General features: G+C 36.7%; 2 protein-coding genes and 2 long non-coding RNA genes across 13 annotated transcripts; 2 read left to right on the top strand and 2 right to left on the bottom strand.

Annotated features, from left to right (window-relative positions):
- The first annotated feature begins 3,991 nt into the window (after window positions 1–3,991).
- Window positions 3,992–6,098, top strand: LOC113321552. Of its 3 annotated transcripts, XR_003346747.1 has the most exons (7): window positions 3,992–4,127; window positions 4,338–4,438; window positions 4,559–4,640; window positions 4,719–4,818; window positions 5,092–5,225; window positions 5,342–5,799; window positions 5,934–6,098. It is a non-coding gene; the product is annotated as an uncharacterized LOC113321552 (long non-coding RNA). The 3 variants fall into 3 exon arrangements; XR_003346746.1 differs by having other exon boundaries at window positions 5,342–6,098; XR_003346748.1 differs by having other exon boundaries at window positions 4,051–4,201; window positions 5,342–6,098.
- A 16,275-nt stretch (window positions 6,099–22,373) lies between these two features.
- On the top strand, window positions 22,374–41,387 carry LOC113324414. The gene is made up of 3 exons (XM_026572733.1): window positions 22,374–23,696; window positions 23,779–24,102; window positions 41,325–41,387. The coding sequence occupies exons 1-3, from the start codon at window positions 22,374–22,376 to the stop codon at window positions 41,385–41,387; spliced, it is 1,710 nt and encodes a 569-aa protein (XP_026428518.1).
- Window positions 41,388–45,246: 3,859 nt separating this feature from the next.
- Window positions 45,247–46,692, bottom strand: LOC113322452 (trishanku-like). Its single transcript, XM_026570535.1, has 3 exons — window positions 46,595–46,692; window positions 45,749–45,986; window positions 45,247–45,657 (listed from the first exon to the last, which is right to left on the bottom strand). Exons 1-3 carry the CDS (start codon window positions 46,669–46,671, stop codon window positions 45,463–45,465), a joined length of 510 nt encoding a protein of 169 aa, XP_026426320.1. The 5' UTR covers window positions 46,672–46,692; the 3' UTR covers window positions 45,247–45,462.
- An 11,962-nt stretch (window positions 46,693–58,654) lies between these two features.
- Window positions 58,655–68,702, bottom strand: LOC113321150. 8 transcript variants are annotated; one of them, XR_003346504.1, is made up of 11 exons: window positions 68,512–68,702; window positions 67,836–68,075; window positions 67,587–67,658; window positions 65,778–66,134; window positions 65,589–65,679; window positions 64,671–64,797; window positions 64,203–64,347; window positions 62,525–62,610; window positions 60,879–61,073; window positions 60,235–60,387; window positions 58,655–60,120 (listed from the first exon to the last, which is right to left on the bottom strand). It is a non-coding gene; the product is annotated as an uncharacterized LOC113321150 (long non-coding RNA). The 8 variants fall into 8 exon arrangements; XR_003346503.1 differs by lacking the exon at window positions 67,587–67,658 and having other exon boundaries at window positions 62,525–62,623; XR_003346502.1 differs by lacking the exon at window positions 67,587–67,658 and having other exon boundaries at window positions 60,833–61,073.
- Between the last annotated feature and the right edge of the window lie 3,387 nt (window positions 68,703–72,089).

The raw sequence follows: 72,089 nt of genomic DNA, 5'->3' as shown, positions 1-72,089 counted from the left end.
TTGTTCAGTGAGTGATTTTGAAAAAATATCAGTCATGGAAGTTATTTTCGCTGACTTAGAACCATATTCAGGGAGTAGAATAACTTTTCAATTCTTTAGACAATCTTTAGTAATCATTTGCGAACCTGATTTACTTCATATTCAAGGTTCGAATTATGCTTTAAATAAGATTGAATTCAGTTTTATCTCTCTGGGTACTAATATTTCTTATTGTAGGTTCATGTTTTCAACTAATCAGATTAGTTGGGTTGATCCTCAACTCTTCAGGCTTTATATATATAATTCGTAGCTTACCTTGGGGTACCAACTCCACATTGTTTGAGAACATGCTATTGGCAAGTCGGGAAACAAACACATTTCGCTTCATGGGAGTCAACCCATCAGATTTGTTCCCTGCACTCTATCTTTTATTTTTAGTTCTTTAGTTTTTGCATATGTATTTTAGAATTTCCCACCTTAATTTCCATGTTGGATGACTCAATTATATTGAGGACAATGTAATGTTTAAGTGCGGGGGAGTGGCGCTTTTGTTAGGATTTTTCTGAAAAAAAAAATATATATATATATTAAAAAAAGAAAAAAAAATCTATTGCATAATATCTTTGTTTTGCTCGAGGACTAGCAAAATATAAGTGTGGGGGTGTTGATAAGCATTTAAATGCCACATTTTATACCCATATTTATATTATCTAGGATACAATATTTTAGTTGCTAATACTATTTTAGTGCTTTTGTAGAAAGTACAGGTGAATTCGATCATCCAGCGAATAAACAACAAAATGTGAGACTTAATGGTGTTTGCGACGAAAATTGCAAAATGTGGTTGGCCTGGTATTTCCAGGTATCAGCAACCACAATGATGAAATGGGGTTGGCCTGGTATTTCCATGTATCAGCAACCACAATAATCAAATATGCTGGCCTGGTATTTCTATATATCAGCAGCACTTATTATGCTGGCCTGGTATTTCTATATATCAGCAACACTTATTATGCTGGCCTGATATTTCTATATATTAGCAACACTTATTATGTTGGCCTGGTATCTCCATATATATCAGCAGCATAAAATTATTTCACATCCGAGGTCACAATGGACAGACAAGTTTTAATTTGCTCTTCAATTAATGCATCGTGAAGCGAGTCGACATCAGCACACTAATGCCACCTAAGATTGGTCAAGGGTGACTTTATTATTGTTAGCATATGAATGGAAGAATATCACCTCCATGACCACGTGCAAATGAAGTGCAAATGAAGAAAAAGTAAATATTAACATATCTCGTCCTTACATAAGTTCTCTTGCTATGTATATATAAAGAATCTGAAGGAATGTTTGAGACCAAATGACGTCATTTGTGCAAATACAGTTAAGGTGGGACCAGCACATGCAAGAAAATATAATGCTTTTTAAATGAAATTAATTCATTTCCTTGGTGGTGTCATATACTATGGAAAGTGGAGATTCGCTAATGCTTTACAATGTTTCGTCATATTATGACACGCGACACAATATTATTGGGCGGATTGTATTTCATGACATGTGGCAGACTTCTATTGGGAGGTGATGTGGCGACGACGTGAATTCATCTGTGGGCCATATTTATGTGTCGACTATTTGAGAGGAGAGCCCGGCCACAGGGCCGTAAGTAGAGAAGAGTTTTGAAGTTTTATTTTCGATTCTTCATTTTTCATTAACTAGAGTTTGATTTTAATATGTTTATGGCTTTTGAGAAAGCCATGTCTAGATAGAGTCATGTTAGGGTTTAGGTAGAAACCAATTTAATTGTGTAAACTCTACATTTATATGCTCAATAATGATTTGAATGACTAGTAGTTTTTCTTCATATGGCTTGGTATTTTATTGTTCATGTGATTTTCTTGATTATTTATGTTTTTCAATTGATATGGCGTGCTTTAGTTAAGTTCTTTGACGTGATATGCTTTAGGATTGATATGTAATGCTTTAGAATCACTACCCATGAAGCAAGGAAAATTACAACGGAGAAACAATATTTGAAAATGCATGGAATATATTTTTAATGACTAGTAGAATTTGCATAACTAATTGGTGGAAACCGGAAATCCTAATAACCCGCTCTCATTTTGTTTACTGTTAGAATTATTATTATTTCATTTTGTTCGAAATTTCTGAAAATCGTTCAAACATCATCTTGTCGATTAGTTAGTTTCGATATTAATTAGTAGTAGTATTTCACACTCCTCGTGGGAACGATCTATACTTGCCATTGTTCTGCTAGTTAGACATTGTGCACTTGCAGTATTTTATTGTAGGTTTCCCAACCTACCAAGTTTCTGGCGCCGCTGCCGGAGAGTGGTTGCAAAATACTCTCTATTTGATATCATTGTATATAGTTTATTTTTATTTTAGTTTTAGTTTTTGTACATAATTTCCTTTTCTTTTTCTTTTAGATTTTCTTTAGTTTCTTTTTACGCAGTTTGTTTGATTTTATTTTTTAGGTACCTTAGTGATTGAAGTGCTGCAATTGAAACCAGTAGTGGGCGAAAAGAAAGTATGCACTCGCAAAGCTTTTGTAAGAGCGACTTAGAAGATCCATTAGAGGTTTGCTTAGCTCATTTTGGGTATGATTTTGATGATGATAGTGTTATTTGTGAAGTCAATGCTTTGTTAGACTCCACACCGCTGCTAGACACTAATAAATGGAAGCCCAAACTAGAACCTCTAGTTTTTTCTGATTCTCGACTAGTTCCAGCCGTCGAGAATGCTCCTACCTTGACCCATAAGCCATTAAGTTCTGAATTTTTTCGTCTTGATGATATTCATAATGAAACCATTTTAGATGATAATGGGTCTAAGAGTCGTGATATTATTACTCCATTGAGGCCTTGTTCAGCGAGTGAATTTGAAAAAATATCAGTCATGGAAGTTATTTTCGCTGACTTAGAACCATATTTAGGGAGTAGAATAACTGTTCAATTCTTTAGACAATCTTTAGTAATCATTTGCGAACCTGATTTACTTCATATTCAAGGTTCGAATTATGCTTTAAATAAGATTGAATTCAGTTTTATCTCTCTGGGTACTAATATTTCTTATTGTAGGTTCATGTTTCCAACTAATCAGATTAGTTGGGTTGATCCTCAACTCTTTAGGCTTTATATATATAATTCGTAGCTTACCTTGGGGTACCAACTCCACATTGTTTGAGAACATGCTACTGGCAAGTCGGGAAACAAACACATTTCGCTTCATGGGAGTCAACCCATCAGATTTGTTCCCTGCACTCTATCTTTTATGGCTTTTGAGAAAGCCATGTCTAGATAGAGTCATGTTAGGGTTTAGGTATAAACAAATTTAATTGTGTAAACCCTACTTTGATATGCTCAATAATGATTTGAATGACTAGTAGATTTTCTTCATATGGCTTGGTACTTTATTGTTCATGTGGTTTTCTTGATTACTTATGCTTTTCAATTGATATGGCGTGCTTTGGTTAAGTTCTTTGACGTGATATGCTTTAGGATTGATATGTAATGCTTTAGAATCACTACCCATGAAGCAAAGAAAATTACAGCGGAGAAACAATATTTGAAAATGCATGGAATACATTTTTAATGACTAGTAGAATTTTCATAATTAATTGGTGGAAACCGAAAATCCTAATAACCGGCTCTCATTTTGTTTACTGTTAGAATTATTATTATTTCATTTTGTTCCAAATTTCTGGAAATCGTTCAAACATCATTTTGTCGATTAGTTAGTTTAGATATTAATTAGTAGTAGTATTTCACACTCCTCGTGGGAACGACCTGTACTTGTTCTGCTAGTTAGACACTGTGCACTTGCAGTATTTTATTGTGGGTTTTACCAACTACCAATAACCGTCCTAATTTCATAAAAGAAAACAAAATAAAAAGTCTAAAATAAAAAATAAGCTAAATAAAGCCGATTTTTAATTATGTTATGCTTGATATGTGATATATTTTTTATACACAAATATTTCCAACCACTAATTTCGTGATATGAAAATAATGTAATTATTCAAAATTATAAAAGTTTTGTAAATATCTATTTCTCAGTTTTTGATCTGCAAATGCTGAGGTACCTCTCCTCACAATAATATTGATCCATAGATTTCATAGAAGGTATGAAATTCTAAAATCCTTTTTTCCTAACGATATCTTGAAATCATAAACAACGTTTTTTTATATGCACTCGGGTAAACGCAAATCTCATTGCTGCATGATGCTTTTTTTTTTCTAGGTTCTTTGTTCGTCTCTCAGTTATATGGAGTTTAGGGCTTCTTGCAGTTTATGGTTTGGTTGTCTAACCTATGTCTGTTGCTTTTATTGTAGTTATCATCAGAAAATGTAACCAATCGCCACTAGAAATGTTCTTTCAATGGGATTCCTAAAAGATCTTTGCATGGAAAGAAATCTCGTGTCACGAAAAATTTGTAAATTTCTTTCTCTCGCCAAATCCTGTCCACGATGCTTCTCTTCCTGATTTTTTTTTGTTCATGCGGTTTATGATTTTTTTTTGTCTAATCTATTTTGGCTTGCTATTCGTTTTGTAGGTACCCTCAATCATAAACCTATTGTGAACTTCTTTTGCTCGATCATGAACCTGTAACCGGGTATACATCAAGCAATATCAAGGTATAAACTCATCAATTCTTGATTTTTTTTTGGAAGAAATTCCTGCAAATATTGCCATGATTGTTTCTCGCTCTGCAGGTCTTATCGATGCATCAAAACGAGTTATGGAAATCTTATTATTGTTTATTAATTTATGCGATCACTACTTCGTCTATTGCTAAATCAGGAAGAAAAAAAGGTTTGTTCAATTTTCATTCGTCGGGTTCTGATTGTTATCTGTATGTTTATTCCCCTCCCCCCCTTTTTATTTTTTTTTATTTTACTGTCTGCATTTTTGTTTTGGATCTGTGGAAACCTGTTATATAAGACACAGATCTTGATTCGTGGTTGTACTTTTCAGAATCAACCAGTAGGATTTTTTGTTTTTGTTTTGACTTTATTATAATTTAAATAGCGGTAATGATATCGTTCTTTTTTGGTATTCCTAAGATTTTCTTTTTGTTTGCAATAGCTGATGGTTTGTCTAGCGTCCAATACAAGCATGATCTGAAGGATCAAGTTTGTAATTTAATCTAGAGTCATTCTGCTGATAGGTTCATGTGTCCTACTGATTTAGCAACAGGTTAATCCAGAACGGTGCCTAAGGTGATTACTCTGACATTGCTTTTTAATTTCTTTATGTGGTATATGCTTATTGAGTGGCTTTGGCATGCATGGAATTAACTAGGTTTTGTATTATCTATTTTTCCAATTAATGACAGAGGTGGATTGGTTAAGTTTGTAAAGAGGGGTATGTGAATTCGTGATTTAAGGAATACATGGGCAAATATCTGGATTAACTTGTGGAGGGAGGCAGCGTGTGAAGTTTCTGTTAGAAGAAGAAGGAAAAGCCTTTGCCTGAAACCAAGTCCTTCTGTGAATTTTATTGATTTTCCAAGATGGTACTTAGGCCTTTACAGTTTAGACACCCATAACCGAATTTAAAAAACACCGAACAGTTTTACTCCAGGGCAGCAGGGGTATGTATTTCACTTCACTATACCCAGGTATGCAAAACGATTTGGAAATTTGAGCCACAATTTTGCGAGGATGCGCTTTATTCATTAAGAAACTTCTGCCCGGGTCTGAAAAACGAAACCTCAGGCCTGTAAACAATGACAGCGGATTCTTTTTCAATTGGAATAGGGAGTTAAATGTTCTGCAGCTCATCTGTCTTAAGGTAGTTATTGCGTTTTTTTAGTGGTCTTATGATTCTATCAACTATTATCTCTGAAGCTTGTTGGTCAATCGAAAGAAGATGACCTTATATGTCTAAAAGTATTCACCTCAAATCTCTTATATTGCATCAATCAGGTATGGTTTACTGAACCCAAACACAAAAATAGTTCATCTACATGCGGTTAATGCAAGTGATAATGAGGTGTACTTAATAATGGTCTTCATCGTAATAAGGAATTTGAGCCCGGATAATAAATATTGATCTATCGGGATGAAATCCAGGATTACCTATTGATTTTCTATTTTTGTATTACTGTCATATCTACTACGTACGTGCTCTTACATTCAGATTTTAATAGGCGTCACCTGAAAGTATTGCGAGTCCAAAACTAGACACTTTCACTCATTTAGAGTGTTATATTGCACTTTGTAGTTGAGGTTTACATAATTCGGAGTGCAAGGAACCTAATAATTACAGTCTATACAGAGTATACAATAAATGGTTACTTTCCAGTTTCATACATAATGAACAGACCCGTTCTAAGTTTACGACATACAAGGAATCTGCATCACCTTTCATGATGAATATTTTTAAATTTGATGATACTTTTTTTCCACGGAACTAATCATATGTTAACAGCTAAATGTTCAAAAATCTTTGCTTTACTGCACCATAAAGGCTACAATCTGCAACCCTTGCAAATATACACAAGCGTTGCATTCCCATCATCTGAAAGCAAAGAAAGATAGGTTTGTATCACGTTGGAGTATGAACTTAAAGTTAAATACATCGATTATACTCTCCACCATAGACAAGAACTTATACGCCTGATTCCATTAGTGGCGAGTAACTTCACTAACTTTCGGTTGGGCCAATATATGTATAAGCGTCGGATCAATATTTTTGGTTGTAGTAATAATGTTGTTCCAGCATAAATATAATATTTCCTCGCGTGCTTATGTGTACGTCGTAAAAACTAGGATCATACAGTGAAAAATCGAGAAAAGATTGAGCGACTGACGGGAAAATAAGTGGGGAAAATATTAGCCCTTCCAACGGGCAATAGTCGTCTGAGTTGATTAATTGGGACAAGTGCCTATATTTGTCTCTGTTAGAGCATAGCTCGGTTGAACCCACCAAGCGTTGGTATGTCAAGTTTGGTTGTCATATTTTAGTGAATCGAAACTCATGTTAAGAGTCGCTTGATTATGTACAAGAGTCAACTTCGTATAGGTTATCTTGAAAGTATTAGGATTTGAGATTTTTAAGTATTGTGAAGACTTGAAGATGTGAAGAAGCAAGGAGCTACAGCGATAACATCATTCTTCCACTTGAGGTTAATGATATTTGACTTGAACTGTTTCATTCCCTAACGTATCTTTCAAGTCGTGCATATTGAAAACAAAACTGCGAAGCATGAATGATTACACTCTAGTTAGACATAGTATTAAGGAATACAATACGAGGTTTATTGCTTAACCATTAAACTTTGTAGTTAAACATTGACATAATCGTTTAAATTCTATTATGATTATGTATGGGTATGAGGTGAGGATTTCACCCTAGGGAACAATGTTTTACATGTGTTCTAACGAAGTAAGTTCATAAACTTGTTTGTGAATCGAAAAGAAAATCGCCAGGCGTTATTGGTATTGTTATTCACTGCATATCCTGTGGACAACCAATATGTGTGATTTAGTATAACCGTTCATGACTTGTTTGTGTTCTTGGTAAAACTATCCACAAAGGCCTGACTTATGTATTGGTATGACTTTCATTAGTGAAACTGATCTTAAGTAATCACCTGAGATGGTATGATCGAGTTTGTGTTTTGTGTCTGACCAAATCTGGGTAAAGGGGAACCAATCCTAGTAAGAGGTGCAGTACATCAATAAGGGGAATCGATCCTTGTATGAGGTGCATCAAATTTATAGCAGAAAGGGGTACCGTTCCTATGGACATGTGCAACACGTTTTTAGGCAAAGGGGAACCGATCTTATGGACATGTGCAATACATATAAGTTAGATACCATATATATGTGGGGAACCGATCCTAGTACCCAGTCAACCGAATTTTGGAAAGATAGTGTGACTATGCACAGTACTCACATGGAGGTAGAACCGAAACTTGTTTTGGTAGAACCGTTACACCCATGTTTTGTGATTGAGTGTTCTTGATCAATCTCATAGTTCTTGAAAGTCAGATGAACCAATTCTAACCTTGTTTGGAAGTGTGGAAAATCGGTTTCAAGGTTGTAAGTATGAAAGAGGACTTACAAAGTAAGGATGTCGACATACTTTGAACACGTACAATAATGTTTATCTTTTATTGTTCAAAGTTATTTCCTTAATAGCTAAAGGAAGAGAATCCCATGATCGAAACATAAATAAGTTAAAAATCTTTTAATTAAGGTTGTTAATTTTATTTTTAGGAAAAATAAGAATTAGTAATGTGCATTTACCAATTAAAGATTTTCCAAGAGATTTCAGTCAATATTTTTGGACAGAGCATTTCCAGGAATTATGGAAACCGAATTTGTGCTTTAATTAATATCTTGAGAATATTTTCGGTTTTGGAAATTTCTTAGTGTCCAAACTTCCTTGTCTATAAATACTTGAAGTTTGCATTTCGAGCAAACTAATCCTTTGTGACAACAAACTACCTCTTGTTGTGTTGTTACTGGTGTAGCTGCCCTATTCGGAGAGGAGAGTAACCTAATTAGGCGAAATCTCTTACGGCCGCTCAGTTTAAAGTCTTCTTTGAGATTGAGAAGCTCTATTAGTACCGTTGGTGGGAAACTAGATAATTGCGGTTTATCTTTTGTTTTCGATTGATTTGATTGACTAACAGTGGTTGAAATTTTGATTGCACCTAGTTTGTTTATGCTTGAGAATCTTCTCTTCTGATATAAGATTCACTCAAACTAGTTCAGAGTTTCGACAGGGATCTTCAGACTTTTGTTAGATCTAAAGACGATCTTGTGATAATCCATTATTAACAGACTCCGTTCTGTGCGTGATTGATCACAAGAGATTCAAGTGATTATGTGCAGGTGTTTATTGAAGATCTAAGAAGATTTGAAGACAAAGAAGATATTGAAGATTTCTGATTTTGGGTTCCTAATCTTTGGTGTGCACAAAACTTGCTTCGGTAAAAGAGGATCCAACTATAATCGGTTTTATCCTTGTGATAGAATTGTATTGATTAGTTGAGTAGATCGGCATCAACACAATTCTTTGGATTAAGAGTGTTGATCGCAAAATCTTAACAGTTACTTCGGTAATTGAATATAAGATAGATCTAAGGACCTGACGAAGGAGTTTGTGTTAAGATAAACAGAAGAGCCTTTGTCCAAATCATATCACTTGGTTGAAGAGAGTTGATACCAAACAGATTTGTTGTTCCTTTACTGTTTGCAATACTAACCAAAAGAATTGTTCCAAGTACGTGACTTATTCATAAGTTGGAGGCGTGGGAATACAGACGGAACTAGGTGGACTATAGGTTTAGTTGCTTGGTCTCAACTATACGAAGTTAGGTGTAATTTTTTTGTAGTGGCTTAATCCTGAGAGTATTCAATTCTGGACAAGGTCCCGGGGTTTTTCTGCATTTGCGGTTTCCTCGTTAACAAAATCTTGTTGTGTCGTTTACTTTTATTTTCCGCATTATAATTGTTTTATTATAATTAAAGTAAATTACACAAACGTTAATTCATATTTAATTGATAAGCAATCCTATTGTGTTTGGTTAATTCTGAACCTTTTATCAAGTAAACATATTTCGTTATTGTATTGTCTCGATCTTGTATCCATAGACGATCACACGAAGTGTGAACCGATTAGTTGCATTGTCTCGACTCAGTCCATAGACGATCACTTTCGGAGAAAGGACTTATAGGTAGGAAAAGTTTTAGCTTGAGGTATATTTGGGTACCCTCTCCTTTTCAATTGGTATCAGAGCAGGCAAACACGAAAAGATCTAACAATCTGTGTTTGGTGCGATCCAACCTATAAGAAATTGAACCTATGTCTGATTCAGTTAACGTTATGCAAGAGTATGATTACTCAAAGGTTAAAGATGTTACGACTTCATTGACTCTTGATCCAGGAGTTGCGAAAACATTTATGTCCATCTCTGATGGAAAAGAAGATGCTGATAAAGAATTGGTAAAACTCCTAAAGCCTATAAAATCTCTGTCTTCTAAAGTGATGTTATTAAAGACAGAGACAAATCTTCTTAAACAGGAGATCAGAGATAAAGACATTCAACTGAATTGTCTAGCCAGAGAGAATATGGATCTCACTGTCAAACTAGAAGCCCTTGGTAAATCTCTTACTTAGACACGTCCTATGAGTCTAACTAATGATGATGTTGTGATTTCTTTTGATAATGAGGAAACTAAAATTCCTTGCTCGACTTTTACAGACTGTGATAAAAACGGTTCAATCAAATCTGAAACAGATCTAGATGATGGTAGTTTGCCTAACTATATAAAGTTAGAAGAGGATGAGAAACCAGGTTCTATATCTGCTGATGATCAAACGAAATCTTGTCCAAAGGAAACTTTGAACCGATTCCGTGATGGTGATCTTAAGCAATACAATTTTCAGTTACTTGACAGAAAATTTATACTTCTTCAACATACGGTGGTAAAATTTTTGAAGGAAGTTTCTTGTCTTAAAAAACTGAAAGACCATTCCTCAGAAGAAAGACATATTATACCACATCCCGATAAGATCAACTAAAAGGAATCAAACGTAAGAGTTGATAATCACTTCTGAAAAAAGGTTATTCCACACCCATATCGAAACCAATTGTGGTTTTGATGAGGAACATCTCCAGAAGGAAAGAGAGAATCTCTGCCAAAAGAAACAATCAGGAATTTTCGATAGTTGTTTCAAACAATCACACTAATGTGAATCATAAGGAAGTCCTTAGAATGAGAAAATCTTATGAAAATCTCATTGAAAGAATTAAGAGAGATTTATTTGTCTCTGAGAATTCTTACATTAGTATTGTTTCTCCATATGATCATATATCTAGAGTTAGAAAAGATCGTCATCCTGGAAGAAAATATTTCGGGCAGAAATTCCCAAGAAGAAACATGAATTATGTTTCTGATACTTGTTGTAAGCTAGATAAAGCTTACTCCGATGCAACTTAGTTGTATCGAAATTTTGTACTCTCATCCCATTTCGTTCTCTTAATATTGGATGAGAAAAGCACATAAAAATCAAGGGCACATGTTAATGGTAGCTCACATTGTCGGTAATAAGAGATATCTAAGGAATGTCTTCTGGTTCTCTCCTTCAATAAAATTAGAAGTTCGAAAACATATTTGTGTATATTTTCGAAAAACCCTGTTTCAAAAAATCTTCTCTTAGGTTTATTGTCTTCCTTGATAAGGATGTCTCCTATAACTCGCAGTGTGACAAGGAGTGATAGAAGAGAAGCACTAAAAGTAAGAAACTGTCAAGGTTTTTTCCCATATCGAAGAGTCGAGAAGATTATCTCAAGAATCGAACTTGATTCTAACTCTGTTAGATCTCAAGAAGAATCATGTCTTTTTGCTATCAATGATTAAGACCATACCGAGTTGTTCCCACAGATGGTATGAGTAATGTTATGCATGAGTTTGAAGAACTTATATGAAATCTTTTTAATTTGGTTCAAGATCGGGGTGAGCTAAATGATAATTTAAAAGAGATGAAAGGTGAACTTGGAGATTTGAAGCTTCAACTTGAAGAAACAAGAGGAGTTCTTGCTGAACTCAAAGTTCTAGTTGAAGAACTTGAAAAACAGGAAGTGGTTGCTGACAAGTCTCTTCAGACATGCTTTAAGAGTTTGAACACTGAACAAACCTCAGTGAATAACAAGAGCACCACTAGAGATTAAGTTATATGCTGTAATACTTAATCCGGGAAAATAGACATCAATTTTTTTATTTCTTTCAATGATTGTATTAGGTCTATTATGAATAAAGCTATTATGAACATAATTATTTGATTTATAATTTTTCTTGTGATGGTTTTCGGTTTACATAGCCGGTGCTTGAATGCTTTATTATTTCTATGGATGTTTATGGGATGTTTGATTTCCGTATTATTACCTTGATATTCGATCTCATAATGTTGTGTACCCTTATGGTTATGGTTTGGGTGACTTTTTGATTTAGCAGGATTAAGTTCTATCCCATGTTGGTAGGCTTTATCAAAGGATTATAAGGGATTATGGTAGAAACAATATGTGAAAAAGTCACAATATGTTGAATCGATTTTGGTTTAGCATAAAAGCATATGTGTTTCGACGATGTTCAACTTTTGCTTGCAATTGTTAAAACCGATTTTCAACCTTTCTCTTGTAAAGGTTGGTTGTTGTTATTCTTTTGTTTTGCATAAGGATGACAACATGATGATATTTCGGTATCAATTCTCCCTGGACGAAGATGCAAACATGTTGGAAAAGTGGATGCGAAATTTGAGGTAACAATCTTGTTAGTTAATTATTTTCCTGTTTAAGAAAAGCTTTATTTTTATTTCATATATTTATTGCTTTTTCTTAACAAAATTTCGGTACAGTTGATGTTTTATTTCATGATGTGTGTATGGATGTGTGTATGATTCAATTGTTTCCGGTTAAGAAAAACTGTTGTTATCTTTCTTTATTGTATGGTACCAATTGTCTAGACTTACAAAATTTCGGTGCAATTGCGGTGCTATAATGTCTATGTTGTTTCAATTGCTTCCGGTTGAGGTGAATAATTATGCAAGTTGATTTGTTTTGGTTTGTATGAATTATTTATGGCTTCACAAAATAAAAATGTTTACGGGATGAGTTGTTTAGTCCAATTCGATTCCGGATAAGAGAAACTAAGTTTATCTTAGTTAGACTTATCGAAGTGAGGTTTCGGTTATTCAAGTCTAATCGAATGCCTTAACAAGAAATACTAGTTAACTAACCTATTATTTGGCTAGTTTAAAACTTAAAGGTCTAAGTTTATGGATAATTAGAGCCTGATGAGAAAAATAAAGTTATATTTATTTTGGTCTTATCGAATGAAGCGGTTGTACTTGTACAATCGGTTTAACAAAGGAACTAAGTTGCTTAGTTAATTTTTGGTCTGCCAAACTATTAGGGAAAATTGCTTCGGGAAATTGTTTCCTTGGTAACATATCAAAATAAAACTACTTGTAGTTTCGGTTTTGATATTGGTTATCATAAATGGTGTGTGGAACCCTCGTGCTTAACTCTATAGGTTGCAAGTCTATTGAGATTTGTGAGATTCTTTTCAGTTTGTCCATTATTTTTCATTTCTTTTTCATTTTGTGATAAAAAGGGGGAGAAATATATGGAGTGAACAAGTGATACCGGCATTGATTTTATATTGATTGGTATCACTAAGGAAAAGGACAATTGGTGCTTAAACGTTTATCTAACGAAAGAGTGAAAGCATAGACTAAGGGGGAGTAACATATCATTAATTGGTATAACAAAGACGTGCGGATTGAAAATCTACCCATCTCACCTTTAGGTGGAGTATTATATTTGTTATTATAATGTCAACAACGATATTTAAGGATTGAATGTATACAGGTTATTGTGCTGTTGAATTCGAGAATCAAGCGTACGTGTAATGAATTCTTGTAATTTGTTTATCCATATGACTGTAAGAGTTTTGTCACTAAAATTGACAAAGAGGGAGATTGTTAGAGCTATGTGGTTGAACCCACCAAGCGTTGGTATGTCAAGTTTGGTTGTCATATTTTAGTGAATGAAAACTCATGTTAAGAGTCGCTTGATTATGTACTAGAGTCAACTTCGTATAGGTTAGCTTGAAAGTAATAGGATTTGAGACTTTACAAGTATTGCGAAGACTTGAAAATGTGAAGAAGCAAGGAGCTATAACAACAACATCATCCTTCTACTTGATGTTAGTGATATTTAACTTAAATTGTTTCATTCCCTAACGTAGCTTTCGAGTCGTGCATATTGAAAACATAATTGCGAAGCATGTTTAAACTCTAGATAGACATAGTATTAAGGAATACAATACGAGGTTTATTGCTTAACCATTAAACTTTGTAAATAAGACATCGATATAATCGTTTAAATGCTATTTGGTTGTCATATTTTAGTGAATGAAAACTCATGTTAAGAGTCGCTTGATTATGTACTAGAGTCAACTTCGTATAGGTTAGCTTGAAAGTATTAGGATTTGAGACTCTACAAGTATTCCGAAGACTTGAAAATGTGAAGAAGCAACGAGCTACAACGACAACATCATCCTTCCACTTGAGGTTAGTGATATTTAACTTGAACAGTTTCATTACCTAACGTATCTTTCGAGTCGTGCATATTGAAAACATAATTGCGAAGCATGTTTGAACTCTAGATATACATAGTATTAAGGAATACAATACGAGGTTTATTGCTTAACCATTAAACTTTATAAATAAGACATCGGTATAATCTTTTAATTCTATTATGATTATGTATGGGTATGAGGTGAGGATTTCATCCTAGGGAACAATGTTTTTCATGTGTTCTAAGGAAGTAAGTTCATAAACTTGTTTGTGAATCGAAAAGGAAATCACCAGGTGTTATTGGTGTTGTTATTCATTGCATATCTTGTGGGAAACCAATATGTGTGATTTACTATAACCATTCATGACTTGTTTGTGTTCTTGGTAAAACTATTCACAAAGGCCCAACTTATATATTGGTATGACTTTTATTAGTGAAACCGATATTAAGTAATCACCTGAGATGGTATGATCGAGTTTGTGTTTTGTGTCTGACCAAATCTGTGTAAAGGGGAACCGATCCTAGTAAGAGGTGCAATACATCACAAAGCGGAATCGATCCTTGTATGAGGCGCAACAAGTTTATAGCAGAAAGGGGAACCGATCCTATGGACATGTGCAACACATATAAGTTAGATACCATATATATGTGGGGAACCGATCCTAGCACCTAGTCAACCGAATTTTGGAAATCTAGTGTGACTATGCATAATACTCACATGGAGGTAGAACCGAAACTTGTTTTGGTAGAACCGTTACACCCATGTTTTGTGATTGATTTTTCTTGATCAATCGCATAGTTCTTGAAAGTCAGATGAACCAATTCTAAACTTGTTTGGAAGTGTGGAAAATCGGTTTCAAGGTTGTAAGTATGAAAGAGGACTTACAAAGTAAGGATGTCGACATACTTTGAACACGTACAATAATGTTTATCTTTTATTGTTCAAAGTTATTTCCTTAATAGCTAAAGGAAGAGATTCCCAGGATCGAAACATAAATTAGTTAAGAATATTTTAATTAAGGTTGTTAATTTCATTTTTAGGAAAAATAAGAATTAGTAATGTGCATTTACTAATTAAAGATTTTCTAAGAGATTTCGATCAATTTTTTTGGACAAAGCATTTCCAGGAATTATGGAAACTGAATTTGTTCTTTAATGAATATCTTGAGAATATTTTCGGTTTTGGAAATTCCTTGGTGTACAAACTTCCTTGTCTATAAATACTTGAAGTTTGCATTTCGAGCAAACTAATCTTTGTGACAACAAACTACCTCTTATTGTGTTGTTACTGGTGTAGCCGCCTATTCAGAGAGGAGAGTAACCTAATTAGGCAAAATCTCTTACGGCCGCTCATTTTAAAGTATTCTTTGGGATTGAGAAGCTCTATTAATACCGTTGGTGGGAAACTAGATAATTGCGGTTTATCTTTTGTTTTCGATTGATTTGATTAACTATCGGTGGTTGAACTTTGATTGCACCTAGTTTGTTTATGCTTGAGAATCTTCTCTTCTGATATAAGATTCACTCAAACTAGTTCAGAGTTTCGACAGGGATCTTTAGACTGTTGTTAGATCTAAAGACGATCTTGTGATAATCCATTGTTAACAGACTTCGTTCTGTGCGTGATTGATCACAAGAGGTTCAAGTGATTGTGTGCAGGTGTTTATTGAAGATCTAAGAAGATTTGAAGACAAAGAAGATATTGAAGATTTCTGATTTGGGGTTCATAATCTTTGATGTGCACAATACTTGTTTCGGTAAAAGAGGATCCAACTATATTTCATAATAGAGAAACTAGTCGATTTAAAAAGGAAGTTGAAAGTTCACCCCCCAGGGTGAAAGTTTGTATCGATAATGTAGTTTCCCATCGTGAAAGTTTGTAACGTAGTTATTTTCCGAAATTATTGAGGTCGCAAACGGCTGGGTTTTTGGGGCTGCATTGGGTCACGAAATAGTAGTCTATATAACCCTTTATCTTGATATTTTTGTAACATTTAATCTACCCTTAATTTGATTAGTGCTAATTAAAACAACTAAGTTAACTATTCAATATTAGTGACTGGATTAGACTAATTAAATGATTAATCTTTTGAAAAACAAAACTTGATTTTCTTGGATTTTGAAGTAGGAGTAGGGTGATTTTGGTGATTTTTTTTTTTGAAAAACTTTGAAGAAAAATGATGAAAACCTTCGTCACAATACTCGTGAAAACCTTATAGTAAACTCCCAATAGCAATTATATTGATTCAAGTCCGTTAAAATTTCGGGCAGAATCTGAATCTTTTACGTGTTACGGCTGGAATAATATGTCGAACCAGACGTAAAAAGGTAAATACAGTTGGCAACTTGGGAACTCCCAGCCGTAAATAAGCATAACGGATGGGAAGTGGAAAATTACTGGTCGTTATTTGGTCCGGAATCAACTGAGTTTGTATTACGACCGTGTTAACATGTTTAGAAGGCAATTTTCTCGTCCGTAAATGAACATGTAAGTTGAGAATTTTAGAGTTTCAACATGAATACATACTGCGATTGAGAGGTTGTAATAATTTCATTAATTAGACCACAATAAAATCCTACATACTTACTAGATCCGTATTACAAAGTTGGTTTTAATAACCTCCCTTTCGATGTATCAAGAAGACTTTGATGATGGTGAACTGAGCTTCGAAGTAGAAATTATAACCTTTCCATTTTCTTTATTCCTTCTGATCTTTATACATCTTCATCATCAGTCTCACCTCTAAGTCGAAGTTGCTTGCATATACGAAGTAAAGCCATATATTCTTCCATTTTTTTGCGTATGTCTGGAAATCGAAGATGCAATTCAACCCCATCGCGGTTATTAGTGTTACCTGTTTCACTACGAAAATTTTCAAAAATATTACTCCAATAAGATTGACTGGCTAAACCACCTTTTCTTCGTTCTTCTCCCCTCTTTGGATAACATAGTACAAATTTTTTGCAAAGAGATAGGTCTTCATCCAAAGTAAAGTTTGGATTATCCTTTGAGTACATTGCATTGAGTTTGTAGGGGTTTTGGTGGAGTTTATTGGTAGAATGTGTGATTTTTATTAGGAATGGGTGGTTATATGCAGGTGGAGTTATTTCAAGTATATATAAGTGGTTGAACAGCTAGACCTTCTACAAATAAGTCTTCTAACATATCAATTTTTTGAAATTCAAAAAGTAGCTGATAGGATATGGTACAAAAAGGAAATTCTGGTATTTACGGCTAGGAAATATGTATGTCGACTAAGATGTAAGCAAGTATAAACCTGTAGGTTTCGGGGTATGTCAGATTTGCGGCCAGGAATCCAGGCTGTAGAACTAGGTTTTTATTTTATGTCGGATTTATGGCTTGAAGTCCTAACTGTGATATAGACACTCGATCTGGATACCTAACCATAATATGGATGCAAAATATTTTTGGGTTTTCAGTGAAAGAAACGGCTAGGTACTTCCCAACCGTTAAAAAAAACACCGTTGGTTTACCTATATGCTCCGGCTATTATGTCCAGGAGTTTCTAACCGAAACTCTGTACCATTTTTTTGGGCAAACTTGTTAAAGAAATGTCTAGGTATTTCCCAACCATAAATAGAAAACGGTTTATTTACCTAACTGTTTCTTCGTCTACGGCTAGGATTCCTAACCGTGTAACAACTGTTATGGTTGGGAAACCCAGCCGAGGGCAGGAGGTCTGTTTTTATATAACAACTATAGGCACCTACGACTAGGTATTGTGAAGAAACGACCTAACGTAAGTGTGCTCAACAATTGCCATTTTGTTGATTTTTTCATCATTGTACTTATATTTAAACAAAAGGAGATATTGACATTCATTCATACATTCAAAGATATAAAAAATCATCCGTCCAAATCCATAACCAAACAACGAAAATACCAAATATACAAAGTTTTAGATGATAAAAAAATCCATGAAGGAAAATACCAAAAAGCCACTACATCTCCATTAGTCATTCACTGGATTCCTCGCCCGATCTAGACTCCGAACCCGATCGCGATGCCTCATCTGAATCCTCTTTATCTTTCTCCTCTTTTACAACCTCTTCTATAACTTTAGATTTTTTTACCTATTCCACGGCCACCTTGAACTAGAGATTTTTTTTTTACCTCCATCATGTCCACCTCGACTACTTGGACCGTTTCCACTTTTATCAATTGTACCTCCAACACGTCCGCCTCGACCACCTTCATGCTTTGATTGCACGTGCTCATTGGAGGGGTCATTCGAGTCCTCACTAGAAGAAGGATACCTATCCCTCTTACTTCTCCTTGGTCGGTCCTCTTCATAAGCATATAGACCCCCTTTGTCAGGGTTTATTATGCATTTAACTCGATTCTGGAGTAATCTTTGTTCAAGGACCGTTATATTCTCACCCGAATTAATGCTATGGGTCAGGTCCTCGACCACCCAATTAACTTGTTCAACCTATTTTTTCATATCAAATACAAAAACTATAATTATTCGTAGATAATTAAAAATAAAAATAAACATATACAAACATAATTAATAGTATACGTACCTGTTTTGGGGTAAAAACTGATTCTGTGTTTTTTTGGTAATTTGGGGTGTGTTGATAAGAAACGAGTTCAAACCCTAAAACAAATGCACTGCACGGGAATGATTTTAGGTTCGAGAAATCAATCTGTAAGGCTCTAGCCTAAACCAAGAAATGGCAGTTCCAGATTCAATTCGATCACAAGGTGAAGGAGAAAGGTTGATCTCAGGGAGGGAAGCGGAGAAGGTGTTTGAGATCGGAGTGTTAAATTATGAAGGTGTGGATGTTTATGACTTGTGTATCAGAAAGTGATTTTTGGCTACTTGTGTTGATAACACTTTTGTCCTCCTTTTCAAAATAGATTGAAAATCTATTTATACAAGTCATTTGAGCGCAACCCTGATCTCTTAGGAAGTGGAGGGAGTGAAGTAGTGGAGAAGTGGGTTTTGTACGTAAGGTAGTGATTATCACATCTCGTTATGAGGAATGACTGATCACACATTTTCCTACTACTCTCATTACTGATAACCGTCCGCCTTTCCTGAAACGTTCTCGTAATGGACGCGTTGCACGCCGCACGCTGTTAACCGCCAGACCAATACCCTAGTAAGCATCCCCCAGTTTGTGACATGTTTGATGTCTCGAAGGGTCAAGTCGTGGGACCCGCCGGAGAGAATAACATGGTGCTATTAGGTGAAACAACTGAGTTGTTTATGAGGCCAATATAAAATATTGTATGTATTCGACGCATGTGAAGCATCGCATTTAAGCAGCTCAAACTAATCGATGTGTATGAAGCATCGTTGTTTTAGAACCTGATTGAATAAGTCGCGGATAGGCGCCTTAAAGAAGATAGCATGATCGACCACCTTTGGGTGATCATTTGAGGACCCTACGGTCAAGTCATTTCTTGGCAGACCGCCTCATGTGGAAGAGGCATGTCCAGTCTTCATAATGTTGTTTGCTTGTTTTCGAAAAAAAAATCCACACCATCCAACCAGGTTAGCAAAGTTGGATGAACGAGATGATTTGCGGCAGTTGCATACTGCCATTGACGCAACTTTAGGGTTTAGGGAGCCATGTGGCCCTCCCCTTTTTGGGCGTGCGTTTCGGGGCATTGAGCCCTAGTTTGTGTAAGTCGGTCAATCACGTGTAAAGGTGGGTCCGCAATGATCACGTTAACACCTTCAAGACCACTTGAATCTAGATCTATGCCGCTCGTTTAGACTGGCAAATATGGATGGTTGTGATCAATCTGCGACAGTTATGTACTGTCGTGACCTAAATTAGGGTTTTCAAAGTAGTGCGTTCAAGCTACTTTGGGAAAACGGTTTAGTATGTTCTGGTCTTGCCATGGAGAGGTCGATCGTTCAAAGAAGAAGTTTGGCCAACGGTAAACATGTTGGCACTTCTTTGGTTGCTCAAGATGCGATCCAAGCCGTCTAACTAGGCCGATAAAGATGTACGGTCATGATCGATCTGTGACAGCTATGTATCGCCGCGACCCAAACTAGGGCTTTGTTCACTAGGCGTTTACTCGAGTTTGGGCGATCAATTCAGCGCACTATAGGCTTGTTACCGACAAGTCATTTTTTAAAGGGGAAAGCGGGGCTGCCAATGATCATGCCGACATTTCTTTAATCATCTGCATGAATATCTAAGTCTTCCAACTAGGCCGGCGAAGTTGAAAGGATATGATAGATTTTGAGACCGTTTTTCACGGTCTTAGATCGTTTGAGCTTGGTTTTTACGCAGCGCAATCGCTCATGTTTGGATCAGCATTTGAAGCGCTCGTGAATGAGAAACATGGGGGTCGATCAACTAGAGGACTGGTGGGCCCGCCGGTAGTTGTTACGGTGATTGCCTGGTCCTGCTAGGAGTAAGCTATGCTTGTTAAATCGTGCGGCCAAGTTATGTGTCCGTGATCGTTTCTGAGACCAACATTAACAGTCTAGATTTCTTTTAAGAAATAAATGTGTGTTTGATCACGCTAACTTTAATTAAAAGTGTGTTAACGTGTGGATCTCTTTGTCAGAGAGATGTAGCCTGTATGAGTATTTTTTGTGCAGATCCCAATACTAGCACTTCGGGAGATTCATGCTATTCTGCTGAGAGTGAGCATTGATCGTCATGTCATGCAAGTACTGAGAGTTCGGCTGGGAACACACGGAAAAAATAAAAGGAAAATCATGCATCAGTTAATAATGCTGGCATAAGATAGAATTCACAGAATACTTGCGATTGCTAGCACCATTCTGAATGGACTTCATCTATATGCTGAGTCGTTCAATACATGTATGAGTAATGAGGTTTGAGCACTCATTACTTTCGAATGGCCTTTACTCCTTTGCAGGATCACAATGTTAAATATAGGGTTTTACGATTTTGACCCTGAATTAAAAACCACCATCAACATTAAGTCCCCTGCTTAGCACGTAATGGTGACTCTATTGCGGGGTAAGCACCATATGGTGATAAAAAAAACGAGATAGAGACGAGGATAATAGGCTTACCAGGAGGAATCGACCGTCGATGCCATGCATGGCGGTGTCGCCGCAGCCGTGAGGCGGTGGGTCCAGCTTCCCTTCCCATGTTCGAAACCAAGAAGGTTTCCTTCTTTCGTTGGAATTCTGCCAAGTCTTCGTGTATAAAAGGATGCCGACCCCCTTTTTTTTATTTTCGTTTGCTCCAACTCCCTTCCATCGTTGCCACTGCCATCAACCATCTTCGCCGTTGAGTGCCTGTCAGCAGCAAGGTGAGTGCTCCACCTCTTCTTCTTTTTCGTTTCTCATTTTTTTTCGCAGATGTAAACCCTAGTTTTGGGTGTAACTTCCTTGAACTTGAGAAAACCATCTCGTTACGAACGAAACTTCTTTGTTGACCATATTGTAACGAACTCCACCAGTAGAATCAACAACAAAGTAGTTAATGTTGCTAGAATCATTAGTAAAGCGAGCAAAGAATCCCATGTAGATGTGTTGTTTGCTCCATACCGTCTCTGCATGCAAAACCTAGATTTAGGTTTCCATTGCGAATGCAACGTCCGCGACAAGTATTTCGTGGATGAAAACCCTATTAGACACGGCTGTGTGTGTTCGTTCCATAGCCAACACGATAGAGCAGGACAAGAGAGTGATCGAGCATGCCACGGTTAATAGAATGAACGAAGAGGCTAGGGGGTGATCGAGCTTGCGGAGGTCCTATCCTGATGTGGACATTCATCCCGCGGCAACGTTTTTTTTTTTTTTTGCGTACACTTCTTCGTCCATCAGGCCTGGCCATCATCACCAATATTGCATTGCGTGCATGCGTGATTTCTCCCTTCGTACGAAGTAATGACTCTTTTTTATTGTGCTTCATTGTAGTTATTTGAAAATGAACAAATAAGCTCTCGTTAATATGTCACCTGGGGATAATGTTGCTTCCAAATCGGGAGGTGTTAACAACTCCAAAGACATGCCAAACATAGATGATGATATTTTTACCGTGCCTTTTCCAAACATTAGAACTCATCTTGGCCATAAGTGGGTCCTTCTCACAGGCTCAGAAAATGAAGAGACTGCTATGTCCGCTCCCCCAACACATGTGATGAGGTTCTGTATTCGTAAAAATTAATATCCGGCTTCTCCTATTGATTTCAAGATTGTCATACCCCATCGAACTCTTATGAAGGATGGATGAGGCATATGTTGAGTAATGAGCGCATCAGGATAACTTGGCCAAGGCGCAAATTGTTGAAGCTATCATGGCGTATGCAACGCTTCACATCAAGAAAGACGTTGTAGGTTTGATTACTTTCATTTATCGATGGAGTCCTTCCACACACACGGCTATATGTAGATGGGGAGAAATGACTATTACTCTGGAAAGCGTAGCCGTGTTGCTGAATCTCCCCATTGCGGGAAGTTTCCACTATAAACTATCCACCGAAGAAAATTCCACCCTCGATGCTATACTTCATAAGGCAGAAGAGTATGATCAACCGAAAAAGGACGAGAAATGCTTTTACACTTGGTGGGTGTCTCAATGGTTTCCTACAAAACCAAGGCCGGGCCAGACACTGGATGGTAAACTCAGCGTGGTCGCATCTCTGTCTTTGTGGCTGTCTAGGGACATCTTTGATGACGCCTATGTGAAGAAGACCATAAGACACAATCTTTTCATGTTTGACATAAATTTAGCGAAAGGAGTGGTTCTCCCCTTAGGCAGTTTATTCCTTGGATCGTTGTACTCTTATCTAGATGCTTTGGCAGCAGACATCCACACCTCCAACGGGTACAAGAAAGTGGAGTCGCATATTCACATAGCTTTACTTAAAGCATGCTTATGGGAGCATTTCAAAGGTTATGCTCCCATCCCTGCAACTTCGTTTTCTAGCTTGTATGGTGGTTCGAGAATACTCCGTTGGCAAAACAGACGACAAAAACCTGGGGTAAGGCTCGTCGATTTCCTCGATAACGTGTACGCCATAGATTTCCGTCCATGGGGACCGGTTCATTTTTTTGTGGTTCAACCAAAGACCTTCACCACTACTTCCGACACTGTGTTGCACACTGATGGAAAGGATATGAGCTCTGAAGAGATTATATTTCTGCGAAGCTGCATTCCAGGATATGTTCCGTCTTATTTTGATGAATTCCTCAATGTAGTTCCTTATAATATTGACAGAGCCGCCAGTCAGATGGGATTTGACCAAGGCATCCCGTTTGATCGCCCGCCAATGCCTTCAAAGGAGCTTGTGTCGTCTGTTCTTGATGCTAGCCTACTTGCAACGAAGCAGAGCCTTCCATTCCCGCCTCTTGGAAGAAAACCATCCACGACTGATATGTATAGAAGTTTTTGGCGAGAAAAGCTTCTAGCTTTTCAAAAATTCTCGGAAGAGATCGTGACAGTTCCTCGTGGTGAGCCCACCCTCGCAATTTTGGAGAAGCATAAACGATTGAAACCACTTCCGGGCAAGCGAACCAGGGATGGAGATTCTGGTGACTACAGTACCCAAGATGAAGGAGCAAGGAGGTCTAAGAGGCAGGAAAATCGACCGGTGGTTTTCAATTCTTCCCACATGCAGGTACTTTAAACTTCTCTTTTGATCTGCCGACTTTATCTATCTTGCGTCATTTCCATTAAACGTGTTCTTTATTCAAAATCAGGGCACCATGAAGGAAAATGCTTTGACGAGGTTTGCACGTAGTCGTAATGCGGCTTTAGAGAAATCCGGTGAGACCGAATCTCTCGAAGGCGATGACAAGGATGATGTAAACTCGGTCGGCGACGAAGGAAGCGTCTCCCAGAGTGGCAAGGAGTCTGATCGTTTCAGTGAGCTTGTGGATGAGACCGTGGAAGAAATCAACCTTCAGGGTGAGGCAAACAACGCGGGGAATGCTGGAGAGGCTACATCTATGATCGTAGTGGCGCTTCCTTCTAAAGATCCCCCTGTGACCGACAAAGCGTTGGCTGCGCACTCTGCTGCTGGGGTCACTTTTGACCTGATAGACGCATTTTTGTGTCTACGTTGTCCTTAATTTCATGTATTGTTGGTACTCGATTTTTTGTACTTATTATGGTATTTTGTGTTTTTAGGTATTTTTGGAAATAAACATTCTTGGAAAAATCGGCTCGAAAAGTCGTCTAAAGCACCGGAAGGAATGTGTTATTCAGACTCTCACTTGTGGATAAGGGGCGCCCAAATGATAAGGGGTACCCAAAGGATATTTGCACCCAAGCAGCTGATCAGAGACACCCCTCATGGCATATGCTATTCGCACCCCAGGACCGGATAAGGGGCACCCATCTTCTTCTTCACGGGAAAGATATTTGGCGGGAAAAGGAATCTCAACTGTGTGAGATTCTGGTCATGATATTATGGGGATATTTGTGTCTTTAAGACATGATTATTTTCTTACCATGATAGTAAGATTTTGTACGTGTCTTGAATGGAAGGAAATCGTATACTTTTGGATATTTTCGAAAACAGGGAAGGAATCATTCACGGAATTAATTGAAGATATTCTCTTCATTATTTGGCTCAATTAAATGAGAAGATTTGGATATACCATACAACTCAAAAGACGTGTGAAAATGGAGAGGAAATATTCCAGTGAAATACTTTCATTAACTGCAAAGATCTTTTGGAGTAATCGAGATGATTGTCGACCTAAGATTGGCTTCACAGTTTAAATAAGAGTGTCTTGGGTATCAGTGAGGGGATGGAGAGTTTGGGGATCGTTTAGAGCAAACCCGGTTTAATCATTATTTTCTCCCATTTCATCACTTGTAAACACTTTTGAGCAATGAAAAATTATTCTGAGTGTGTTTCCAATATGCGGAGCTAAACCAATCCTTGGGGCTATGGAGGAAGCCGTTGTTTCGGTAAAAGTGATATTTTTTTATTAATTAATTACAACAACTCTATTATGATTTTTGCATTGAACTAAAAATTGTTTATATGATTTTGATTAGTTAGGTGTATTTTCTCTTGATAGAATATGCTTGCTTTAGGGTTTTGATATTCTATGCTTGGATTAACATCTATTCTTTTGGAAATCTACATGTCTAGGCAATACTATTAGAATCAATTTGAATGTTGAGTTGCATAATTATTGTTTTATTAAATAACTAATATCAACCAATGGTGGAATCCTAGTCCCATTCTCTCCATAATTTTCACAACATCTTTTTAATTTAGTTCGCTATTTTTATTTATTAAAAAATCTAAAAATCCGCTTTCACAAGTCTTGAACGAATCATATTACTACAACAACTTTGAAATTACATCAAATTTTTGGCGCCGCCGACGCGGACTTGTCTTTAGGCTAGAGTTTTTAGATTTTTTTTTTAAAAGTTTTTATTTTTATTTGTTCTTCTTTACGTTTTTGGGTTTTTGACTTTTTCTTTCAGATTTTGGAGCGAAAGAAAATTTTGCCAAAGCTTTTGGTGAATACTTAAAGACTGGAGTAAAAGGCAAAGCGAAAGGAGCGAAGAAGAAGATTTTTTTTTTTATAAAAAAAGAGAGGAAAAAAAAAAGAGACATTTTTATTTTTGTAGATTTTTATTTTTTTTAGACTTTCTTTTTCTTTTGCACTTTATATTTTTGGACTTTGGACTTTAAATTTTGGGACATTATTTTAAAACCCTACGGAAGGGTAGTTTAAATATAAACTTTTGCAGAGAAGGACGGTGATTACGATATCACCTCGGCCCCTCGGGTTCGTACATGACATAGGAGTCGTGGCCCGAGTCGACTACAAAGGTTCATCCCCCGTATGGTACGGGAGGTAAGTTTGTCGAAACACTCGTGAATCCCCTGTCAGCGAGTTACTGTCTTCCTTCGTATGCATATATGTTAAGGACTTGAAAACGGCTGCTTTAATTTCCTAGTAAAGGGCAAGGACTGGCCATACAAGATAAGGGTTCAGATTTCATCACCGTTCTCTTCTTGCCCGTCTTAGGAAAACGACACCAAACGCGAACCTAAGCCTAAAATTTTGAATAGAACGAGACCGATAGGGTAACGAGCTTAACAGGAAAGTCATTCGAAAAATATTGGTTACTCTTTTAAGCATGCTTCGAAGTTCTTGACGGTTTCCGTAAGTTGAATGCGTGACTGCGCCGCCTTGTAATACCGGTGAGGCCTTGGGTATCAAAGTTCCACCGAGCTTCCCTCGCCTCTATTCAACTTACTTTAACTCGGATTGATTCCAGAGGGATTTGCTTAAATTGTAACGAATTCCCGTTTGAAGGATTAGAAGCTGGTCTAGAAACAATCTAAGTGAAGCCATCATGCTTTTTGTTTGCTAGAAATCAGTAGGTTTGCTGTGGTGGAGTCAGCCTTGTTTGTGTTTGCATAGAACATCCCTTCTTTTTCAGGGCTTTTCTTTTTGATTTTGTTTTTCTAGTGTATGCCCGAAGTTTTTAAACATGCTTAGAATAGAAACACTCTAGGTCGTTTGATTAGTGAAAAACCTAGTAGTTCTTATTGTGAAGACGGGGAGCTCGAAACTCTTCTTTTGAGAGCCCCGTTTTTGGAAACTTCAGTTTTAAGAATCCGTCTCTTTGTGAGGAAAGTACCCCTAGTCCTTTGGTAGTGCCAGAAATGACAACTTTGAAAGCTTTGCTAAACCCAACTAGGACCTCTCGTCCGTCTTGTATCAAGTTAGCTGACACCGAAGCAAATTATGAACTGAAACCTGGGACTTTACAGATGCTCCCAATGTTTTTAGGGAAGGAGAATGAGAACCCCTATTTTCATGTTAGGGAATTTGAGGAAGTTTGTAGTACTCTGAAAATTAAAAACCTAAGTGATGATGCGTTGAAACTTAGGTTATTCCCCTTTTCCTTAAAAGATAAAGCCAAATCTTGGTTGTATAGTTTGGACTCTGAGTCAATTGAAACCTATGACCAACTTACTTCTTCCTTTATACATAAGTTTTTCCCAAGGCATAAAAAATCGTCTATTAGGACGCAAATATGTACTTTTGCCCAACAAAAGGGAGAATCTTTATATAGGTACTTAGAAAGGTTCAATGACTTGATATTTCAATGTCCTCATCATGGTTTGGAGAAGGTTAGGTTAGTTCAGATCCTCTACGAGGGTTTAGATTATTCAACAACAACCATGGTTGAGTCCTTATGCATAGGTGGGTTTGAGAATAAAACTATTGATGAAGCGATGACATTTTTGAATGAAATCGCCGATAAGACCCAACAATGGGAAAATAGTAGGGAACCCCAGAAAACAATTCTTCTAAGTAGAGGAAATGTTAATAGGGTAGAAGGATCTTATGACTCAGATGCCAAAATAGCAGCTATATCCAAAAGGTTAGAAGCCTTAGAATTAGGTCATTCTAGTGGTAGTAGTGGAAGAAATGAGCCTTTTTGGGAAGGCCATGCTTTTGAAGAGCAAGCCAATGCTCTTTATAACAACACTAGGTTTGATAACCAACAGATGTTTGACCCATATTCAGAAACCTATAACCCTGGCTGGAGAAACCATCCAAACCTTTCTTGGTCCAAGGGCCAGAATCAAGGTCAGTCTAGTAATGCTCAGGTTCCCCCAGGTTTTGGCTATACTAAGAATCCTTCAGCTCCGGCACAGTTTCAGAACCCTTCGGATAAGAAGATTATGAGTTTAGAAGAGTCTCTTGTTTTGCTAACTCGTAACACTGTGCAGTTTCAACAATCTGTTGCTCAAGGTTTAGAAGAAAATAAGAGAATAGGTCAGGCTAACTCTCAGGCTATTTCCGAGTTGAAAACCCAGGTTATTCAGATAAATGAGACATTGAGAGAAAAAGGAAAGTTTCTTAGTCAACCATAACCCAACCCTAGGGGAGTCCATCAAATATCTTTAGCTGGTGAGAAATCATCAAACCATGTGAACTCGATAACAACCCTTAGGAGTGGTAAAACGGTAGACAATAAGGTAGCCATGCCTAGTGGATATACTGTAGTTCCACCTTCTACTTCCCAAGAGGATCCCGTAGACGAGGAAACTGAAACAGTCTCTAAGGATTCCCAAGAAATTCCTGATAGGTCTACCTTTGTGCCTAGAGCCCCATATCCACATTTGTTAGCCCCAACAAAGAAGGAGTCGACTTTCAACGAGATAATGGAAACATTTAAGCAGGTGAACATCAACATTCCGCTATTAGAAGCAATTAGGCAGATGCCTGCTTATGCCAAGTTCCTTAAAGATCTTTGTACACGAAAGCGTAAGCTTAATGTCCATAAGAAAACTTTTTTAGATGGTCAGGTAAGTTCCATTCTTCTGAACCAAACACCCCCTAAGTATAAGGATCCTGGATGCCCCACCATATCTTGTGCGATTGGTGATCACATGGTCGATAAAGCTTTACTTGACTTAGGAGCTAGTGTTAACTTACTCCCGTATCATGTATACACCCAGCTAGGTCTTGGTAAGTTGAAATCGACTAAAATGGCACTACAATTAGATGATAGGTCTGTCAAAGTCCCTCGAGGTGTCATAGAAGATGTTCTGATTGAGGTTGATAAGTTTATTTATCCTATGTATTTCGTTGTTCTAGACACCCAGCCTGTTCAGGACCCAAGTCGTCAAATCCCAGTGATTTTAGGTCGCCCATTTTTAGCCACAACTAATGTTGTCATCAACTGTAGGACTGGGCTTATGAACATATCCTTTGGTAATATGACCACTGAACTAGATGTCTTTAATGTTACTAGACAACCTTCTGAGAATGATGATTTAGAAGAAGTGAATATGATTAGCATTTTAGTTCAGGATAATTGGCTTGACACTTTACTGGTAGATTCTTTAGATGATTTTGAGGAAACTGATGAGTGCCAAATAATGTATATATTTATCCCTTTTTGTTGGCATTTAACTCATCTTTTGTGCAGTAATTCTACATTTTATCCCATATTCTGTATTTTCATTGTTTTCAAGAATAAATATTTTTCTTACTTAATTTTGCATTTTTAGGTAATAAATAAAGTCTGGATGACTTGCGGAGCGGAAAAGAGCTGAAGAGTAGTGAAAAGCCAGAAGAAATTACGCAAGGAAGCCGCAAAGAATGGTGCGCACAAGTCCAAAAAGCTAGGAATGGGCTCAAGAAGGAAGAATTGTTCTTGAAGAAGATATGGGCTTGGCATACCCAAGGCCCAAAACCCTTACCCAAACCCATTTTCTATATCCATACCCGCCTCCATTCTCAACCGTTAGATCGGGTCCATCTCATCATCCAATGGTCGATCCTTCGTAGAGCATCAAAATCTGAAGTCTCTGCAAAACACCATAGTGCCTAAATTCCAAGCCTTCAGATTAGATTGTAGTTGAATCCAACGATCGCTTCTTTGCCTGCGCATCAAACCTCGATACTTCCGCTTAACACTACAACACCTAACCCCATCTAGAGTCGTTAACTTCGTTGTATTTTACATCCTACGGTCGCTACAAGCTGCTTCTTCCTTAGCCGTCCGATCCACCTACCATCTCCACATCCCATGGCCTAGCTTCGAAGATCATCCAACTTGATATCCCCGATCAACACTCTAACACCAAACCCTATACTACCCAACCAAACAGACCTTCTCCCAAAACCATCGACTTCACCTCCCCCATCCCTCTCTGCAACTTCACCACCTTCTTCACCTGCCGCACCACCACCACCACCAGCTCAATACGAGCTCTCAAATCACTCAACAACCCTATCCCACATCATTACTTCCCCTTTCACCAACTCTATGTCCTCCAAATCACTCAATTTCACGCCTCTCCCATGTCAGGAACCCTAGAGGTGAAATTGACAAATTAGGTGAAATAGAGTTGCAATTGGAGGCGTGGATAACATCAGGAGAGCAATTAGAGGCGTGGGTCGAAGTCAGAAGCAATCATCAGTGATTAGGTAAAACTAATTCCAATTTTTCACCAAACCCTAATTTACTGTTTTGGGGGTTTTTCTTTTAAAGTGTAATTGGGTATAAATATGGGTTGTGGGTGTTGTTGTAAAACTTATGCTGGGTTAGCCAGCTTCACTCTTGTAGAGAACTGGACTAGCCAGTTTCTCATTTGTTTCATGTTTACACTGTTGGTTCATATGTTTATCATGTTTTTGTATTTGCTCACCATATGTGTGTTGTTTGAATTACCTTGTATGATATTTATTATTGTTTACAAGATTAGCATGAGCTAAGTTGCATTGCTGAGGCTCAGATGATGCTTTAGTGCACTGTTAGGTAGTGGAATGCTAGGTTAGAGCCTTAGTGCACTGAATTGATTGAGCAATGGGAGAAATTAGTGCTCATAGCAAGCTGATTCTCTTTCCATTCCATTTGTATGCTTAGGATGCATTGTTTTGATTGAGCAATGGGAGAAATTAGTGCTCATAGCAAGCTAATTCTCTTTCCATTCCTTTTGTATGCTTAAGATCCTAATGTCAACCTAGAATTGCATTGTTTGGCTAGGTCACAAGGGTGGATTCAATTGCCTTAGTAACTTCTCACATTGCTTCCTGATCAGTTATTTCCTTCACTGTTTTTGCACTTCACATCTTGCTGTGCACTGAAATCAGTGCACTGCCTTCCCTGCCCTTGGCTCATAGCCTTGGTTCCTTGTTGTTTTACCATCTCTGTTTCACTGTCACTGCAACCTTGTGACCTTGCATTTAGTTTTGCATCAATTATCAGCATAGTGAAACTTCAACTATACACCCCAAGTCCCTGTGGAGATGACCTGTTCTTGCACATACACACTACAATGACAACTGTGCACTTGCAGTTTAACATGTAGGCCTTCTTATCCTTTGTCTTATTTCCTTACACCTTTAAATGCCTACCAAGTTTTTGGCGCCGCTGCCGGGGAGTGGTGTTGCCACTGCTGAGTTCCATTAGCATCTCTGCCTTGCAATCATTGCAGGCCTGCTTCACTATCATTGCAACCCTCTGCTTGCAAACATTGCAGCAGATCATTGCATACTTGCCTGACTATCATTGCAGGGTTGGCCTGACTATCTTTGCACTCTGTGATCATTGCAGGTACCACCTTGGCTGTGCTGCTGCTGCTGGTGCCTTCTATGCCAAGCTGTGCTGTGCTGTTGCTGCCAAGCCAAAGCCTGCTGCTGCCAACTGGGCTGCCAACTGAAGCTGTCAACTGGGCTCGCCTATTTCTGTTTCTGCCGGGCTTGTGCACGCTCTGCTGCTGGGCTCTGTTCCAACCTTTGTTGCTGGGCTTGAACCAACTGAGCTGGGCTTAGTAACCTCAATTTCGCTGGGCTTGCAACTTCTGCTCCTGGGCTTGCCCTTTTCTGCTGGGCTTCGCTGCAGATTCTGCTGGGCCTGTGTTGCTGAGTCACTTCAATTGCTGCTGGGCTTGAACGTGAGCTGCTTAGGACGATCATAAAGCCCAACTGGGCTGTGCAACTAAAAGGGGACTAAAAGCCTATTTTTGGGCTTCCCTCCAAAAACCAAGTAAGCCTAACCCATGAGTTAACCCACTTGGGCCTCATTTAAATTCAAATTCGGGCTTGTAATAATTATTTTTATTTTCTTTTTCTTTTATTTTCTTTTATTTTTCTTTTATGGGCTTGTAATTATTTATTGTTGTTTTTATTTTCTTTTGTGGGGTGTGATAATTTATGCTCGGCTAAGTTTAAAAAAAAAAAAAAAAAAAAAAAAAAACAAAACAAAAACAAAAATTTTGCTCCTAATTCCAAAAAAAAACCAAAACTTTTCTCCCATTCAAAAAACCAAATTTTACTTGCTCCCATTTTAACAACCAAATTTTTTCTTCTTTAACCCATTAAAACCAAACTTGCTCCCAAAATTGTAAAAAACCAAAAAAAGTCTCCCACCAAAACCAAATTCTAAAACCAAAGAGCTTTGTACACCCCTTTAAAACCAAATTCTGAGCTTTGTACATAGTTACTTAGCTTTTGAGCCAATCATGTCTAGATTTTGGCCTGCTTCGGGGAGTGGAAACAAAACACTTAGAGAACTTGCTTACGGGCAAATTCACATTGTGATCCTCCCCCTTCCATGATGTCAATAGTTATAGGAATTATTATGGACATTTTCAAAGTCCCGAGCCTCAATACATGAACCCTAATAACTATTCACACATGCATCATTCATCGCAACGTGAAAATGAACATTTTGCTAGTGCCTCACTCACACAATCATCACTTATGGATCAAATAGAAGCTCGAATCACAGCTTTAGAAATGCAATCACATGAGGAATCTGTCACATCTAATTTTCTTAGGCAACCTGAAATCTATGCATGTCCCGCATGTGGTAGTTTAGACCACCCTGTTGAGAATTGTCATATTTTGCATAATTTTAGGCAATGTAGAGAAAATCCAAGGTATGAAATGCCCATAAATTGTGAGAATGGTAGTCATTGGGACCATAATCAATCCTTTGAGGGTTGCGATCAATATTTTGTAAACCCTAATGACCATGCACACATGTACCATTCACCACAATTTGAACATGAAGAATTTTGTACTCCCATGAATTTAGACTCCACCACAGAAGCTTTAAGACTCTGCAAGCAAGACTATGATAGATCTACATCACGAATTCATGCACATTTAGATCAGATTTGCTTCACCTACAAAAGGAGGAAATTCATGAAGAAATGTGTTGTCCCTAATGAAGTGTCTAGTCCCATTCATGTAAGGAATTTGATATGAACCTAATTTAGAGGAACTGAATCGACTAATGACACCATCACTGTTAATGAGGACCAATATGCATGCTACCATGATGATGATTATGATGATTATGATGATATGTTAGAAGAACATGAAAATATTGTGGAACCTGTTGGTTCAATAACATATGGCTTCTCGCCCTCGACCTTCATGAATGTTGTTTTTTCTAATACTCATTGTAATTCATATGATTTTGATATTGACATGGGATTCGTACAATTATTCTGTGAAGATGAGCATGACATAGGAATAGTTGAATCTTCTGTAGACACTAATATGCATGAAAATATATTTGATGTGTCTGATTCTCTACCTAGGTCACATTGTGATATTTCTCCTGATTTGCCGATGCATGAGAATAAATTTGTTGATGATGTTGATGACTCTGATTGTGATCTTGCCAATTTGTTTGATGATTGTGAGCATGTTGTGACACGTGTAGAAGACTTAGGAGATTTTGATTTGATTAATAATGATGTGCCTATCGTCCTACATAAGTCACAATCTGTTGGCCTTCCACCCAACCTAGATTTGGTTTGTACCCATATTGTCAAACCGATTTTTCTGAAAATGCCTAATCTAGGTTTGGAACTGTGTGCTTCCCAAGTCCTCTTGGACTATTTTTCATCCAAATATAATACATTTGAGGAACCACAGTTGGAATTAGCATGTTTGCCCGTCCCTAGCACAGTCCACTTTGAGCTAGACCTTGTGCATGATGAACCCCCAAAACTGCGAGATTTTGTTTCCAAAATTTTATCCGTTGAAAAATCCAGGTTTTGGGGTAGCTCATTTTGTTTCACAGCTTCACTTGCATGCCTACCATATTATTATTGTGTGAAGCTGTTGAAACCTCTACACTTTGTCTTTTGGGTTGATCCTCAACTCTTTAGATTGTTAGTGTATGGTGAATTTTTGTATATAATCCAGTAGATACAATTTCTTAAAAACCCTTTTGTTCCTTTTGTATATATTTTGCTAATCCAATATGATCTCGGCTGAAATATGTTGGATTTTTTTGCCTTGAATAACGGAGTTTTAATTCTGCTTTCGCCGAAATCGGGTATTCTCTCTCCTTTTACTCTACTCAGCATCTCCCTTTCCATATGTTGCATTCTAATTCTTTCCATATTTTTAAACATTGAGGACAATGTTTAGTTTAGGTTTGGGGGTATAGAGTAGATACCACGATAATATGCTATAATTGAAATCGAACTCCTTCTTCTTTTGAAAAAATCGAAAAAAATTCAAAAAAAAAAATTAAAAAAATGAAAAATCATAAAAATGGAGCTCATTTACCTTGAAATGTTGACTCTTTTGCAAATATGTAATTATTAGGAGTCTTAGTCTAGATATTTAGGCACCCTGATTCTAGCACAATTCACATAGTGATAAGAAATTTGCACGCGCACGATCTACCAATACATGTATGGCCTCGATCTTCAAGGTGTTTGATAGGAAGTTACGATTGCCAATCACTTTAGAATACTGAACGAAACTTGACTAGCTTGTTCTTTGGTTGGTTGGGATAGAAGGTGGAGGTTACATTAAGAAAGACAACCATCGAATTTAACTGGGTGCATCAAAAAGGGCTACCTCTTGCAAAGTGTCATGTAATCTTTTGTTTCCTTTTGTTTATGTATCAAAAGTGTTTCCTTGTTCTAAAAAAAAAAAAAAAAAAAAAAAAAAAAAAAAAAAAAAAAACGATGTATATATTCAGAAAAAAAAAAAGAGAAAAAAATATCAGAAAAATACAAAAAAATCAAGTATTTATCAATTCCATCATCTCTTGTTCCAAAATAAAAAGAGAATAGTCAATGTAAATAAGAGTCATGTAAAGAGTCATCTTTTGTGTTTTATTGTAATAAGCAAGGAAGGGTGTATGCCATTGATGTACAACGCGAGTAATTGTGAAATACCTCCAACTCATTCACAATTCTCGTAAAGTCCGGACAGCTAGCTAGATTTCGACCTCGGTTCTTAGCCTGAGAAACTATCTCTTGGTGATTAGTAGTCATAACTTCAGATCTTTCTTACACATGTGTAGATACACTTTACACTCTTATCACATGTCTTTTTTTTGTTATCAGTGCTAGGATTGTGCCTTCGATAGCTAGATTGACATCTCCATTTTGCTGTGAGCTTAACTGTTTTGCACATGTCACATTTGATGGAATATGAGCTTATATTTTGACCTAGAACTTTGTAGGTACGTTCTAAGCAAACCTTCACGAGACTTCAACTCGTCCACTAGGGACACTTAGTGGTTTAAAAGGCTTAGTGCATACGCTAAATGCATTCGAGAGACCAGCGACAGTGGTATAGTTAGGATTTCCTTAGTTTTGTTTTACTTGAGGACAAGTAAAATTCAGGTTTGGGGGTATTTGATGAGTGCCAAATAATGTATATATTTATCCCTTTTTGTTGGCATTTAACTCATCTTTTGTGCAGTAATTCTACATTTTATCCCATATTCTGTATTTTCATTGTTTTCAAGAATAAATATTTTTCTTACTTAATTTTGCATTTTTAGGTAATAAATAAAATCTGGATGACTTGCGGAGCGGAAAAGAGCTGAAGAGTAGTGAAAAGCCGGAAGAAATTACGCAAGGAAGCCGCAAAGAATGGTGCGCACAAGTCCAAAAAGCTAGGAATGGGCTCAAGAAGGAAGAATTGTTCTTGAAGAAGATATGGGCTTGGCATACCCAAGGCCCAAAACCCTTACCCAAACCCATTTTCTATATCCATACCCGCCTCCATTCTCAACCGTTAGATCGGGTCCATCTCATCATCCAATGGTCGATCCTTCGTAGAGCATCAAAATCTGAAGTCTCTGCAAAACACCATAGTGCCTAAATTCCAAGCCTTCAGATTAGATTGTAGTTGAATCCAACGATCGCTTCTTTGCCTGCGCATCAAACCTCGATACTTCCGCTTAACACTACAACACCTAACCCCATCTAGAGTCGTTAACTTCGTTGTATTTTACATCCTACGGTCGCTACAAGCTGCTTCTTCCTTAGCCGTCCGATCCACCTACCATCTCCACATCCCATGGCCTAGCTTCGAAGATCATCCAACTTGATATCCCCGATCAACACTCTAACACCAAACCCTATACTACCCAACCAAACAGACCTTCTCCCAAAACCATCGACTTCACCTCCCCCATCCCTCTTTGCAACTTCACCACCTTCTTCACCTGCCGCACCACCACCACCACCAGCTCAATACGAGCTCTCAAATCACTCAACAACCCTATCCCACATCATTACTTCCCCTTTCACCAACTCTATGTCCTCCAAATCACTCAATTTCACGCCTCTCCCATGTCAGGAACCCTAGAGGTGAAATTGACAAATTAGGTGAAATAGAGTTGCAATTGGAGGCGTGGATAACATCAGGAGAGCAATTAGAGGCGTGGGTCGAAGTCAGAAGCAATCATAAGTGATTAGGTAAAACTAATTCTAATTTTTCACCAAACCCTAATTTACTGTTTTGGGGGTTTTTCTTTTAAAGTGTAATTGGGTATAAATATGGGTTGTGGGTGTTGTTGTAAAACTTATGCTGGGTTAGCCATCTTCACTCTTGTAGAGAACTGGACTAGCCAGTTTCTCATTTGTTTCATGTTTACACTGTTGGTTCATATGTTTATCATGTTTTTGTATTTGCTCACCATATGTGTGTTGTTTGAATTACCTTGTATGATATTTATTATTGTTTACAAGATTAGCATGAGCTAAGTTGCATTGCTGAGGCTCAGATGATGCTTTAGTGCACTGTTAGGTAGTGGAATGCTAGGTTAGAGCCTTAGTGCACTGAATTGATTGAGCAATGGGAGAAATTAGTGCTCATAGCAAGCTGATTCTCTTTCCATTCCATTTGTATGCTTAGGATGCATTGTTTTGATTGAGCAATGGGAGAAATTAGTGCTCATAGCAAGCTAATTCTCTTTCCATTCCTTTTGTATGCTTAAGATCCTAATGTCAACCTAGAATTGCATTGTTTGGCTAGGTCACAAGGGTGGATTCAATTTCCTTAGTAACTTCTCACATTGCTTCCTGATCAGTTATTTCCTTCACTGTTTTTGCACTTCACATCTTGCTGTGCACTGAAATCAGTGCACTGCCTTCCCTGCCCTTGGCTCATAGCCTTGGTTCCTTGTTGTTTTACCATCTCTGTTTCACTGTCACTGCAACCTTGTGACCTTGCATTTAGTTTTGCATCAATTATCAGCATAGTGAAACTTCAACTATACACCCCAAGTCCCTGTGGAGATGACCTGTTCTTGCACATACACACTACAATGACAACTGTGCACTTGCAGTTTAACATGTAGGCCTTCTTATCCTTTGTCTTATTTCCTTACACCTTTAAATGCCTACCAGAAACCATTCTCTTAGATCAGATATGTGATCAATCTTTAGAAGAATCTCTTGAGTATTTTAAAGATTCTATGGACCCAAAAATTCAGGCAATAGTTTTAGGTTTTTCTGAGAATAATGATGACCCTAAGTTTGGGGGTAGAGAACTAGAAGAATCTCTTGAGTATTTTAAGGACTCTGAAGATCCGGAAATTCAAGAAATAGCTAGAGGTTTGTCTGAGAACCCTAAGTTCGGGGGTAGTGATGGTTCTTGTGATTGTATCGTATCCCTAATTAGAGTCCCTAACCTGGGACTCGAGCCTTGTACATCTGAGATATTACTTGAGTCTTTTCAGACTCCGCAACCCGATCCTCCTGATACTGTCCAGGAGGTAACCCAGGTATTAGAGACCCTTTTTTCGGATGAATATATTTATCGAGACACACATATGAAGTTCAATTACGCGCCGCAGATAAACCCAGTTGTCTTGACAGAAACCTTAGATGAGGACGTGCTCCTTCTTTTCATTTTTCTAAATCAGTGCAGTTGTCTCATACTGGTGTCAGCTCTATTTGGTCTTATGGACCCACAATTGTTTCGACTATTGATATATGACTTTGGAAGGTGACAATCCTTTTTGAGGTATTTGATGTCTAGCTAAAGACTTTAAATTTAGAATTTCCTGGGAGGTACTCATGCTTACGGTAATATCCTTCCTTATTTCTTTTTCCATCCATCAAGTGGTAACAGTTTCTTACTGTTCATGCTTTTAATTTCATCTTTAGAACATTGAGGAAAATTTAGATTTAAGTTTGGGGGTGGGGAAGAAACTTTTTGTTAGCTCTTAGCTGCAACAAATAAACTCCAGAGCCAAGAAATTTATGCTTATTAAGGTTGGCACTAACCAATCTAAGTGGATGGGAACATCTTGGTTGTAGGAGTTGAGGAACCAATATGATTAGATGGAAACATCTAAAGAGTCTATTCATAAAAGCACAGAGCTCAGGTGTTAGAATTAAAAAAAACATGGTAGTTTCGCCATATCTCGTTGAATCCTAATCCTTCTGTTTTTATTTTTTAAGTGATTTGGTGGGGCACACGATTCAAGTTGTTAATTTTGCTAGGGTGGAATAGAGTGATTGAGATACCAAAAAAAAAAAAAAAAAAAAAAAAAAAGAAAAAAGAGACCAGACCATTAGACCAACCGGAATAAATTCAATAAAGTCGACCACTGGTGCCCTTGTATATGCCAGTTGTGTTGACCTAGAGTTAGGTTTATCGACCACTGGTCCCCTTGTATATGCAAGTTGTGTTGATATTAGTCAGACCGGTATCTCAGTCCATTAGGATAGGTTCACCTTGGCAGAGGCCTTGAGACAGATATGGGAAACACCGTTCACTTTTAACCATCTCTTTATCCATCTTCTTAATCTTTCCATGTGATTGGTTGACTCCGGTTATGATGTACAGAAACTATCTGAGTAGAGCTCTGTCACTTATATATGAATTTTATTATGCTGAGTGCAAACTCGTGTACAACAATTGGAATTTCACATCAGGGTACTTCCTCCTATAGTCAATGATTGTATGCCAACCAAGGAGATTCTTTAGTGCCTTCCAAGGTTCTGCGTAGATATATAGGGTCTGGAGTAAAGGTTTTGTGGGTACACCTCTGGTAAACCCTCCGGAGACAACACTCCGCCACTAGGGCCACCTAGCGGTTTAACGGCTTGCTTCACGTGTTAAGTGTAGTCATTTTTATTTTCTAGATTTGCTCGAGGACTAGCAAATAATAAGTTTGGGGGTATTTGATAGACACATTTTTGTGTCTACGTTATCCTTAATTTCATGTATTGTTGGTACTCGATTTTTTGTACTTATTATGGTATTTTATGTGTTTTTAGGTATTTTTGGAAATAAACATTCTTGGAAAAATCGGCTCGAAAAGTCGTCTAAAGCACCAGAAGGAACGTGTTATTCAGACCCTCATTTGTGGATAAGGGGCGCCCAAATGATAAGGGGTACCCAAAGGATATTTGCACCCAAGCAGCTGATCAGATACACCCCTCATGGCATCTGCTATTCGCACCCCAGGACCGGATAAGGGGCACCCATCTTCTTCTTCACGGGAAAGATATTTGGCGGGAAAAGAAATCTCAATTGTGTGAGATTCTGGTCATGATATTATGGGGATATTTGTGTCTTTAAGACATGATTATCTTCTTACCATGATAGTAAGATTTTGTACGTGTCTTGAATGGAAGGAAATCGTATACTTTTGGATATTTTCGAAAACAGGGAAGGAATTATTCACGGAATTAATTGAAGATATTCTCTTCATTATTTGGCTCAATTAAATGAGAAGATTTGGATATACCATACAACTCAAAAGACGTGTGAAAATGGAGAGGAAATATTCCCGTGAAATACTTTCATTAACTGCAAAGATATTTTGGAGTAATTGAGATGATTGTCGACCTAAGATTGGCTTCACAGTATAAATAAGAGTGTCTTGGGTATCAGTGAGGGGATGGAGAGTTTGGGGATCGTTTAGAGCAAACCCGGTTTAATCATTATTTTCTCCCATTTCATCACTTGTAAACACTTTTGAGCAATGAAAAATTATTCTGAGTGTGTTTCCAATATGCGGAGCTAAACCCAATCCTTGGGGCTATGGAGGAAGTCGTTGTTTCGGTAAAGTGATATATTTTTATTAATTAATTACAACAACTCTATTATGATTTTTGCATTGAAATAAAAATTGTTTATATGATTTTGATTAGTTAGGTGTATTTTCTCTTGATAGAATATGCTTGCTTTAGGGTTTTGATATTCTATGCTTGGATTAACATCTATTCTTTTGGAAATCTACATGTCTAGGCAATACTATTAGAATCAATTTGAATGTTGAGTTGCATAATTATTGTTTTATTAAATCACTAATATCAACCAATGGTGGAATCCTAGTCCCATTCTCTCCATAATTTTCACAACATCTTTTTAATTTAGTTCGCTATTTTTATTTATTAAAAAAATCTAAAAATCCGCTTTCACAAGTCTTGAACGAATCATATTACTACGACAACTTTGAAATTACATCAAAGACCCCCCTCCCCATTTTGATGTCCCTTTTGATGATCATGTTCTGGTTGGAGGGTTTAGTGTGCCAGCTAAGTATGAAGAGTTATACACCAAGATATGGAAGAAGTACGGCCACATAGCTACTTCCAAGAAGCTTAAAAGTCGCTTTGCATTAGTCAATGATGTCCAAGAATCTTTATCCTCTATTTATGGTATGAGCATCGTGACTGGGCGCACCGTTTCCAAGGAAGTAATTGAAAGCTGGAAGTTTCATCGAGACGTGTTCGTGTAGTATGAGTTTAATGCCTCTTGGTTCTGTAAAGGACTTTATGAAATCCAGAAGTTGCAAGGTGAAATGAATGAAGTTCCTTCCATGAATTGCATTGCTCGTTAGGAGGAAGAGATCGAGAGGTTGTCTAAGGAGTTGGAGTTGAAGTAGGTCGCCCTTCAAAACGCGAAAGCTGCCCTTTACAAAAAGAGCGAGTTGTTGCTGAAAGATTTCCCTTGATACTCTGCATCTTCTTTTCTTGTACTTCTCTTTTAGGCGTTTTGAGTGATGTGAGGAATTCCTTTCATGGTTTGATTTGATGATTTTTTTTTTTTTTTTTTGAACTAGCAAGTGATGGAAGATATTTGAATTTGATTTTGGGATAATTCATGAGTAGTTTTCTCCGAGAAGAATTATGAGCGAGTCAATAGAAATTCTAGACATTCTCATTTTTGAACGCATGTAATGTACCTTAGAAAATTGTATATGTTGCATGAAAATTGCAAACATCACATGAACGGAAACATGTATAGCGAAACATAAGATGAAGATTGGGAATAATAATGACTTCATTCTCAAAATGGGACGCCTGTGAGTCCTCAGTAAATTTCCAAAGATTTCTCATACAAATAATTGTTTTTAACGAGACTTAAGACTTACTTGTTGGCGAGATTCCAACGGAATGAAATTGGGCTTTCCCAGATAATTGCTTAAAACGGGTTGTTATAACACGCTTCTGCTAATGACTCCTGCTAATGAAAAGTCCCCATCTAATTCGATCTCTCCTGTGAAACAGCACACATCGGCTTGTGGAGAGAGGAAATATTCTCGGTTCATAGGTGCAGCTCCCTTGAATTGATTTTCTCCCAGACAATGCGTTTTAGGCCGTTGCACTCACTGGTGGGGTGATGGATGAATCTGTGGTAATGACAATATCACGGATCAATCATCTCCTGATCAGTCGGTGAACGCCATACAAGAGGTAATTGAACTACTTCATCTTGCACCCAAGCCTCCAATAGCTCCAAAACCTTTCTCATTGAAAACGGGAAATGCGGGTATTCTGAATCCAGCTTTTCTTGTGTTTGTAGCTGCTGTCGTGAGAATTCTTGCGGGTTTTGATACGAGTCTCGTTTCGAGAGCGTGGCTGAGGTGTGCATTGACATAGATACAGATCGTTTAGTTTGGCGGTTTTGTCGAAGTGTAACTCCTCCCGAAGGTCCCACATCAATGGCGTTACGACGCAGTTGAACTGAGTATCGTTCATCAGCGAAGTTTTTGTCTTCGTGGTGGTCTTGGAAAATTTCTCCTTCTTCTGGCGCCTCTCTGTTTGGTAAAGTCGTTGTGGTTGGGGGCGTGGACTGTTGAAAAGCTCTCTGAACTTCTGCAAGGGTTTTGAGATATATACTCTCCAACAGAGTCTCGTAAGCCGGGCCTTGGTTCTTATTTTGTAGGTGTTGTGTCACTCCTGGCAAGTCATGTTCCCTGTGAAACGTCTTTGTCCCTTCATTGCTGGGTGGATTTTGATCGTTTCCTTTTGGCTCATATCCACGACTACGTATCCTGTCTGCATCACTGCTGGTAAAAGCGCGAACTTCAGATAAAGATCCAATGTCCTCTTTATCGTTAATGGTGTTAGTAGATTCTTTCCACAATCGGTTTACTATACTTCGTAAAATACGAAGCATCTCGTTTTTCCGTTTGGAGATATCGGCCTGACTTGCGAGAATATCTCTTAATACCCCAGCTATGTCTTCCGCGCTTCCATCACTCATGACTTTCGGAGGGCTTGGCAGGCGAGGATGCATCACAGAATGGAAGTTTTGAGATTTGTGAATAAAACGAAATTGGGTTAAAGAATGTGTTTAAATCCTAAAAACACCCTCCCGAATTCAAGAAAATTGAAAAATCGAAATTGATCTTGCAACCAAGATATTAACCTCCCACTGTAGTCGCCAGTTGTTTTGGGGTAAAAACTGATTCTATGTTTTTTTGGTAATTTGGGGTGTGTTATTAAGAAACGAGTTCAAACCCTAAAATAAATGCACTACACGGGAATGCTTTTAGGTACGAGAAATAAATCTGTAAGACTCTAGCCTAAACCAAGAAACATCCGTTCCAGATTCAATGAGGTCACAAGGTGAAGGAGAAGGGTTGATCTTAGGGAGGGAAGCGAAGAAGGTGTTTAAGATCAGAGTGTTGAATTATGAAGGTGTGGTTGTTTATGACTTGTGTATCAGAAAGTGATTTCTGTCTACTTGTGTTGATAACACTTTAGTCCTCCTTTTCGAAATAGATTGAAAATCTATTTATACAAGTCATTTGATCGCAACCCTGATCTCCTAGGAAGTGGAGGGAGTGAAGTAGTGGAGAAGTGGGTTTTGTACGAAAGGTAGTGATCATCGCGTCTCGGTATGAGGAATGACTGATCACACGTTCTCCCACTACTCTCATTACTTATAACCGTCCGCCTTTCCTGACACGTTCTCGTAATAGACGCGTTGTATGCCGCACGCTGTAAACCGCCAGACCAATACCCAGTAAGCATCCCCCAGTTTATGATTTGATGTCTCGAATAAGTGGGTCAAGTCGTGGGACCCGCCGCGGAGAATAACATGGTGCTATTAGGTGAAACAACTGAGTTGTTTATGAGGCCAATATAAAATATTGTATGTATTCGATGCATGTGAAGCATCACATTTAAGCAGCTCAAAATAATCGATGTGTATGAAGCATCGTTGTTTTAGAACCTGATTGAATAAGTCGCGGATAGGCGTCTTAAAGAAGATAGCATGATCGACCACCTTTGAGTGATCGTTTGAGAACACTACGATCAAGTCATTTCTTGGCCGATCGCCTCACGTGGAAGAGGGATGGCCGGTCTTCATAATGTTTCTTTGCTTGTTTTCGAAAAACAAATCCACACCATCCAACTAGGTTAGAAAAGTTGGATGAACAAGATGATTTGCGGCAGTTGTATACTGCCATCGACACAACTTTAGGGTTTAGGGAGCGTGTGGCCCTCCCCTCTTTGGGCGTGCGTTTCGGGGCATTGAGCCCTAGTTTGCATAAGCCGGTCAATCACGTGTAAAGGTGGGTCCGCAGTGATCCCGTTAACACCTTCGGGACCACTTGAATCTAGATCTATGCCGCTCGTTTAGGTTGGCGAATATGGATGGTTGTGATCAATCTGCGACAATTATGTACTGTCGTGACCTAAATTAGGGTTTTCAAAGTAGTGCGTTCAAGTTACTTTGGGAAAACGATTTAGTATGTTCTGGTCTTGCCATGGAGAAGTCGATCGTTCAAAGAATAAATTGGGCCAACAGTGAACATGTTGGCACTTCTTTGGTTGCTCGAGATGCGATCCAAGCCGTCTAACTAGGCCGGCAAAGATGGACGATCATGATCGATCTGCGACAGCTATGTATCGTCGCGGCCCAAACTAGGGCTTTGTTTACGACGCGTTTACTCGAGTTTGGGCAATCGATTTAGCGCCCTATAGGTTTGCTGCCGGCAAGTCGTTTGCTAAAGGGGAAAGCGGGGCCGCCAATGATCATGCTGATACTTCTTTAATCATCTGCAGGAATATCTAAGTCGTCCAACTAGGCTGGCAAAGTTGAACGGATATGTTAGCTTTTGAGACCGTTTTTCACGGTCTTAGCTCGTTTGAGCTTGGTTTTTACGCAGCGCAACCGCTCATGTTTGGATCAACGTTTGAAGCGCTTGTGAATGAGCAACATGGCGGTCTATCAACTAGAGGACTGGTGGTCCCGCCGGTAGTTGTTACGGTGATTGCATGGTCCTGCTAGGAGTAAGCTATGCTTGTTAAATCGTTCCGCCAAGTTATGTGGCCGTGATGGTTTCTGAGACCAACATTAACAGACTAGACTTATTTTAAGAAATAAATGTGTGTTTGATCACGCTAACTTTAATTAAAAGTGTGTGAACGTGTGGATCTCTTTGTCAGATAGATGTAGCTTGTATGAGTATTTTTTGTGCACATCCCAATACTAGCACTTCGGGAGATTCGTGCTACTCTGCTGAGAGTGAGCATTGATCGTCATGTCATGCCAGTACTGAGAGTTCGGCTGGGAACACACGGAAAAAATACAAGGAAAATCATGCATCAGTTAATAATCCTCGTTTAATTGGGGGCCTCTAAAAACAATTAGGGGCCACACACTACAAGACAAAAAGGGCCATGAAATAACAATTTGTGGTTAACCCTTATCCCAATATTTTTTAAATGTCCAAATTACCCCTAAATAATTAGTGTTATTTAAGTTGTTAAGTTAAGCTAATTAGTTTGTTTAAATTAAAATCAGATTTAGGAGTTAAAATTGGGGGGGTAGGGGGAGGGGGGAGTAGTTTTTTTGTGTGTTAAGAAGAAGAAGAGGAGTTTTTGTGGGGAAAATTATGGTTTTTAGAAATGAGTGATTGTAATGGAGGAAATGATGTTGGTGAAGCTTCAAATAACAAACATGATTGTGTTGATGGTGAGATTGTCTCAACTAATCCTATGGATTGGATGTTTAATGAAGAGATGTTAATAGAGGAAGCCATGAATATTGGTGCAACTAATCCTATGGATTGTCCTTATTCATTCTAGCCAACATTTAAACAAAGAACTTCTAAACAACATTCTAAAATCTTAGGAAAGCAAAATAATTTCAACAAACCATCCAAACCAAACCCCAAGTATCTAATGGACAAAATAGTTGCATCTAAGAAAAGTTAAGAAACATAAGTTCAAGTCAAAAGTAACATAAAACATAAGTTCATTTCGACAGCAACCCCTAGTACCTCCCTGATCGTCTAACTTTACATCTTCTATTAGGACCCTAATTTGCACAGCCCACTGGGGAACCACCATCTTCTCTACTGCCTTGTTCATCAAGTGGGTGATGGCTACCTTGTCCCTGTTCAACACGTTATTTTCCTAGTTGGCTACGTGTTTTCTTGGTCCTCTTATCTTCCTTAGCCAGCTCAGCAAACATTTTCTTTGAATTGGTATTTTCAACGTGTCTGCAGTAATCAGTGTACCGACGTTGCTTGTCAGGATCGAACACTTCCCCTTTGTCGGCCGAGCAACACAGTGCGTTTGCAAAAAGATTCATTTGTTCCCTCTATTTGCATTCAAATACAAATTCACATTAACAAACTTATATTTGTATGTAGATGACGATGACAATTACAATTACAAAAATAAAGACTCACCACAAGCTTAAGAATGGTAGAATCATCCTTTTCATCCTCCTTATCACCAACATCATTACCATCATCATCATCATCCTTATCACCACTACCACCACCATTTCCATCATCCTCCTCCTCATCATTATTGTGTTCATCCTCCTCCTCCCCAATCTCCAAATCCTCCCTACCACCACCACCTCGACCAGAACCACTGTTACCAGCATGACCATCATCATCATCATCATCATTACAAACGACCCTTCAACATAAATGACGACTCCAAATTAGATCATGATGATTCTCAAATACATAATGACGACTCTACTTCTTTTAGATAACGAACCTTCTAATTATTTGGACAGTAAGCAAGTTATTTATAACATAGATTCGTTAGATTCTAAAAATGGGTCGTCATAAGGAATCATTAATAGTTTATATATTAAAACTAACGACCCTTTCATTATTTTGGACAGAGAGTTAGTTTTATATAATATAGAGTCGTTTGACAATAAAATAGGTCTTCAACATGAATCATCATCGGGGTACTTAAAACATCATACTATTTAACCTAGGGTCGTTATCTCCCTCAGCATAAACATTAACGATTTTTCATAATATCAACATGCAGATGAAAAATCGTTAAGGAACAAGGACTTAGATTATGACGACCCTAGAACTGAAACTGCAATTTTGCAGTTGATTTCATAATATCAAAACGCAGATGAAAAATCGTTAAGGAATAAGGACTTCGACTATAACGACCCTAGAACTGAAACTACAATTTTGCATTTGGAAACCTAATTTTTCAATCAGAAAATCAAATCAAACGCAGATCCAAGTTAGATTAGGGGGTTATAGTTCACATACCTTTTGATTGGAGCCATACGTTTCTCCGATTCCGCCTTAGTACGTGCCATTTTTGTAGTAAAAGCTAATCGTGTCATGTTTGAAAGAAAAAAAGAAGAAAAAAAATCAGATCGTTAATGGCGGAGTAGGGAGCAGAGAGAGGAATAGGGGAGGAGGAGAAGATTTTTTTGTTTAAATAGGAAATGAAATTGGGGGCCTTCGGTTAAGGGTTGATAGGATTTTTAGTTTAGTTATTAGGGAAGGACATAATAGTATTTTCGCCACCTTTTGAACCCCCCTATAAATTTTGGTGTGGGAAACATATTGGTCAGGGCCCCTAATTGTTTTTAGGGCCCCCCAATTAAACGAGGTTAACAATGCTGGCATAAGATAGAATTCACAGAATACTTGGAATTGCTAGCACCATTCTGAATGGACTTCATCTATATACTGAGTCGTTCAATACATGTTTGATTAATGAGGTTTGAGCACTCATTACTTTCGAATGGCCTTTACTCCTTTGCAGGATCACAGCATTAAATATAGGGTTTTACGATTTTGACCCTGAATTAAAAACCACCATCAACAGTACCACCATCTCCCTCCAATCACTTTCATCATTCCTTGATGTCCTATTTCGAACTCTCTCCCTTCTTGAAGTATTTCCTCATTTCCGGATCCAAATTTTCCACATAAGGATGAGACCACTATTGATACTGTTCCAAGCAATTCTCATCCGCATTGGAAGTGCCATGAGAAGCTTCAAGCCCTCTTCTACTCATTTGGTTCACTACTTCGGATCGAGCATTCTAATGATCGATCAACGATGCTGGTTCATAAATCAATTTGACATATTTGTACTTAAACTGGGAGTTGGTTATGCTTCTTTTTAAAACGAGAGGCTTCAGGTACTCTTTTATGGACAATACCAATTTGACGGAGCGCTCTACGAGAATCTAAAATGACGAACCCAGTTAGATGAAACAGAGGTCCAACATAGATCGCCACATAAAAAAATACTCTATCACCAACTTCATCTTCTCCATCCTCATCAAGTCTCAAATATGGATCAAAAACCACATCATCAATTGTCAAAGCTTCCAGTGTTTTCCTCATGTCGACCATTTTCGTCTCTTTAGTCTTGTGTTGGGCCCCTAGAAAGGGGTATCTTCCACCTGTAGGTTTATCTAGAGCCAACTTCTTATCCCGAGAAGGCCTCAAGCATTTAAATGGTCGTAATCCCATCACTACGGAAAAAAAAAATTATAAATAAGATAAAAAAAAAATTATAATTAAGATATTACACGCAAAACAAATAGAAAAGTAAAAGAAAAACATTTGTTATACTGAAACAAAAAGATACCTGGATAAGAGCAATACATCCCACAGTTTGTGTTTTGTTTCACCTATAGGCTTTGCAAAGATCGTCCATCACACTAGAAAGGAAGGCATTGCCCCACGAGTACCTAGGTACCTCGTTTGTTTTCGGATCGAGACTGAGAGACTTTAACCACTGTAAATAACAAGCATTCACCTTATTTCCCGAGAAATCGGGAAAAAAGACGGTGCCAAGAGAGTGTAACAAGTAAGCTATAGCCGTATGTCTAGTTCTTGCTCCAATCCATCACCACATGTCCACTAGCAACCTTGGCGCCAGAATCCTCAAACTTCTCCCTCAGACGAATCATGTTAATATTCCTTTCCATCTTAACTGATTCTTGACGTTCACTCGCTATTTTGTATTCCCTTTTATCTCTAGGCAACACTCCGCCACCTATCTCAAACTCTTCTTCCGCTTCAAGTTTGCCCCACCGAAGACACTCTTTCGCCAAGACATAAATCTCTTCAAAAGGAATAAAATTGTTGAAACACTCAAAAACAGCTTTTCCTTCCAAAGCAAGACCGATAATTTGTTTTGCATCATCTGGAGTGATAGTCATCTCGCCGATCGGAAGTAGAAAAATCATGATTTTGGGCCAGAATCTTTATCTAAACCCACAAACAGTTACAACATCATAGGTATTCTGCAAATCCTCGATTCCATACCATAACCCCGAAGCTTTTACCAAGGCTACCACAGCTGGATGCTCTCTATCCAACGGCCATAACTTTCCTTGTTGGTGCTTTAATTTAGGGACCGCTTTATCGGGAAGCTACAACCAATAAAAAAATTGGGTTGTTACAATTAACAATCCATAATAAAAATTAAAATAACGAACATTAAATTTGATTTATTACCTTTACGGCACACACCCTAGCAGTCCATGATGACTGGTAACCAAACAAGAAGAATCAATCTTTTGGCTCACCTCAAGGTCTCCTATTCTTCTTGGGAGGGAAAAGCTGTGTAGCATCAATGATTTGTTTTTCTGAGTCTTTTGGTGGATACTTCTTTTTCTCATTCTTCTCCTCATTTATCACGCCTTTACTCTTATCAATAGCAGCAACAACACTTGTTTCGGCAAATTTTTCTTCTTCAATCTCTAAATTTGGTTGTTCAACAACCACATTTGCACTTCCTCCACCTTCACTTCCTTCACAAGTGGCAACTCCACCTTCATTTCCTCTACCTCCACTTCCTCTATCAGTGGCAACTCCACCCTCCATCTTCATTTACTCCACCTCCACTTCCTCCACCTCCGCTTCCTCCACCAGTGACAACTCCACTTGCATTCCTTGCATTTGCACCCAATGATTTTGTGTGACAAGGTTGCGGAGTCGGGACATTACAAGGTGTTACTTTTTGTGATCTTTTCTTCCTCCTTTCATTTCCTCTGTTTAAAGTTGATTGCATATCAATACAAACAAGACCAAAAAAATAAAAGCAAGTAAATACGGTTGGGAAATCTAGACATAACCAAGTCGTGACACAAAAAATGGCTAGGAAAAATTGACAGTCCTAGGCACAACCCAGTTTACGGATGGGACCTTTAGTAATCGACCATGACATAACACCAATAACGTCTAGGAAATAAAATTTGCGGCTTGGTTTCTCAAATTACGGATAGGAAAACCATAGCCTTAAACGCTACCGCTGGATTAATTTTCAATACAATAGAAGATACGGATAGGAATAACCTAGATGTGACAATTACGGATGGGAGTTTGAGAAATCGACCAAGTAACTGCGAGGAAATAACATTTTATGGCTAGGAAATAAAATTAGGATATGAATAACCTAAGCGTAAACAATTATGTTGAATTAAATTTCGAACACAAAATAATATATGGCTAGGAATAACCTAGCCGTAAACAAATTATTGCAGTTAGGATTTTTCAATTCCCGTCTATATTGTGCATGTTACAGCTGGGAGTTCTTAGTGATCCCAACCGTAACCGGTATTTACGGCTGGGAAAACAAGAACTCCTAGCCGTAAACAGTTTCAAAAATTGTTTTTTCATACCTAAATTTCGAAACCAACTAAATAATCATTCAAACGCTTAAATAAATAGTGGGTTTTTTCAATTCATACCTTATTGCAGTCATATCAGGAATCTCGGCGGCTGTCTCATATCCTTCATTCACTTCTTCTTGATTTTCAGTTTCATCTTCACTTTCTGAACTTGATTTTTCTGGTTCAGGAGGAGGTTGTTTCGAAGATCCTTCCTTTTCCATTGTCTTCACTATGGTTTTATACAATGGATTTAATCGATGATGAAAGTTTTTTGAATCGACGATTAATCGTCTCAAACGAAGAAGAAAACAAGAAAAGAAAAAAAGCAGAAGCAGAAGAAGAAGAAGAAGAACAAGAATTTCGGTTTAATGATTTTCAGTTTTTACTTTTATTAGATTAATTAGTTAGTTGAAGGGTAAAAGGGTAATAAGTTAAGTTTATTAAGGGTATTTTTGAATTTTTACATATATTAGGACCCTCATATCCACATCTTAGTTATAACAATCATATCAAGCCCCTCAAAACCAATCCAATTGCAGCCCAATAATAGGACTACTTATGTCATTGATTTCAGGAAGGAGGAAGTCGGGAGTCTAATCCCACCGTAAGAATTTATATTAAAAATGTCGTTATTTGCATAGTTGGTTAGGTTTGGTAGTTTTAACAATGGAGCCAGTATGACTGGCTGTGTTGGGGTAGGGGTCTGGATCTGACTTTCGCATATAAAAAAAACACTTTTATTCAAGCCAACCAATTATCACCTGCTCTATTATTTTCCATCTCATTCCCCACGTAAAGGCCAATTGCGTTGCATGTATTATTTGAAAGGAGCCTTTCGATACTAAACATAACCACTCTCTACCATTGGTTACTGCTATATAAGTGTATAACTTGGATTTAATTATAAATAATCATTTTACTTTATTAGGTATCACCGGGACCTTACGGCCCCGGTTCAACCTCTCATTTAAGCATACATAGTTTAGGATCACACAACAGCTCTGAAATGTAGCAATTCTGGTATGCACCAATAAACAGCTAAAATGGTTTATGCAACAGAACTATTTTATATAAAACAAATTCACATATCCTAGTAGTATTACTACTACATCTCGGATTGATCATGGTTACCATTTTTTCTCCATGGAATTAGACATCTTGAGAAAATTAGGACTCTCGCATCTCACGAGTAGTTATAATTTTTCTCATTGTACAGAGATTTTCTCCCTCCACATGCACAAAATTATCGGACATATGTTTCCGGTCCATGTAACAAAAATGATTTTCTATTAGATGTAGCAAATAATACGTCTTTCAGGACCACTTAGACCTTCATGAGTCGTTTAGGTCACTTCCTGATCACAATATTTAAAGGTGATCATGCATACTTAAAGATCACCAATGACGGAAATTAATAGTTTCCCGCCGGTTTTTGTAGTTTTAACTTAAAAATAAAACCAAATATGAAATCCAGTAGCGAGCCAACTTAAAATTACGACAATTATGTCCCTGAACGATGTTGGGTTCCTAAATAACAATTATGTCCCATGTGTATTCATCAATAGCACAATTACTTGTTAGATAATCGAATTCTTGAAACTTGGTACATCTTGTTCTTGACAATTGGTTGTCGTGAAAACTCTTGACACTTGGCATATTAAAATTATCAAGCTCCCTTCGGACATATCTGTCTTTAAATGATAATACAATTATGGTGTTAATGCTTGACATATCATAAGTATCTCCCTTATAAAGCATAGTTTGGACAACTTAGGCAAGATAAAGAGCGGCCAAGATTCATTCTTGGCAAAGCTAAATCCATGGCTCTGGTTGTTCACATCATTATTGAATCATTAATTTCTTATAATAAATACTTTATTAATGTATTATCATAAATGTCTTATAATTATCTTAATAAATATATTTTCATTAGATAAATAATAAATTTGTTAATAAAAAATCATAATAACTTTTAAAATTCTTTTCAACCCATTACATTTTTCTAAATATATTTTTATTAAATAGTTTTATAATTATCTTAATAAATATACTTTAATTAAATAAATAATATATTTTTAATAAAGAATCATAATGACTTTTAAAAGTCTTTTCAACCCATTACAGTTTTCTAACTAACTTTTGAATCACATCTTGAAATAAGTGTTTACGGAATACAACCTAATTAAACAAATATTTTAAACATAGCTCTTGGTTGGTAACTAGCAACAAGCTGGGCTCCAACACCTTTTTGAATAGCAATGCCTAATTTATGAAAAATAAAACTACCACCACCACTACTAGCATCATTGTTAACTAAACAATTCTTCGGACGCTTGAAAAAGCATAAAAAATCCCCACTTAATTCTCCTAAAGTAGAGAAAACTAAGACACCCAATCCATGACCGTGCGAAACACACTTGTCCAAATATTTGGTGTGTTTACGTGAGACCGCATTAGATATAGCTTTGTCAGGGATGAAAGAGCGAACTCCTCCACCGGTGAAGGGCGAGACACCTGTAACATCCACACTAGCTTTGTAACAAATATCAGTGATTACATCGCGAACATGGTCATGTCGAAATTAGGGATGACCCAGGTGGTGTTTATAAATTTATTTTTTAACTATATTTTTATTAGATAAATAATAAATTTATTAATAGTCACATATATAGAAATTAGGGATGACCCAGTTGGTGTTTGAGATTGGAGATGCATGGAGCCGGTGACGATAGTGATGGTGGGTTGCCATCTGAAATGGCTCACATTTAGAAAATAATGTCGTAGAATGTCTGAGAATTTTCAAGAATCGGAGATATATCTTTTCTGAGTCGAATGGGTTTCCATCTGAAATAATCTCAACGTTTTATGATATATTGGCTTAGATAAATGAATTAGTATTTATTTGTGTTATTCAAATATAAGAACATACGATGTAATGTGTACTGTAGAGTCCATTCAGAGTTTTAATCTTTTTGGACCATTTTAGAGTGGGACAAAATAAACAAGTATTCTGAGCTTATGGGACACGATTATTTATAGGAATAATGAGTTTGAGTGATGTAATTTTTTTTTGCTACATAGTTCGATGTTTTGGTTTTGCGCGGTCACTAAAATAAGGGAAATGTACAAGGGAAATACCATTTCAAATGATCAATAATATGTGTTTGTCTTTGCAAACTATAAAATATATCAAATATCGTTGGTTTTGTTATGAAAGAGGGCAAGAATAAACATTATTTGGGAGAATGTCAAAATATCAAACATACTGGAAAGTAATCATATATGAGTACATGATAAAAGATTTGTGGACTGAAGAGTAAAAATATATATTGCTTTTGTCTTCATTTTTCTAATCATAAGGAGAGTAAACTTGATAATTAACACATATTAAATTTAATATCCAAATAAAAATTATGCCCATGCCGTTTCAGCACGGGCTAAGCGCTAGATAAATCTACGCTGAACTAAAGTCTATGTAAGTAGTGGCCAAATTTGTTTAGGAAGAAGATAAATCCACGGTCTTGGTTTGCACAACCAAACTATTATAAATGTTTTATCAATTAGTATCCCATTAGTTTCTCATAATAAATTATTAATTAATTTTTCATCATAAATGTCCCCTTAATTGATCTAATAAATATATTTTTTTTATTAGTAAATAATAATTTTATTAAAAATTATATTAATAAATATTAATGGTGGTATTGGATGAAGTAGTGGGTGGTAGAGATATTAAAGACACAAAACTATTATGGCGGGTATTGGTCTTTCCCTGGTGGTGGAAGAAATACCGTCGATGGATGTTTTTAATGGTGGTGGGTGTTGGTGAATAATAGTGAACAATTACAAACGCACAACATTATATTGCGAAAGATACGGTTAACTATTTTTTTGCATGATTGGTAAGGAAAAAAACCAAATATTTCGTGGATGGTACCAGATCTTATAAGGCAATATCATCATATACCGCTGGATCACCCAAATAATACCAGATCAGACGAATCATGACTTTTAGTGTTAAATAAAATTGATTACAATATAAAAGAGAATTTAATAAAAACAAACCACATTGAGGACTTAAGTTCGTTCAATATAAACTTTTCTCATGACGTCTGTGATTAAAAATTAAAAAGCACGTCAAGTGGTTGGGGGTGGAAGCAACAGTGATGTGGGGGAAAGAAGTGGTATCAAGTGATATTTTAGATTTGGTGGGTGTTGGTGAAAGTAATATATTTTGTTAATAATGTTTCGCCACAAATTGGTTAACCTTATAAAGAATATAAAATGTGGTTGATCGTCTTAATGATAACATAAACTAGGTAAAAATATATGACAATTAAAATAATAACTGCAAACGAACTGTACAAATCAAAATCAGTACACAATAAATTAATTTATTACTAAGTCGCACGGTTATGAGACGAGTTATATCATAGCTAGGTGATATTTTTTTCATGTTTCTTTGTTCTGTATTATAGAACAAAGTTTAACTAAGTTATTTAACATAAAGAGAGATCTTGATTTGCCCTCCCGATTGATAAATCCACGTTCGTGGTCGATCCCCTGAATACACGCTTTAATTGGGAAATAATGCATTGCATATTCACTTTTTCCCATCCCAAAAATCAAAAACAAAGTGGAGAAATTTGATAGACTAAAATTAACAAATCTACATTCCCGTAGAACTAAACAATTGATTCTCTCACTCACATCCAGAAGAAGGAGTGGACTTAAAAACTTTAGCCCCCACTTTTGAGCAAACCTAAATCAGAAATAAATTTGGGAATTATAGATAGACTAAAGAGACAAAAGAAATTAAAACCAAGAACATGCTTTCGCTCAACCTTATTTCCTTGATGATTTGGTATCATCCTCGAAATCTTTAGTGCCTTAATTTATCAATTGTTTTTAGTATCATCCTCAAGATTTGTTTAGGGAGAAGATAAATCAATGGTTGTTTAAGTAAGTGCTTATAAGTGACATCTATGATTGAAAATTAGAAATTCATATCTAACGGTCTTAATCTGTGCACATCATTATTATCTCATTAATTTCTCATAATAAATATTTTATTAATCCCTCATGATAAATATCTTATTAATTATCTAAATGAATATATACTCCCACTCAATAGATAACAACTATGTTAATAATTACATCAATAGATATTATGGGTAATCAGGGTGATATTTGTGAGTGGCGGTGCATGGAGCCCGTGGCGGCAATGCTGCGGGTGAAAAAGGGTAGTTTTAATGGGTGGTTCTGGTGGTGGTATCACAATTAGTCAATAGTAGTGTGCAATGTTTATTCGATGTCGTTATGACACAAATAACATTATATTTTACAAGTTGTGCTTGATTTTTTAGGTGTTAAAATAAACTCGGTCAAATACAACAGAAAAAATAATAATCAAAATGTATGAAGAACAATTGTCACTTTAAACAATAATAACAAATGATTAACACCGATCAAAATAATTATTTTCACTTATTTTCGTGGCCGTGCCGTTACGGCACGGGCCAAGTTCTAATAATTATATATGTAATAGTTGAAACATGGAACAATAATAGGAACATCATCCATATTGATATAGCAGTTAAACATTCTTGACAGATTGGGTTGAAAGGAACAATATCTATGTAGTTTGTCTTACATAAATTATAGACAATTAAGTCTTTTCCATCATTAAATATGATAACGATAACTTGGATTGTCATCTTCTTTCGTAAATATAAAACATCATTTGGTTAATGTTTTAGTGGAGTCACTCCACAGAGTGATTTTCACATTAATTATGAGAGAGAGCATCTTTCTAAGTCAAATAATATAACATTATCTATGAATATTCATCTCCAGAAAGATTGTGGTAATTTCAATTGCTAGATACTTTTCCTAGGTATTTTCTAGATGTTTTGTTCTTGTATATGTAACTTCAATTGAATATACTTGTCAATAACGAAAAATAAAATCATGTTGTCTCCTCGCCTTCAACCATTGCAACTGAATTGTATAGTACTTTAATGTTAAAGTCCACAGGGTAATTAGTGGGCAACTGTAAATTGTGGGAAAACTATGTATAGCAAAATGAAACTAAGGTCATTCCCACAACGTCCAATATTTCTTCCAAGTAACAATTTTGCTTTTGGAATTTGAGTTTGAAATAAAGTTTTATGTATACTAAGATGTTTATCGACTGTTATTTTTTTAAGTAATGTGGTGTTTGTTAACAAATGAAAAATAAGCTAGAACAAATGGTGTCAAACGAAAATGTTCTTTTAAGTCTTGTTGTATAAAATTTACTAAAGAATAGTATTTGGCTAATTTTTTAAAACATCATTTTGAAAACATATAACAAATGACGCATTTAAAATATAACAAACAGCCTGATAATCTATGTTGCATGCCATTGAAAAGGCTAGTATGCATGTAGTTGTTATACTTATCGAAATTAAATTGAAAATTTGGAGACATGATTTTCCGAAAGTGAAATTGGATCCTCATGATTTTCCGAAAGTGAAATTGGATCCTTACTGTACATTCATGGTGTTTCTTTATCTCTTATCCTACATCTATGACCGATATGTAATACCCAATTCATTAAGAAAACATCACCCAGTTACGTGTGATTAAGATCCCTTATTAGCTTTATCAATAGCCATATTGCAGACCGGAAAAAAATTCTATTTTAGCTCCAAATGTTGTAGCTCATGTTCTCCCCTTACCTGCAGCTTCTCCACCTCTTGAATATGACCAATTACATACGTTCCTTGATTTCTTGTTTATATTCTTTCCAAGGTTATGTACTAAATATATCTTCAATCATCTATGTATATTTCAGACCTGGTAAAGTTAAATATCTTTATCTCATAGTCCAATTCCTTAATTATCTTTTTTTTTTTTAAATTTTAGAACCATGACAGAATACGTAATTTTTTATTTTAATAATGGTTTAGGAGACATGGGCATCCACATCCAAATAATAAACTTGTAGGAAATTCCACAAAGAAATTATATCGCCTCCCTAACACCATTTTCTTGCTTATCGTTATCTTCTTCATCAACCTTTCATTGTGAAATAAATGTGTATGTCACTTTATCAAAGTTCTTTTTATGCTTCAACATTTTTTGAAGCAAACTGATAAACGGTTATATTGATTAAAAAATGACGGAATTTCACCTTATATATAAAACTAAAAAAAGATAGAGAAACGAAATAAAGTTCCACCTATTTGCTACCCACATTTTTCCTATTACCCACCTTAGAATTTCTAAAACAATTATATTTTTAAATTTTTTTTTTCTATTTACCGCCTATAAAAAAATCAAATATAATTTGACTTTATCTTTAGACACCCTAATAAACTGTCTAGCCATTATTGTTCATCAAAAGCTTATGATTTATTAAAAATCTTTTTATCATTAAATTTGTTGAAAATAAACGAATTAATCTACAAATACTCCAGGGCTGAATCGATCCTCAAAAAATAAGTGATTACCATTGGTTGGTTAATAGGTGATTTGTTTATTTTTTTTGTCTAAAAATTCGTTCAAGTGGTAGTAGTGGTGGGAAGATTTATCATCAATTCTTTCTTTATTTAAGCAACAACAAACAAACCCTCGCGTGTTTTTTTTTGAGTAAAATACACCCTCGTGTAATTGCTGCTTAATCTTAATACAGTCTCATGCTTTAGAAAAAAAAAATTGTTATGTTTCACTGAAGTGACATATAATGTAATGGATTCATCATCAATTGACGGTATTGTTTCAGTGCTAAAAAAATCGTGAAAAAAATTATGAAGTGAAATCGGTGGGCGGAGATGGGGAGAAGGTGACGGCGGTGGGGAGCGGAAGGATAAATATTTTAGGTTTGTTACTTTATTTAAGCAACAACAAACAAACCCTCGTGTTTTTTTTTTGATAAAACGTACCCTCGTGTAATTGCAGCTTAATTTTAATACAGTCTCATGCTTCACAAAAAAATAATGTAGTGGATTCGTCATCAATTGACAGTACTGTTTCAGTGCTAAAAAAATCGTGAAAAAGTTATGGAGTGAAATCGGTGGGCGGAGATGGGGAGCTGAAGAATAAATATTTTATGTTTGTTTCTTTTGGCTCGGTATTTAGGCAGTTTTAATATTAGGTGTAAATAAAAAGTCAAAGAATAATGTTTATCATATATTCTAAAAAATATGTGGTAAATAGGATAAATGAGAATGGCAATTAAGATGAGTGGCAAATCAGAAATGTGTGGCGCGATAAATAGGTAGAACCTAAAATAAAATAAATAAATGTTTACATAAGCAATCTTTATAAGAATGCAAAAGATATTTGTCTTTTCTCACTTTGTTAACAAATCTTCCGTCGCGTTGCTCTCCCTAGATAAAATATGGGAGAACCTATAGTGTACGTGAAAGACAAAAAGTTTATACGATATTTCTAATTGAACAACTAATCTCTGCCGAACCAAATAAGTATCAGAAAGAGCCATGGCATCTCTCTAATTTGAGCTAACCGAAAACAATTTATCGGTCCCTAAAATATAACTGGCACTACAATATCGATACCAATTGATTGGGAAAGACATCTCATCAATTATACCTGCATACGTCTTTTTTTACCTTTAATTGCAATTGTACGCATCTTACAAAAAAAAAATAAAAAAAATCCCAAAATAAAGAGCCTAAACTGATGAACTATTGGTGTTGCAGTTGGAAGTATTAAAAAGATTTTTAATTAGCTTGACAGTTGACGCTCTTAACTCTATTGCAAAATATCAATTTAATTGACAAAACTTTGTAACAGATTTTTGGTGCATGCCATTTCTTTTTTCCTTTGGCTTCTTTCTATTGCAAAATACTAATTTGACAGTTTTTTCCTTTGGCTTATCCTTTCTATTGCAAAATACTAATTTGACAGATAAAACTTTGGACTGAGTTCCCTTTCTCTCTACTCTCCAGCTTCCTCTCCGAGATATAACCTACTCTCAGCTCGCATCCTAGTTGTTTATAAAATTCATCCTCAAAAATATAGATATAGTACATACTGCATAAGCTTTAGACTACCATTCATGTCTACCAATCCAAAGAGCAACTCGTGTCACAACATTGTATGCATGTGGTTCATAGTACTGCAGACAATAAATGGGCAATAAAACTGATAACAATTATACATACATAGATGCAGAGGACATCTATCAAATATTATTAAAACATAGAATCAATTATCATAGGTACCTTGAGAAATGAGAATTCATTCCCTTTTCTCTGATGGTTTCTTCTGTGAATAATGGAATCTTCGATGCGGTTTGGGGAGAGATTATGGTTAAAAGATGTTGCCTATTGCGTTCTAACAACAAAAGAAGTTATATAGGTCATCAGTATATGAAACATTAGTTTATGATGCTAAATTGTTTTGTGACCGAAGAAAATGGTTGACCAAGATTTATTAACATCCTAGTTGTAGGGCACATATTGTATGCTTTCGACAAAGATAGAAACAGCAGGTAGAACTTTCTCAATCTTAAGATGCAGAGACTAAAAGTGCGAAGAATTTTTTTTTTCCAGTAAAGAAAAGGGTAGAGAGAAGAACCACATAATGTTGCTGTTCAATTGGGTTTCTAGTTTTCTGGTTTGGACCTAAGTTTGACTATGTTCTCTTGCTGCAGTGGCAAATATACTCGCAACCACAAATCTTTCCTTAGATGATAGTATATGGCATGCTCTCACATGTAAACCTATGCCGCACTATATATTGGTACCGAAAACACGCAAGATCTTATGCCATCTGTGGAGTCGAACCCACACTATATATTGTTACCGTAAACACGTAAGATATTGACTTATTCAAATAATTATGCTACCTGTGGGAGTCGAACCCACAACTACATGGGTGAAACCATGTGCTCTTCCATTTGAGCTAAAAGAGCAATACATAGATCTGTTTGTTCAAAAGATTTAATGAATAGGAGGATAGCAAGAAAATACTGTACCTGACACGCTGCTCCAAATCCAAGTATAACACTAACAGGTTATCTCATTTGGTAGTGTTAAAGTCATCAGTCCATAAATAACCTCATATGCAGCTTACCTTGATCAGCTTTTTTACCTTTTCTTGAAGAATGAAAACAACACTACCTGGTGTCACCATTGAGTGCTTTAAGAACAAAGCATGCATCATACAATAAAGAGATTTTTAGGTAGGATAAAACTCATAATTTATGAAATAAAAGAACACTGAAACGCAATGTTCCAACATAAAATTACCCACCGGTCATAATTTGGAAATATTAACGCTTATTATTTTGAGTTGATAGTTTAAAATGCTAACCCAGTCCTTTATAGATCTAAGACCATAAGTAGTTGAAACCAAATCTAAAGATGAATGCTACATTGCACATAGATCCACAAATCTGCCATTTACCTGCAAGTAAAAGAAAGATGTATCCTTCAGACATTCAGCACCAGCTAGAAGAGGGCATAACTAAAACAACTAAAATGTGCCGGTCATGGAATCATTACCAATTTGATTGTAGTGAAATGGATTTAAGTAAATGAATTAGATTACGGAAAAGCATTCTATCTACTATTTTATGCTACGTATTCGAACCGTCTAGATTTTTAAATACAGGATATGAACAATTCTTGGAAATAAACACTACAGATACCACAAAATGAAAAAAATATAACTGGCATTAAAAAGAGAAAGACAAATTGGTAAAGCTTGATTTGTTCCGTCTCTACAGCAACACCATGCATTCATGACCTTTCTAGATGTAAATTATGTCACAAATAGAACATTTTTCATCTAACCAAACTTCACACAATAGAAATTTTACAGACCTTTTAATGAAGATGACTTTACAGACCTTTTAATGAAGATGAGTAATTGAATTCAGAGTGAAAGCTTGTCACCTTTCGATTCAAAGGGGTGGACATTTGGACGAATGCGAATACTAATAGGTATGCACCCATGAGGATTGAGAAAAATAGAGCTATTTCTCTAATTTTACTCATCTGCTGATGGAGCCACTCGACAACCATAATTTTTGTCATTTGGATCAATTGTTGGTTGCATGTTACATCTAGATTCCTCAACTGCATCACTGTCTGCAAACAACGATTCAATCAAAGAAAAAAACTGGTTAGGTTGGAGAAAGCCATATAAATGTCTTTATGGAGTTGGAAACCGTGATAGTGGGTCGAAAAGATAATTTTAAAATAAAAAAGGTGAGAATCTGAAATGTCATTCTATTCTACAGCATAAAGAGTAATCTTTCAGGGAAGACCTCTAACATAACCGAAACATTAATCTTTCGGCTATGATCAGACAAAAAAATATTGCCGAAACTATATTCTGCAGCGGAACAAAATCGAATGACATTTAATGAATGGTCCAAAACCAAAGCAAAAGTATGTGAACATGGCCACCTTCAGGGAAGAATCCCATCTGAAAGAGGCCAAAACATGAATACAGAGATCATACATTAAGCAGAAGACGGGTGAACTTTAATAGAAAAACAAACTTCTTTTTTAACATGGCAACGACAATGTGCATGCATCTATACTTCAATTCCAATGATTTTCTACTATATCACAGTAACTTCGACTCCTTGCAAGTGCTTTAATGAGGAGCGAGTGATGCAGTTTCAATTCCATTGGTTTTCAGGCCAACAGAGAAGGCCTAGCCTTGCTTGGGAATCCTTGAGTAGATAGAGAATACTCGAAGCCTAGCATTCGGTTACATAATATCGTATCATCTTTTCCAATTCCAATATGCAGATAGTTTAAAACATTCATTCAACCCAAAAAAAAAAGGTTACTTTCATGGTAGGCAGGCAAGCCTTGCTGCCCTCTAAATTTTTGAGAGGTTACTGACAGATACATTGAAACTAATTCCAATCTTTGTAGATCTGTTAAAATCACACAAGAAACACTACCATAAGTAAAAGGCATGCATGATAAGGATTATAGAAATAGAAGAGAGTGGTCATGCAGACCTTGTTGAGAAATCACAAAATTGACGACTCGTGTTCTATATAACCAAGTTCATTAATATTTTTGGATGAAATGCAAAGAAAATCACCACAAAACGCCGAGTTTGCGTGCATTGGACATGCATCTCGTTGGCTATAACACACGTAGATCTTTAACATGTGAAGTGCAAATATTAAAATAAATTATTAACCTTATTTTCTAAATAATTGAATTTTTTTTATTAATAGTTTCATCGAAACCATCATATAACGAAAAGCACTAAATTATGGTAATAAATACCATAATTTGAGTATCCAATCAATTGCCAACTGACCCTATAGAAACCACATTAGCCATTTCCTGACTGTTATTTGCAGGGAGTAGTAAACTGATTCTCCTAGAAGTTGGGCATCTTCATAGCAAAACGTAAAGCTTGGATGAATACCGGGCTCCTCAAATCTATCCCTACATGTTTCACAGATTGTATTTTGCAATTCTTATGCTTTAATCCTATTAGAATCAAAAAATTGCAGAAGGTTGACAAACCATTTAGGAAACACTCTGAGACAGAATTGAAGCAATACCTCACCAAATTCGAGATCCACCTGAAACTATGAGTGGCTAAAGTACCAAGCTAGTGCAAATGTTACTGAGCCTACACCCCCTTACCCTGAAACAGAAAACTGACATTTATGAAATTAGCACCTCACATTTTCTTGCTCTCTTCATAAAACTTTTTATCATGAACACTTTTACCCCAAGGAAACTGGCTAGCAATGCTAAAAACTCAAAACCTAGTTATAAAATTGTCATGTGGAGTCTGGGCATGTAAGATCTAGCCAAGAAAATAAAAACATCACTGGAACTTCTTTTTCAACCAATCAAAAACTGCAAAACAGCCAAAGAATTTCAAAATCAACATCTATCTAAACCAACAGTGCATATATTTAGTGAAAATATAAGATCCGATAGATAGTTATCTTCCCTGTGACACAAACAAATAAACCTAAGTGGGTGAACTAATCACACAAACACTCAACATAATCTGAAATGATGCAACAACAAAAAAATCACATTGCAGAGAGAATGTATCATACATGGACCTAGATGAGCAAACCTAGTTTTATGCACCACTAACCACATACTACACTTGAGATTCCAAAATTGCCCGACAAAGCAGGGCTGGACTAAGCTTGTTTCAGATACAGAATTCAGTTTAAGGAACCTATTTAAGGAACATTGATAGCTATCTGAAACTAATATATACAACAAAATACGCAACAAATGCAAAAACACGCATAACTATCTTAGAGGGCGAAAACCACACTTCCGCAACAAAGTACACAACAAAAAATCTCGACGAAAAATTATTGACGCAGATGAAACCAACACATCCCAAGATTCCTAAAACTTACATAGCCTAGCAGAATACACTGTAACATATACACTCGCTTTATGTCCCTAACATAGCCAATATAACCTCTACATCAGTTGGAGACTGCAACTGACCTGTATCTACGTTCAGCTTGCAAGCCTTATATCAATATATCTAGATAAGAATGATCAAATCTAACAAACCACTGATTCTAGAAAGATGATACCATGCTACTAAGTCCCATAGGCTTCATAAGAAAGCTAAGTCCCATAGGCTTCATAAGAAAACTAAGGGATCAATTATAAATTTTGCATAAAAGTATTTAACATTAGTTTAATTGGTCCATGCACCCCCTTCGTTTGATTTGTAATTTGTTGCGAACATAAAACTACTAAGAATAAACCACGGCCACCACCAAAACTACAACTAATGTCACCAAACAACAACAAAAAACTCACATGCAGATGTTTATTGGTGTTTGTGGATATGTTTCGATGATGTGCTATTGTTAGTTTTGGCGGTGATCATGGTGGTGAGCTACTGGAGTTTGTTTACTGTTGGTACCACCAACTTGGTGGCGGAGGTGGTTGGTAATGCTAAGAAACAAAAGAGTGAAAGATCAATTATGAACTGTGAGAAGTATAAGTGAAATTAGAGTTCTCCAGATTTAGGATTTTACATATTTAAGGATTTTTTACTCAGCGAATGAGATTGGAAATAAAGAGTAACGTACAGTAAGAAGATCCTCAAATTCAATCTAAAGTTCCCGTACAGTATGATTGACAATATCTAGCTGGGATATTCTTAAGAAACTGAGGTTCATAGCAGTCCCAATTTATGTAATAAACTGACGTACGTATATTCAAATAGTATATTTGAGAAAGTACCTTACTGCAGATACATTTCCATTGCCTTACAGATTGCACATCATCTGCCAGTTTTACCAAATTCTTCTATAGGTTTTGTAAACTTTGATGCATGATAATTGACCTCCATACATTTTTTTGTAGCTCTTCAAGACTGCTGGCAAGCCTGTAGCCGGAAATGATATTTCAGACCATGTGCAGGGTACCCCTCAAAACAAAACAAAGTTTTCACTTCCAAAACACCCATTAACCACCTCATTAACCTCAAACCTCAATTGTTATATTTTAAAAGGTCACAAATTTTCACGCGTTGAAACTTATCTAAAAGAAAATACTCGATTCTACTCCACTCAAGACTAACAGTAAATAACAAACCCTCAAAAAGATACAACTTGTTTATTTGAATGTCATAATCTGAAACGATATAGAAAGAAAAAAAACATAGCCGAGACAACGTATCTTAAATGGACCCAGACCTAGTTCGAATACCTGTTGTAATATTGGAGACTCTTATGCACCGCCAAACAACGTGCGACACTTGAGTTTCCAGAATCACCCGAAAAAGCAGGGCTGGAATAAGTTTGTTTCAGATAGAGAATTCATACCGTCCCTCAAACTGCATGCGAAAATGTCAATTGGACAGATGCAAAAACATAAATAACTACCTTAGACGGCAAAAACAACATTTCCGCAACCAAATATACAGCATCAATCTTGACAAAACATTACCAACGTACACCGAAACCAACACATCCCAAGATTCCCAATACTTACATAGCCTTGCAGAACACAATGTAACACCTACACTCGCTCTACGTCCCTAACAACCAATATAGCTTCTATATCGATTGGAGACTGCACTTACGCTGTAATTTCGTTAAGCTTGCAAGCCTAGTATCGATATCTCCAGAAAAAGTATGGTAAAATCTAACAGACGTCTGATACCAATACCATGCTTTCATGTATGCCTCTAAGTTTTCTAGTCAGTCGATGTTCTTCTATTTTGAAGCATTTGTTCTGAATTCACCGTGAGGGGCCAATAGTTGGCATGAGTACTTACTTGAGCTTCAATCTCTACTCAAGAGTTGTATAAATAGAAGGGTCAGCATAACTGGTTACAGGAAAAGACAACACATATTTATAAGTTAATGCTTAAGCATCTCAGTTTATGATTCCTGTTACCATCAATGCGTTAACCTCGGATATCCTATAATATGTTTACAGTCCAAATTTTCTCTCTTGACATGTAGAAAATATATCCAGGTTGCAGATATGTTAGCTGGATCTATCTTCATTAATAGATACCAAAAGTGCTCCTGTAATCTTGTGATTAGCCACCAAGATGTAAAACCACTGAAACATGACACAGCTCAGAAATAGAAAGCACATAATAGATATTGAAAATACCTAGCAAAACTATCCATCACACCCACCCCACCCCCCAAGCCGCGCGATTGCTTTTCTTTTTGGTCCTTGTTCAACCACTGGTCCTTGGTTGCTGCAGCGGCTCCACCACAAAGAAGAAGATCAAAGATATATGAGAAACTTTTTATAACTTATGTCTTTATGCTGGTAAGAGTGCAAAAAGGTACATACTTAATTTAAGATCATAAAATTTCAGTGCAAATTTTGTTATCGAGCCCAACAACACCCTTCTTATAACCACTTAATGTAGCATTGTCAAGATATACTGCCTCACGTGGAATTGCTGTATTGCTGAAGCCGCTTTGTATACAACGGAGTGGACACTGGACAACATGATTTGATCAATCCATTGGAGTCTATCACTCTTTAGTTTCGCATAGGTGATGGCCTCTGAGTTGTCTTGCCCTGGTAACTTCTGATAAACTCCAGAAGCCCAAAAGTTCGACAGAACATGGTTAGCAGTAGTAGCCAGGATAAGGCAACTCAGCTGAAAATAGACACCAAGATCAACCTGATTGAATATCAATCCTACAAACAATGCAAAATAATTATGATTAAAAAAACAGAAAAATTACTTTCTACCGAATTAATTTGAGAGAAAGTATCCTAGAGGCATAATATCGTCTACTATTTTTTGCAAATGACATCAGGAAAAGAAAAAAAAAAAGGTGTCCTCTACTGGTACGGTTTGAATCACACACCTGAACTCTAAAACATTTAAGCAGACAACAGATGCAAACATGAGTAAGAAAACAGACTAATTAATTTTCAACACAACACCTAATCTGTTAAACCCAAACAGAAACTTTCCGCCAAAACCAAAACATGGAACACGTGCATATTTTCTCGTCTTCGCCTACTTTTCTGTCTAATTCTAGATCACGACTCCAACTCCTTCTCTCTTCCCTTTCATTGTTTACATTACTATTGAAACCCGGTAATAATGATGTGACTGTTCTAAGAGTGCAATTATCTATTGAAATTTTTAAGCGAAACTGACAGATTACTTTTTAACAGAACACCCAATCTGCTAACCCCAAACAGAATGCAACACAGAATTCCTGATCCAGTGTTGGTTTCACCATCAGGTGTTAGATTATGAAACAGCATTATATAAGTTGTTATTCATACTAATAGATTTACTATGAATGGAGAGAAAAACACAATAAATTCCTGTTTGAGAGGCGATATTCACTGGAGTTAGTATGAAAGCATATGGTGAATGTGAGAAAATCATAGAATCTTAGAGATAAAGCTTTCCTAAGTCATGTGCAAGCTAAATCAGGAATCAAAGTGGTGCCATACAGGTAAAAAAACAAAATGGCTAATCTAGTACAGGATTTTACTTAATTATCTACAACAAACTCAGAAAAATAGCAAGGTCGGGCATTTGTTGAAATTTTCAATTAGCATTAAGAAGTCATGTTAATTTGAGTTAACATCATTAACTCAAAAATACTTCAGTCATATAAAACAGATGGACGAGTTTACAATAACAGCTTCAACAGGTTATTGTAAAACTGGGAACATTGTTAGGAGGGCCTATAAAGATCAAAACCCCAACAACTTGCTAGTAAGGCTATGCCCTCAATTCCAAATTCCCCGAATGCTTTAGGCAAACCAACCTTTATGTACGCTATGATGATTATAGAAAAAAATTGTTTACCCAACCACACTTGTAAGTTAAATGGTTAAGGTTCTTAGTGATTAGTAAAGGAAGTGTTAATAAATATATTTGCAATTCAACTAACTTCCATATACTGGTCTTCTCCATTTAGAAAACATGAACATATATACTGACCTTTTTATATTCAATATTGTTAACATGTATACGCACAGTTTTCGGTCTGTCTTCCATTCTAAATCTAATCATATATCTCTAGCATGTAAAGGAATCACGACTACACCTAACACTGGAGAATCTACAAAAGGATAACCATGGGGGGGAATATTAATAATTGCAGGGCTTAAACAGTCTACGTGTAAGCTTTTCTTCATGTCCCGTCTTCTGGAGGTTGTAGACATATTCGACGATCCACGAATATAGAGAACCTAATTTTCCAATATTGAAATACTTGAGAAAGAGTTGAATCAGAACAAAAATCAAATGTGTTTGAATTATAGGAAAGAAGTCACTCATTGCATCTCATATCCAAAAACAGCACCATAAGAAAGGAGAAACTGCAAAAGTATAGTCAAAATAAACTTCTCGAATTCTTCGATACTCACATAAAGATGTCCAGCATGGATGATTGGAAGATCCAAAGACTTGAATTATGAGACAAACTTTCTCATGAAAGCCATGTAACAAAGATCCAGCTCCAATACCTCAATTTGCAGAATGTGTTTCTTTTATTATTGCTTCTTTTACAGTCAAACTGGCAGCTGTATTCTTCCTTGCCGTGGCTAGTTAAACTGTATGCATTGGAGGACCACGTGAATTCTTAGTGCCAGTACAATCTGACAATCCTGCCATCACATTATTAGATACAAATCCGAAAATTCGAAAGAATGGGAGGGTGCTAAATGCATCTGAAACTCAAAATCAAGATGACTAAATGAAGATCCCTCAACAAAATTACTCTCCAACACAAAGTCACACCTCATATCATGTGGGATTCTTCTTAAATATCAAGTAAGCCAAAAAAATTACCATCAATTCTAGGAACCGATGAACCAACAATTTGACAAATTGTGAGATGTAAATCAATGATCAACACCCAAAAATATTAAAAACGCACAATTTCACCACTTTTCTTGCCTCCAATTTTTGGTTCATCACTTCTCATTCACCCTATTCATGACTCAGCTCTCAACTGATTACTATAACAAACGAATTATCAACCAAACTAAAGAAAAAACCCTGATTTGGATCTACTAATTAAGCAATCAAAATAATTAGTACCTGAACGGGTGATTCAAACTTTTGCTGAAGCAAATCTTTAATTTTTTTTTTCTTTTTCCCAAACCACAAGAGAAATTCGATAATCCAGCTTGAGATTCATCGCTTTCACATCTCCGTCCTTCTGATTCAACTACAGCGTATAAATATATCACACAGAAATAAGAAGCGCAAAAAGGAACACAGAGAAGTGAAAAAACCTTAGGGCCTGTTTGGTAGTGTTTTCCAAAACAGTTTTCACTTTTCAAAAATAGGGAAAACAGAAAACGATGGGAAAAAGTGTTTGGTAGCAGTTTTTCTAAAAACGTTTTTTACCCGTTTTTTGTTTTTGAAAACACCTAAAACAAAAACGAGTTTTCCTCGTTTTCATTTTTTCCTTCTTCTCCTTCAGAAACGAGCGGAGAATTTCCCAGAGGAGGGTATGATTTTGTTTCGATTTCTTTTAAGCTATTGGTGAACCTCCCTTTGTAGTAATCGGGTGTATGATTTGAAGCAGATGGGTTGATTGATTTGGTATCAAGTTCTAGGGTTTGCAGCAATTTGTAGGTATGAATATCTATTTCAATTTCTGGGTTGCATGTATGATTTCTTTTCGATTTCTCTACGATTATTAGCTAATCTCTTTTTGGACTAATGGGTATATGATTTGAAACAAATGTATTGATTGATTTGGTATACGGTTATTAGAAACCACCATTCCTGCATCTTTTAATTGTTTGTATGTTACTGCAGATTCGATTCATATTGCTGCATATCTGGGCAGTTACAATGCTCCTAATCTAGAATGTAATGATTCTGTAAGACATATTGTTAGTCATATTCCATAAATAAAAGTCTATGTTACATGCTCAGGGTTCTAGAATGTAATGATTCTGTAGGATTGTACAAGCATATTCATTCGAATGAAGCTTAACTCTCAATTTTCTAAGGGGTTCTTATACCATAATGATGCCATCGAAATTATTATCATTCAAGTCAATTTATAATGCTAGAGTAATGCCAATATCTTGTGCTAACAAGGGCATAGGCCTATGGGCATCCATTTGTCTGTAAACAGTTTTTATAACGCTAATGTAGTTTAAGAAGCATCAAATATGTATTTTGTATAAGTGCTAACTGGTGGTTTCCATGGCATTAAATCCCTTGAAGTTTGGATGTCGTGACTGTTCCCATTGCTGGATTTTCTAGTATTAATCCAATCAGACCTTTCCTAGTTAATAAATCTGACTAGGCTATCTACCTGCATCTGAATAATGGCAAAAGCCATTTCGCATCTGGATTTCCAGATGTGCCACATAGTGAAACCTGCAGAAATTATTAGGTTATTCTGATCCACCATAAAACTGTTAGGAATTGACTATACCAGCTGGTTAATCAATCATTGGTATCCATATGTTTTTATAACAGCCACAGTGTATACATAGTGGTATGAGTCTCAGACCATTGACCCTTGGATTGATGTAATAAATTTAAAGTGAAGCTCTTTTTGTTGAAAGATTAGTCGTCAAAAGCATCACTTGAACTCGATTTGACAATATTGCATTCTTGTTCTCTTCTATGCAGTGTTTGTCGAGTATTTCCATCAGCTTCTCCCTACTTTGTTTTTGTTTGTAAACAAAATATCATCAGTAATAATACTAGTAGAGACCAAAAACCATAAAACCAAAGACAGTGAAAATCATAAGAATATTAGAGAAAGACACTAGCATTACTAATAGTTTTAGTTGTCTTCTTATTAGTACTTATCTGTTGCCTGTTGGTGCTATTGATGGAACTCATATTAGTGCCTGTGTACCTGCTTCTAAACAAATTCCATTTCGAGGAAGAAAAGCATTATGTAGGAAAGTATTATGTTGTTGACTCCGCTTACACAGACATGCCTGGGTTTTTGACACCTTATCGTGGAGAACGGTCTTGCGTGATTTTAGGGGAAGAAGTCGACAAGCAAAGGGTCCTATGGAATTATTCAATCATAGGCACTCCTCTTTACGTAATGTTATTGAACGTTTTTTTGGAGTGTGGAAAAGTAGGTTTCCAATATTGAAATGCATGCCAAATTATCCACTTCGCAGACAAAGACTCATTCCCGTTGCATGTTGTACTTTACACAACTTCATTCGCTTAAATTCAAGGAATGACGAACTGTTTCGTCAATTCATGGCAGAAGATCTTCTAGTGGCAGATGAAGAAAGTTCAAGTACTGGTCAAGAAAGCACAACAATTGACATTGATGTTAGCACAACGAATATTGAGTTGATGAATAATATTAGAGATGACATAGCAGGGACAATGTGGATTTATCATCAACGCCGACATCACCACCAACGCCTTTAGCTTATACAAATATGTAAAATTGTTGTTATGTGTAAAAAATTTGTGCAAGCTCATAACTACTTTTTGAATTGTTAATTTTAACATACAACTAATTTTGAAAAATATGTTTTTGAAAACAGCCATACCAAACAGCTTTTAGAAAATGAAAACAATGAAAAATGGTGTGTTTTAAAAACAATAGAAAACTGTTTTTGAAAATGCTACCAAACAGGCTCTTAGGGTTCTGCGTTAGAGAAAAAAGGAATAGAAGTGGAGGAAAGAAGACGTAAGCGTTTACATGGCCCAGACAAAATACACCCACCCAATATTCTTTCCACCCACGTCAGATAGTACCGCATGTTTCTCAGTCGTCCAATTGAAAACCCAATCGGGAGCTTCCCGGCCACCGGATCGGGATTCCCATTAGATCTCGTCCGTTGAATGACTCTTTGATCTCAGAGTCAAAGTGCATGTCTTTTTATAACAATGATACAGCATATAAATATATCACACGGAAATAAGAAGCGCAAAAAGGAACACAGAGAAGTGAAAAAACCTCAGGGTTCTGCGTTAGAGGAAAAAGGAATATAAGTGGAGGAAAGAAGACATAAGTGTTTACATGGCCCAGACAAAATACACCCACCCAATATTCTGTCCACCCACGTCGACCCACCAGATAGTACCGCATATTTCTTAGCTATCCAATTGAAAACCCAATCGGGAGCTTCCCGACCACCGGATCGGGGTCCCCGTTAGATCTCGTCCGTTGAATGACTCTTTGATCTCAGAGTCAAAGTGCATGTCTTTTTATAATAATGATTATAGTAAAACTGGTAGAGGGCACGTGCGTCATACGTGATAGCACAAATTTGTTCCTTATTACAAAGAATAACTAATGATTTCTGAAGAAAAAAGTTTCGTAAACATATTTGCAAATCAAAATTTCATGAATAGATATTACATACCCAAAGAATTTTGTTGGACATTTACCTAAAATATGAGTGACTTTACCTAATCCATTGTAACAAATAATAAAAACCTAAAACAAAACATTACAATAACGTATGCAATGATTTCAGATTTTGCCTTGACGAATACGCAATACTCTTAGATCATACGTTTACATACATGCAGTAGGATTCTATGGGTATACTTATTTGGTGTTGTATCCTCTTAGTCTACTTCGGATATGCTCAAGGTGGATGCAGCTCAGTTTTGCAACTTTCCTTTATCTAATGGTGCCTCCATTTCCACTTGATAAGCCACAA

Source organism: Papaver somniferum, chromosome 11 (genome assembly GCF_003573695.1).
Source record: "Papaver somniferum cultivar HN1 chromosome 11, ASM357369v1, whole genome shotgun sequence".
Taxonomy (NCBI): domain Eukaryota; kingdom Viridiplantae; phylum Streptophyta; class Magnoliopsida; order Ranunculales; family Papaveraceae; genus Papaver; species Papaver somniferum.
This window is presented reverse-complemented; position numbering and strand designations above follow the sequence as displayed.

Bases quoted from the DNA above. Each gene is read 5' to 3' on its own strand.
- LOC113324414 (XM_026572733.1), top strand. From the start codon at position 22,374: ATGGCGTATGCAACGCTTCACATCAAGAAAGACGTTGTAGGTTTGATT. The intron at 23,697-23,778 runs GTACTTTAAACT...ATTCAAAATCAG, and splicing joins TCAATTCTTCCCACATGCAG to GGCACCATGAAGGAAAATGC. The intron at 24,103-41,324 runs GTCACTTTTGAC...CCTGTGAAACAG, and splicing joins CTGCGCACTCTGCTGCTGGG to CACACATCGGCTTGTGGAGA.
- LOC113322452 (XM_026570535.1), bottom strand. From the start codon at position 46,671: ATGACACGATTAGCTTTTACTACAAAAATGGCACGTACTAAGGCGGAA. The intron at 45,987-46,594 runs GTATGTGAACTA...TTTATGTTGAAG, and splicing joins CGTATGGCTCCAATCAAAAG to GGTCGTTTGTAATGATGATG. The intron at 45,658-45,748 runs GTGAGTCTTTAT...GAATGCAAATAG, and splicing joins CTACCATTCTTAAGCTTGTG to AGGGAACAAATGAATCTTTT.